At 44.0% G+C, this 64194-nt stretch overlaps 4 protein-coding genes and 1 pseudogene across 4 annotated transcripts in view; 4 read left to right on the forward strand and 1 right to left on the reverse strand.

The window, feature by feature from the left end:
• Positions 1–3071, forward strand: part of Mat1a (methionine adenosyltransferase 1A) — a 19170-nt gene extending 16099 nt beyond the window's left edge. Inside the window, exons 8-10 of the mRNA XM_052190211.1 lie at positions 14–196; positions 492–625; positions 1208–3071. Of these exons, the coding sequence (XP_052046171.1) occupies positions 14–196; positions 492–625; positions 1208–1310 (420 nt within the window). The 3' untranslated portion in view covers positions 1311–3071. The remainder of the gene's footprint in view (positions 1–13; positions 197–491; positions 626–1207) is intronic.
• Positions 3072–12732: 9661 nt separating this feature from the next.
• Positions 12733–15379, forward strand: LOC127691081 (pulmonary surfactant-associated protein A). Its single transcript, XM_052190686.1, has 4 exons — positions 12733–13017; positions 13208–13327; positions 14058–14135; positions 14495–15379. Exons 1-4 carry the CDS (start codon positions 12846–12848, stop codon positions 14869–14871), a joined length of 747 nt encoding a protein of 248 aa, XP_052046646.1. The 5' UTR covers positions 12733–12845; the 3' UTR covers positions 14872–15379.
• A 12319-nt stretch (positions 15380–27698) lies between these two features.
• LOC127691549 (pleckstrin homology domain-containing family F member 2-like) lies at positions 27699–28459 on the forward strand (annotated as a pseudogene).
• Positions 28460–32641: 4182 nt separating this feature from the next.
• On the forward strand, positions 32642–36142 carry LOC127691174 (mannose-binding protein A). Its single transcript, XM_052190725.1, has 4 exons — positions 32642–32798; positions 33184–33300; positions 34778–34852; positions 35735–36142. The coding sequence occupies exons 1-4, from the start codon at positions 32645–32647 to the stop codon at positions 36106–36108; spliced, it is 720 nt and encodes a 239-aa protein (XP_052046685.1). The 5' UTR covers positions 32642–32644; the 3' UTR covers positions 36109–36142.
• Positions 36143–49327: 13185 nt separating this feature from the next.
• On the reverse strand, positions 49328–60450 carry Sftpd (surfactant protein D). Its single transcript, XM_052190856.1, has 7 exons — positions 60255–60450; positions 53926–54042; positions 53566–53682; positions 53125–53241; positions 52588–52704; positions 51440–51523; positions 49328–49704 (listed from the first exon to the last, which is right to left on the reverse strand). The coding sequence occupies exons 1-7, from the start codon at positions 60448–60450 to the stop codon at positions 49328–49330; spliced, it is 1125 nt and encodes a 374-aa protein (XP_052046816.1).
• Positions 60451–64194: the final 3744 nt, after the last annotated feature.

Below are 64194 nucleotides of genomic sequence, written 5' to 3' on the forward strand. Positions count from 1 at the left end.
TTGCCCTCTGTAGGGGGATGCAGGTGTCACAGGCCGCAAGATTATTGTGGACACATACGGAGGCTGGGGTGCCCACGGTGGCGGTGCCTTCTCTGGAAAGGACTACACCAAGGTGGACCGCTCAGCAGCTTATGCTGCCCGCTGGGTGGCCAAGTCCCTGGTAAAGGCTGGGCTCTGCCGGAGAGTGCTTGTTCAGGTAGGTTGCCCCCACCTTCTCTGATCCTTCCTGTCCTTGCCAAAGGCCCCAGCCCAGCGGGGAGTAAGGAGATACTGGCCCAGTGGGACAGCCTTCTTTTTGTCATTGGTTGCATCTCTGCATAAATTGCACTGGCTACTGTGACTGGATCCCTGGCAAACTAGGGAAGGAGAGAGCACCCCTGAAGACAGAGGGCTGCTGGGCAGGAGAGGTAGGGGTCCTGTTGGCAGAAGAAGTGTGGTGGTCACTGCTTCTGCTCTTTAAAGTCAGTCCCTGAGCCAGATCTTTCTCAAAGGTGTCCTATGCCATTGGTGTGGCAGAACCTCTGTCCATTTCCATCTTCACCTATGGGACCTCCAAGAAGACCGAGCGGGAGCTGCTAGAGGTGGTGAACAAGAACTTTGACCTCCGGCCTGGTGTCATTGTCAGGTAAAAGTGCCATCGCGGTGCTGTTGCCTGGCCCCTTCCCACGCCTACACTCAGGTGGACACCGAAACATGAAGGGCTCTTCAGACGCTTACAACAGGAGGGTCTCAAATGCCTGACCCTCTCAGCACAGTACCTGGACTCATAGATCAGTTCATGCCCTCACCTTGGGGTGTCTGGTTTCCAGCAGAAGGAGGCCCAGCAGAGAGTAGCCATGATGAGTCCATCTTTCAGCAGCTGGAATATCTCAGGCCAGATGTCTAGGTAGCCAGTAGGCAAGTCCATTCCTACATGCTATCATGGCATCCCTATTTTCTGGCTCTTGGACATGAGAACACTGGCCTTGGCTAAACCAGTGGAGTAGAGTAGAGAAAGTGACCTCAGGTAAGAGTTCAAAGCCTAGTCCTGGTGTGTTAGTGCTCAGCTGACTCTGACCTTGGAGCTTCCACTTCTTAACCTAATCAGGATAGCACTGTGGTATAGATAGGGTGCAGGTGTGGGAGGGAAAGCCTTTCTTAGGACCACCCCTAGAGCCCATGACCATTTCCCATTTAAAAATGATCTTTGCCTCCCCTGACTGTGCAGGGACTTGGATCTGAAAAAACCCATCTACCAGAAGACTGCGTGCTACGGCCATTTCGGGAGAAGCGAGTTTCCCTGGGAGGTCCCCAAGAAGCTTGTGTTTTAGAGCTGCTGGGAAGTTTAGCTCTGTCCCATACTCACCTCTTCAGGATCTCAAGTCCCTGGTCTCCTAGCCTCTCCCAGAGTGCCCTCCCTACCTCCTACCTCCTACCTCCAGGGCGAAGCCAGCTTTTTCTAATTTTACCCTATCCAGCAATCTGCAAACATCTTGTGAAAGACATGGCAAGTGGCTTCCTGGTGCTAGGTTATCGGGTCTCCTTGCGAGGGTAGTCACTGTTCCCTGCCTGTCCCTCAGATGACAGCAATGTTAATTTTGTGTAAAAGTTACTCCTATCTGGCAGGAAGTCCCTCCCTCACCTCCTCCCATAGTCTGAATATGACCAGGCCATTTCTTCCTCCATCCTGCACATGTGCCCAGATGAATATATTGCACACACTTCTGGCTTCCCCTTTGCATTTACAGCCTGAGATCCTGAGCCAGGGCTCGCTAAGGGACCCTCTGAAATTAGGCATCTGCTACATATAATATAGTCACTACCCCGTGAGCATTTACACTGTGTGAGGAACTAAACTGTGTATTCTTCATCACGACACAAGGTTGTGTCTTTACTATCCACAGTAACAGATAGGAAACTAAGGCTCAGAGAGTTTATGAAGCTCTGACAAGTTTGCATAGCCACATGTCAGAACCAAGGAGAGGATCTAGTTCTGACTCTAAGCCTCACATCTGCATTCCAAACAAGATGCTGACCAGAGTGATGACAAGTGGATTGACTTGAGGCTATGGCGACTTATTTAAGGCTTGGGTTTCCTGAGAATTAGGAGATGAACCCAGTGGCCCTTGTTGACCCCTGGACAGTGTTCCACAAAATCAGAATGGAAACTTTACCCCTGTCTCATTTGTTCTGGAAGAGGTTTTAAGGAAAGCTGGGTATCTTGGTCTATCAAGTTGGGCTGGAGTCTCGAAGCTTCATGGTCCTAGCCCCCAACACTGAAAGACAGGTGTGTGAGTTCTCTGGGCATAGGTTCTAGTCATAGACAGCCTCATGTGCTTCCCTCTCCACAGAGGAGAGGCAGCTGGAGAGCACAGACAGACAGCCTCTGACTGGGGACCCTGTGCCCTCCAAGGCTTTCTTCCTCCCTTGACCATCCTGCTTATGCAGTCTAAATGCTGCTGGGGGCGTGAGTGTTCTAGGTGGAGTACCAGCCTCCAAGCAGTCAACAAGTTGCCAAAATCTCACGAGAACTGTTCTTTACCAGTTAGCTTTTCAAGACATGTCTGTCCAGCAGGGTCCCGGGAACCACATGTTTCTAGGCTTCCCATTATGATCCACATACCCATCCTGTCCCTAGTTGGGGCCTCTTCACAGCATACTGCCTTCATAGCTCCCAAGAACGTGGGTTCAGAAAGCCAGTGGTTCTGGCTAGGAGAAGGGCTGGGCAGCTTTGTGAAGGAGCAGACACCTTGCATCTGTGCCTTGACTGGACAGAGATCCCAGCTTTCCCCTTTCCACCAGGGTTAGGAAACAGCAGAGCCCCACTGGCCAACAGATCCTGAATTTGTGTGTGACATAGAAGCTCGAGTCTCTCTGTAGGGTTCGGGGCTGCCTGGGAGCTAAGTTCCTCACAGCAGAGGGAAGGATGGGTATGCAGAGCCTGAGTTCCTGTAACTTAAGCTTTATCAAAATAAAAATCCAGAATTGTATACTTGCACTAACCCTAAGAGTAATGAGCCTCTTTTTTCTTTCTTTCAACATTTCATATGAAACAAAGCCATTATTTGTTAATATTACCTGATGGTAGTAAGGTGAATAAAAACTCAAGGAGCAAGGACACTGTACTTGCATTTTATGGTGTGTGTGTGTGTGTGTGTGTGTCCAAGGGAGGGCACCGGGAGACTGGGTATCCTGCTCCATTACATTCTGCCTTGCTTCCTTAAGACAGTCTCTCACTGAACCTAGAGGTAGTTTCTTGCTTGTACAGCAAGTACTCTTCTTTACTAAGTCTTGTTTGCAAACCTGCTACGCTTAGTTTTGTTTGCAAAATCTGAGATGCTTCACTGTGAAACACTTCTGACTTCCTGAGCTGCAGAAAATCTGGGTGCATCTTCAGGATTACCCTCTGACCTGTATGGGACCTCCTCCAACCCCTGTGAACTGACGTTTTCTGAGACCCAATCCTGTACTGCCACTGGGTTACTATATTTGCACCATGTCCCACTAAGGTAGAGATTCTTAGTAATTCCTCTTGCAGCCATCGAGTCCTGGAGCAAGTCCTGTTGAATCTGGAACTTGCAATTTCCTAGAAGGAGGTATTGTGACAGGCATCAGTTTTGGGACATGTGCTTGAAATAGGCTGAAGGCAGATCAGTATCACTCCTTATTCCCATGACCTGGGTGTCGGGAAGGACTGGTGTCTAACTAAGACCCAGGCCTGTTGCTGAGAGGAGAGAACAGAAGCCACAGCCAAAGGCAGCTGGTCTCAGGCCTTGGGTGTGGTTGGCTCTATTGTCAGAGCAGCCTCTAGTTCCTAGAGTCAAGAGACAGCATCTTCACAGAAAACTGACCTTTTCTTCAACAACCTCTGTGAGCAACAAGACCCCCCATGAAACATCTGGGAATGCCTGTTTGCAGGATGGAGGTTCATGAATGCAAAAAAGGGAAAAACTATTACTAAAAGGAAGAAAGTGAAGGGCTCAAAATTCCAGCATGGGCAGGGGAGGGGCTCCTGAGGGTCCACCAACCGCCAAAGGGCTACTGGGGGAATGAAAGAGTCAATTTCCTTCAGGGTGTTGAGTGGATCTAGCAGATGGTCCTATATCTATGCACATACAGACATACTAAATGGACTCTGGGTTTTACTTTATTTTTGTTGTTGTTGTTGTTGTTAGTGTTTTGTTTTGTTTTCCACATGAAGTTGGATAAAACAGTGGTGGAGCAAAGGGGTGAAAATGAAAGGCAGGAAAATGGGCAGGTTTGATCAAAATGCGTTACACTGCATGTTTGACGTTCTCAATAAAAGTAGAGGGAAGAGCTAGGAAGTTGGCTTTACAGTTAACATGCTTGCTATGCTAGCAGCGATCATAAGGACTACAGTTCAGATCCCTATTACCCAGGTTAGTTTCAGGTGGGTGTGGCAGCTCACCTATAATTCCAGCACTCAGAAGATGGAGATAGAAATAACCCAAAGCCAGGTGGCTAGCTAAGCAATACCAACAAAGTCTGGTTTCAATTGAGAGACCCCACCTTAAGAAATAAGGTTGAGATTATAGAAGATTCCCAATGTCAGTTTCCATGTGTGACCATACACATAAGGACATGCATAGTCACATTTTCATATGTAGACCATATATAGACGCGTGCAGAAAGAAAGAAAGAGAATATACTTTTGAACCATAGAACACTCAAAGGTCAAGATCATAGTAAAATATGGATGGCTTTGTTTTCTGTCACTGTGATAAAACACCATGGCCAAAGGCAACATAGTGGGAAAAGGGTTTATTTCAGCTTAGAGTTTTAGTCCACCATAAAGGGAAGTCAGGGCAGAAACCTGGAGGAAGGAACTGAAGCGGTGGGACAGCACTGCTTAGTGGCTTGTCCTTACAGCTGCCTCATCCCACTGTCTTATACAATCCAGGACAGCGCAGAGTGACACCACCTCCATGGGCTGGTACTCCCCACAGCAACGATTTGTCGAGAAAATACCCAAAGGCTTACTTATAGACAATCAAGAAAATACCCATAGGCTTGTCTATAGGCAATCAGATAGAGTCATTTTCCCAAATGAGTTTCCCTCTCCCCAGGTGACCCTAGTTTGTGTCAAGTTGACAAAACAAAAACAAAAATAGACAAGCAATCAAATACAAAAAAAAAATTGACAAAAACCCAAACTAAGAAAACACCCACCCCCGCAAACAACAACAACAACAACAACAACAACAACAACAACAACAACCAAACAAGCAGCACCATAGTAGAAGCAAAGAATGTTGGGAGGGGACAACTAGCATGGGCAGAGACCTAATAGGTGATCGTCACTAAAAGTCAAGGCTATGAGAAATACTGCTAGGAGTTCAGTGACATCTAAACATGTCTTACTGGGACAAATATCTGTTCTATGTGAGGTTCCGTATAACTTCTCACTTGCCCGCAAACGTGTGTTGTGAATTATCAGTAGATGTTCTTAGTTAAAAATATTTTGAAATGAAAGATATATTTTGTAGATTGTATTTGTAAAAGGCTTAAAAATAATTTTGTATTTTTGTGCACATCAAATTATAAAGATTTGTTCTTGATGTCCTCAATTTCTACCTCTACCACATAATGGTGTTAATCCTAGAGGACTTAATTAATTATTACAGATAAATGATACTCATATTTCTAATTTAAAAGATTAAAAAATATGTGCGTGTGACTAATGATTCATTTTTAGGCTTTCTAGTTGCAACTGCTCTAACAGAAAAAGCAACTAAAATGCTACGTTTATTTTCTATAATTACATAGTTATTGCCTATGTTATGGTATATGCTTGGTGTTCCAACTTGGATTGGAGCAAACAATGGAACTGGCCATTTAATGAATAAAAGTTATTCATTTGAGATGTCTTTGACAATGTGATTGTTATCCTCAAAGATGAGGTAATATAAAAAATGTTTTTTAAAAAAACAAAAGAAAACATATCTTCTTAAAAGAGGAAAAGGGAGGAGGAAATTGTGTCCCCATGCATATCATTTAAATTATGCTTGTGTATTTTTAAGAAAATTTTAAAATTTGGATGCCAAGGAACTCCTTGCTCAGTGTATATGACATCCTGTAATAAGGCATATTGATGTCTATGTGAGATGAAGGAATTCACTTATTGACATATGCCATGATCCTGATTTAATATTGGGGAAGAAGGCATGTCCCCTGTTTTTTCCACAGAAAGTTGCAGAAGCATGCTGGCTACCAGAGTGATTGGTGCAGCATGCTGAAGATATGCTGACTGTGTGCTTGCTGAAAGCCCAGACAGTGGTAACATAAGGACTATATTGGGTATATGTTCTTGACTTACCTTAATTGTCAAATGTCCCAGATTAGCTAAATTACCTTGTTTCATGCTTTTAGACTTTGCGAGACAGAACATGGACACTGTTAAACTAGCTTAGAAAAAATTAATCTAAAGAGGAGTTAAAATATAGTCTCCACTCCCCCACCCCCCACCCCCTAACAGCTTATCTCGATACACAAGGCTACCTCTCCCACCCCAGAGGCCAAGCTTTGTGTCTTTTGAGTTGTTAATTTGCAACTGGATACTTCAGGGACATCACAGACAAGTTTCACTTTAACTCTTGACCTTGTTTGTTAAGCAGATTGGCTGTCTCCACCCAGGCTCACCTGGATGGAAGGATTGCATGTCTGTTAAAGACACTTGCAGACCCCCTGGCTTCAAAACTTACACAAGTGGATCTCCAAAGAGGGAGCCACATAGAACTCAGATCTATATGTTTGTTTATGAACAAACATGGGTACCAGTGAGAGGTGTGAGGCAAGGCACCGCATGGGGAGGTGAATTTCTGCCTCTGAGTCCCCAGGAAGTACACCTAATTACCTAATTGCATAGGGGTTAACGCCGAGAGGCTGTCCTTAAAATAATAAGGGAGCCTATTACCCCTCCTCTGAAAAAGACATTATACAATATTTAAGAGGAATTATAGTCAATGCTTCCCCTCCTGGTTAAGGCCCGCCTTCTTATGAAGGATACTTATCCACTTGTTTTCTACCTTATTTTCAAATTAATAAAAAAGGGAGGAAATGTACAGAGCCATATTGGGGCAGTCATGCACGTGGTTTGAATTTGACATTGGCCAAGGACAATTCCTGGCTTCGGGCAGGAATCTGCGTTAGGACATAATAGGGAAGTCAGTGAAGGTTAAGCTCATTGTTCCTCCAGGTCTCTGAATTCCTGAATTAAGCAGGTGACCCACCCAGCTGCCTGAGCAGTCAAGACAAGAACCTCCAGGAGAAGCTAGACAACTTCCACCCGAACTCAGCCTGGAGTCTGGGGGGAAGGGTTTGCCCAAACTGTTTAAAGGTCTGACCACCATTAAAGTTTCTGACCTTGATCAGTGAAACATTGTCCTGGCCCTTCTTTCTTTTCACCCCTTCCTCATCTATCCCTCAGCTTCTGTCCCAGCAACCCAGTTCGTAATAGCTGCAGGCAGCTATGGAATACAACAATATTTTCTCTCACATAGCATCCCAGCACTGTTATAAACTTACGCTCTTTAATAAATGGTGCCCATTTAGCGTATCCACATTATGATTTCCAGAACATACAAATCATTAGTTTTAACTACATGGTACCGCTGCTCATCTTTTCTAAATATGACGTCACTGTCTGGGAGCAGCTCAGCCAGAGACGTTTAAAATGTGAGAACATTGTAAGATCCTGCTTTTATATCCACTCAGTCACAAGAAGAAGCTCTTTGTAGCTTTCCATAATTTGATAAATCATGACTGGATTAGGTTGAGTTTGTGAAGTCTGTGCGGATGGACAGATGGCTCAGGGGAGGTCTGCTGACCTGGCTTGGGCAGGGTCACCACCCTGTGGCTACCAGGATCCTGGCTCTGGCAGGGCTGAGCTCAGCTTCTCTAGAAGGATGTAAGTAGTGCCTTGAGTTCCTCAGCCCTTCTTCACCTCTTCCGAGCATCTGGTTCACTAGCGCCTGCCTCAACACCATTACCGTCCTTACAGTTCACATGCCGAGGACTCTGGGGCAGCCTGTATGGAGTTTATGATCTGCAACCTCAGGACCAAGGCTCAGTAGCTTGGCTGAACCACAATTAAGCATTGCCAGGGCTGTGTGCACCCTGGACAAAGAATGAGTCAGGCCAGAGCTTCCGTGTGATATGGTGCACAGTCTTGGGAGATGAGGCCTCGGCCGGGTCCACCCTGTGGGTTAAAGGCCACTCTAAGCCTGGCTCACGGCTTTGGTTAATGTGAACAGAATCTGCACTGGGGTCTTCAGGAAAACCCAAACAGCTTCAGAGGCCCAGTAAGATGAGGTCTGACCCAGGCTTCACAACTTGCAGGCTGTGTCATCCCTGGAAAGTCCCTCCTCATATACAGGGAATACAGTTCCTCATATTCCCTCCATCACAGGGAATACAGTTCCTCATATTCCCTCCATCACAGGGAATAAAGACAGATCCTGTTGGGAGGCGGGTGAGAGATGGATGTAGAGGACACCAAGGGTCCGTGCAGTGCCTAATATGTCTCAGGCCCGCCAGAGTGGATGGATAGTCGTTCCCATTGGGCTTCCTTCTCCAGGTTCCCAGCACTGATCTGCCAGAAGGGCACCGGACAAAGGAACACACACAAGATCAAAGATTTGGTCTCTTAGACCAGGTCGTGAGGATAGCAGAAGCAAGAGATAAATTCATCAGACAGCAAAGTAACCCCATCTCTTGCCCTGTCAGGCCTCCCGAGTCAAAGCAGTGCTCTCTAAATGTGGAACCTGACAAGGAGGGCACAGTCTAGTTAACATTTTGCCTGGACGGCCATTCAGTTAACTGCATTTCTCCATACAAACAGCAGAGGGCAGAGCTGACTCACACAATACCCGCGGAAAAGCCCTCTTGAAAGTTCTCATTCCAAAAGAGAGGATGAGCCCCTGGAATTGATTTATTTCTTTCCCTATCCACCCGCCCAGGACTCTTGGAGGCCTTACTGTGCCCCAGAACCCTCCTGTCCAATATAATGCTTCTGTCTTCCCTCTGGCCTGCATTTTGGTACAAAAGCCCGGTGCTTATGGGGGAGAATGGCACCAGGCTCCGTTGATCTTAGTTTTTTAGATTTGGTTTTTTCTAGACAGGGTTTCTCTGTATAGCCCTGGCTGTCCTGGAACTCACTCTGTAGACCAGGCTGGCCTCGAACTCAGAAATCCGCCTGCCTCTGCCTCCCAAGTGCTGGGATTACAGGCATGTGCCACCACCACCCAGTTTTCTGTTGATCTTAGAACAGTTATTTTAGGGTCTGAAGTGGAGAGAGCCACAGGCTTAGAAAACGACCCTCTTTCGGTGACTCTAAGAGGTCATTTTGCTTAAGGACTCCAGCCCATGTCCCCATTGTGGCATCCTAGAACTTTATAAGCCCTGTACAGCACTGTCTTGTCCACCAGAAGCACAGTTGCCCTGAGCCTGACTGGGACCTCGTGAAGCACACAATGCTGCTCTGTTACTCCTGGGAAGAGTCTCTAAGGACACAGTCACTCTCTGCTGGGCTCTTGCTTTCTGTGGAGATGGTCATGTAGATGAATGCTCTACCACAGACATACCCTCAGCCCCACTTTTCATTTATTTTTATTTTTCATATAGTCTCTTACTAAGTTGTCTAGGCTGGCCTTGAACTCACTCTGTAACCCACCCAAGCCTTGAGCTTGCAATCCTCCTGCCTCAGACTTCCAGATTGCTGCTGATACAGGCTTATGCCACCAGGTTCATTCACTTCAGAAATTGACATTTAAGTAAGTTGTGCATTGACATTTAAGTTGTTCATGAGTAGACTTTTTTGTTTGTGGATTTTTCGTTTGCTTGCTTGCTTTCTATTTATTTATATGTATTTTAAAAATTTGCATTGATGTTTTGCCTGCATGTATGTCTGTGTGAAGGTAACGGATCTTCTGGAACTGGACGTTACAGATGTTGTGGGCTGCCGTGTGGGAGCTGGGAATTGAACCTGGATCCTCTGGAAAAGCAGCCGCTGTTCTTAAACTGCTGAGGCATCTCTTGAGCCCAGTGATTGCTTGCTTTTTGAGACAGGATTTTATTTTGTAGTCCAGGATTAGCCGCAACAGGTAAGATCTTGGTAAGATAAATAGCTGCCTTTTTAAATGTGTGGTCTCGGATTCAAGCATTTTGTTATAGAAAACAAAAAAAAAATGAATTAATATACGTTTTACAAGTTCCATCATTCAAAAGCATGTAAGCCAATGGCCTTACATGTTGTATCACTACCGTCTAATTCCAGAATATTTTTATCATTCCCCTAAAACCCTGTATTAAGCAGTGACTCTCAGCTTCTCTTTCCCTTGCCTGTCAGTGGGGACTATTTACTTTCCGTCTGGATGGCTTGCCTACTCTGAATATTTAATATAATTAGAATAATTCAATATACTGCTTTTTGTACCTGTTACTTAGCAAAATGCTTTCAAAGTTTACTTCCATGTTTTTTTATGGGTAAATAATGCGGTGCCACATTTTGTTTGCTTATCACTGGGTCAATAATAAACATTTGGGCTGTTCTTATCTTTCGATATGAACAGCTGTGTGCAAGCTTTGGCATGCCTATTTCCAATTATTTTAGGTATACAGCTAGGAATTGAATGGCAAAGTAAGAATAATTCTTTGTTTCATGTTTCGAGTTGTCTTCTGAAATCACCGCAGTATTTCCCACTCAGCCAGCGCGTTTAAGCTTTCGGGGTTCTCTGTGCGCTCTGCACTCAGCGCTCTATCTTTTGCTCGTTAGTTGTAGCCATCCCGGTGGCCCGAGACCGGCATCCTATTAGAGTGTCGGTTTGTAGTTCCCCGCTGACAATGGTGTTGAATCCTTTTAAGGTGTCTGTTTGTATATCTTCCTTGCATGTTTGTGTGAATGCTGGCGCGCCTGTGGCCCTGCACACTTACGGAAGCAGGAGGAAAACCGCGAGCGTAGGACCTCGCCATCCACCGCGAGCGTCGGTCCTCACCGCGTCGGTCCTCGCCGTCCACCTCGTTTCACATGGGGTCTGCATTGTGGCTGAGCACTGCAGGCTGGGTGACAGGAGATTCAGGGGCTTCTCCTGTGTCCGCTTCCTGTCTGGACAGAGGACGGCTGGGACCCAAGGTGCCCTTCTTCACGTTGTCCTGGGGATGCGCTCTCAGACCCTCATCAGTCCATGGCCAGTGAATTACTCACTGAACCAGCTCTTTAGGCCCAGTTTCATGCTTTTATTCTGAAAAAATATATTTTTTTTAATTCTTCCGTTCCTCTTTTTAACCTTTATTTGATTTCGTGTTTTTTTATTTTGTAAATAGATTTTTTGTGTGTGCTTTTGCTCTGTTTCTTCCTCTTTCTCCCCGCTTTGTTCCTGAATGCTTTATTATTATTATTATTGTTGTTGTTGTTGTTATTATTATTATTATTTTATTTTTTTACAGTCCAGTCGTTATCCTCCTCCTGGTCTACCCTCCCACAGTTCCTCATCCCATTCCTCCTCCCGCCTGTATCCAAGAGGATGTCAACCCTGTCCTCTGCGCCCGCCCCCCACCACTTCTCTCCCACCTCCACCCGGGGCCTCCTTATTTCCTGGGGCCTCAAGTCTCTCAAGGGCTAGACATGTCTTCTCTCACTGAGGCTAGACCAGGCAGTCCTCTGTTGTAGGGAGGCGCGTCCCCATGCTTTTATATTTAATCTCGCGTCTTCAGTTTTTCTTTTCCCTGATCCTCCTTTATTTAATCTTCTTGTTATTATTCCCATCATTTTTATTAACTTTCAATGTTATTATTTCCTGTCTGCTTCTATTCTATGGCCACTGGTCATAGAGTAGCTGAGTTACAGCTTCATTTGCTCTGGAGTTTTGCTTTCTTTTCTGAATAGTAGTGGATTTTCCTCAGAACCTCGGAAAGGCTTTCCTTTTGTGCCGTTGGCCACAAGTGTTAATTTAGAATAGAGGGTAACCTTGATAAGAGAAAGATTCCCTCCCCACACACCTGGGAGTTTGCCTTCTGCGGGTCTGTGCTCCCCTCAAGGGTTTTAAGTGCTCTTCTTGTCAAGTGCTCTGAGGGAAACTGAGCTGTGTACACAAGATGGCTGCTTCCTGCCCGGCCCTCCTTTGTGATAGTGGCTCTGAGGGTGGGGAAAGCGGTCAGCCTACATGCCTATAAAGGACGCTGTCCACTTGTCCACTCTGACTCAGAGGCAGATATCCACAGGCTCTGTGTGCGGGCGAGCTTAGCCACCAGTCCCTGCGTGTCCACCGGGATACGGGTTCCTGGCAGTAAGAGACACACAGTACTTGAGGGCTGACTGGGCAGAAAGGTACTGCTTACGACTCACAGCTTAGCAGGACTGTGGGCCCTTCTCATTTCTGTTTGTCTGAGAACCCAAAACAGAATAACCTAAAATATCGAGGGACAGATAGAATAACCCGGTGATTACACATCTCCTAATAGACGACCCTGCTAAGACTGTCTACAGAGCACAACAGGATTAGTTAAGGTCAGAGAGGTACAGTGAGTCCCCTGCGGAGACACAGACAAGTTATTAGAGACAAGAGTCTCCTGGGGACTCAGGCCTCTGACTCACCTTAGCTCTCTTCCTCTATTCAGGGGCCTGAAGTTGGAGGCCTGCGGTGTGATTGGCTTAGACACCAGATGGTGCTGGGGATTTCTGACTGGGGAAGCTTGGGTCTTCTTGGTATTCTTGGCTCTACCTGCCTGTCATGTTCTTCTGTGTTCCCGGGTCCTGTGAAGTACAGTAGGAATGGGGTTCAAAGGAGAGCTCTGTTAATGCTACAGATTGGTCTTTCCATCCTGCAGGAGAAGCTACTGGTCCAGTAGCCATGTCACCAAGTTCTTTGGCCATCACCCTCTTCTTGACTGTTGTTGCTGGTATCAAGTGCAATGGGACGGAAGTTTGTGCCGGAAGCCCTGGGATCCCTGGCGCTCCTGGAAACCATGGTCTGCCTGGCAGAGATGGGAGAGATGGTATCAAAGGAGACCCTGGGCCTCCAGGTACTATATGGGAGAACCTCTCCTTAGCTCAGGGACGGGGACCTGTTTTCTGGGTTACCATCTGTCCAGGGCTCTAGCTGAAGGGACTTTTCTGGAGTCCTTAGGCTGGAGCAGAGTTCCTGTAGATGGACAAGTAAGTCTCCCACATGCTAATGGAGATCCATCTGTCTGTGTTCTCTTCGCTCTGTAGGTCCTATGGGCCCTCCTGGAGGAATGCCAGGTCTTCCTGGGCGCGATGGGTTGCCTGGAGCCCCTGGCGCACCTGGAGAACATGGAGAAAAGGGAGAGCCTGGAGAAAGGGGCCTTCCAGGTGAGCAGGCCTAGAGCCAGTAGAAAGAAGTGATGTCTCATGAGAGATGGAAGGAAGGGTTCAAGACACACTGCTAAGCCTAAGTAAGGACAAATGAATTTGAAGAGAGAAACCACACGAGTTTGAATAACTTATTCCAAAGACTGACAAGCATCATGGCTACTGATTGAGAGACATATATTGTCCTGTAGGGGCAATATGTCTCTCTCAATCAGTAGCCATGATGCTACAGGAGTAGCATTGGGAAGCCTAGGGGATCCTTCTTAGGGCTGAGGCTCTGGACATCCTAAAAAGTAGACAGGACTATATGGACCTGGAATCCAGGTGGACAGTGTGATCAGGAATCCCACATGTTGACAGAAGTCCCAGGGTATGAATCAGTATAGTGGCCTGTCTGGAGAGTTCAGAGGTCATCATTGTTGGTCTTGGTGAAGTATATGGGAGGGGGGGTCCTTTTCATAAGCCAGAAAAACACAAAGGTGGACATGAAGGGCCAGTCAAGGGATATGGAAAAGTAGAACAGGAAAGCTGAGAAGGCTCAAGCTGCATTAGAGATGGGTGTGTGTGAGTACAGAGGCTCTGCCGCCGGGCCCTTGAAACTGGGTCATGGGCTCTTAGTATGGCAGTAGATGACAGAACTCCAGCCTTGCAGCTGGCAGAATACCTGTCTGGCAGCAAGTAGAGCTCTTTGCTGGATTGCCCCCATCCTGGATGTGTGTGGTCTCTACAGGGTTTCCAGCTTACCTGGATGAGGAGCTCCAGACTGAACTCTATGAGATCAAACATCAGATTCTGCAAACAGTGGGAGGTAAGGGGCCTGCTTGGGGTCTCCCCAGGCACACACTTCTCAATGCTTCCTTATAATATCCAGTACCAGGATCCAGGACATAAATGGCTAGCAAACGAGTGTGTATATGGGGCTTGGGGAAAGGAGTCATTTCTGATACTACGGGAAAGCATGAAAGTGTGGATTCTAGCAATAAGTAATTGTTAGGTGAATGAAAACAGAGAGATGGATCTTTAAAACTGAGGCTGGAAAAGGATGGGAAAAACACTGAGAAAAACAGATGGAGAGACTGTGTGGAGAAAGCTTAAGGGCAAGAGCCCAGGTGAGAGGAGCAGATGGAGAAACAGTGTCCACGGCCTAACCCAGACTCCTTTGCTTAGTCCTCAGGTTGCAAGGATCCATGCTGTCAGTGGGGGATAAAGTCTTTTCCACCAATGGGCAGTCAGTCAACTTTGATACCACTAGAGAGATATGTACCAGAGCAGGTGGCCATATTGCTGTCCCGAGGAATCCAGAGGAGAACGAGGCCATCGCAAGCATTGCAAAGAAGTACAACACCTATGTCTACTTAGGCGTGATCGAAGACCAGACTCCTGGAGACTTCCGCTATCTGGATGGGGCTTCTGTGAACTACACCAATTGGTATGCAGGAGAGCCCAGGGGTCGGGGCAAAGAGAAGTGTGTAGAAATGTATACAGATGGGAAATGGAATGACAAGGGCTGCCTGCAGTATCGGTTGGCCATTTGTGAATTTTGATCAAGCAATTAGATGAAAAGATAAAACCGCATTCTGTCTCTAAGCCTCTATCCTGATGATTCACCTGGTCTGTAAGACCCTGCAACTACCTTTCAAGCAAATTTACTTGTGTTCATCAGAATTAGAAGTATCCTTAGTCACCCCGCCTCCCCAAACTCTTCTCCATATTCATTAGTAATCCTGAGTGTTCCCCTAGAGTCCCATCTGAGCATTCAACTCAAGGCAGCCACTGTCAACCTGGGCCTTCACCATGAGATGGATGGAGACTTCCCTTTTTCTCACCTTGTCTAGTCTTTATTTATAAGTCGTGGACATGAAGACACAGCATGGTAGGACCCTCTAAATTACACAGAAAGTGTTCCCTGACCCTTCTACCCTTCTTCTGCAGCTAACTGTCCCAAGATTTAGAAGTCCAAGTTAAACATAAAAGATAGTCATAGGGGATTTCTGGGAAATTCCTAGTATGTGGAGGTAGGTCATATTCAGTGTCCTCTGTGTTCAAGGCAAACATGGTCTCTAAGATGCCAGAGAATCAGGTACTGGGGAAATATAATCTCCCTGGTTGGCATGTATGCCCCCCCTTGAGTCTGGATGTGCCAACTTGACCTTTTGACCTAATATCAACCACCCTGGGTTTGAAAGAATCGTCTTCCCAGCCCAGACCCTAACTTAAGTAATTTCCTGCTATCAGACACAACCTTAGTCCACTTCACATCACAGAGGCATTCATGATACTAACTGCACTCTATTCTCTCATCTCATGAACTCAGTCAGCTATTTCATTAAAGTCAACCGCATCCCAGGTGTTAGGCTGTCTTCTGGTTAGCTTTGGGCTGTTTTCTTTGAGCCTATTTCTTCACTATGGAATGCAAATAAAGTAATTATTACATTTTCTCTACCTACCAAAATCATTACCTATAATTACTATTACTAAAGTAAAGACTGATCACATACTGCATACCGAGTACCTTGACAAGCACAGATAACATTTCTTTACATTTCTTAATCTTTAAATGTGCCAGAGAACCAGATTAGGGGTATGGGAGCTAAAACAGTATTAGGAAGAACATGACATTCATGCTGATAGCTGGAGTCAAGGTCCAGATCTGCACCTATATGGTCCATGTTGAGAAGTGACATCTTTTTCACCCCCTACTCAGCCACTGGGATGGTATCTATTGTGCCATGAGTTGAGGTAGGATTCAAGGTGCAGGTTTCGATGAGTCATCTTACTCTCAAATGCATGGAGTGGATTATGGGATCCACCTTACTCTCAGCCATGTGGAATGTGACCATGACCCACACGCCAGGTATCCATAGGGGTGTAACTATGCCTTGAGGGGACAGCCAACTATACATCTTAGCTCTAGAAGTCTCCTGTGCTCCCCTATCTGACACTCTTCCCTCATTCCCATCTTTTCTTGGGCAAAAGGAAGCTCAGGAAGAGCCAGGTGGAGAACGGGATACTTACACTTTCATGAGTGTTAGCTGCCAAGCTGACATTCCTACCTGTGTGCTGAGGACTCAAAAGCTGTGGAGGGTTTGCTGAGACAAAAGAGCAAGAAAAAGAGACATATTCTCAGTTTTATAGATGAGCAGCCTAAAGTTTTAAAAGTTGATATTGCTCCATTTCCTCTTAAGTCTATTTTTTTATGACATTACTTGTTATTGCAGCTACATTGTTTTTGAAAATGTTTTTTAGTAAGCTAAACAATGGGAAAGAATGATTTTTAAAAATTGATCTTATACTCAACCATCTTTTTGGATTATTTTTCCCTTAGTACTTTCAATGTAGGTGATTCTTTTTGGTTTTCTACACATATCATTGCATTTATAAATGATATTTTTCCCTGTTCATATATATTCATATACATATATATATATATAAAACATTTGAGAATTTCATATGTACATATAATGAAATATAATCACACCTAACCTTATTTTTCTTTTCTAACACCTCTCAATCTCCCACTACACATCTATGCCAAATTCATGTATGTATGGATATATATATATATTCCTCCTAATGTGTCATAGGAGAATTTCTAATACTTTACCAGTGAAAATTCATTGTCACATCTTTCCTTAATAGATAAAAGAAGGGTTCTGAATTCATATAACACAGCTATAACTTTATATCACTACTTAGTGTGTCAATATTCACAAAGCTAAGTTATGAAATCAGCCTAGGTGTTCATCAACAGATAAGTAGACCAAGAAAACATAGCATATGTCCAAAATTGAGTTGCATTCTATCTTAAAGAGTAACAGATTATCTTCAGGAAAACTGCAGGACTGTAAATTAACATATTGGGTGAACTAAGCCAGACTCAGAAAACTGTCCTATTTTTTCCTTAGTGTAAAAACTATATTTAAATATCTCTGCCCATTTGTGTACATACCCTAAGAGATACACAACACACACACACACACACACACACACACACATACCTGAAACCAAATAGGGGATTTAGTGGAAGGGAGGGAGCAGTAGGTGATGGGAAGGAGACCAAGAGAGGAACACATAACAATCCATAAGTAATATATATATGAAAGTGCCATAGTAAACCACAGTTTGTGTTTGTTTAAATAGAGTGTTCTAGGTTTCTAAGAGATGCCTTGTATCAAGGTAGTGAAGCTCCCCCTATTTCTTAGTCTTCTTAGATTTATTTTCAGTTAGTTTTGCAGGACTGGGGATAAAATGTAGTCTGTGATGTACTAGGCAGCCACTAGCTCTAGCCCTAGTCCACTAAGGCACATTTGTCAAGTTTCTCTGGCATTTTCTTTGGGCTACTAGCACAGAGAAAGTGAAGAAGGGGTGGAGACGGTTCCCAGTCCTGGGTGTTGGCATCCATTGCTCAGCTGAGACTAAGTGATACTGAGTCTAAAGGACCGCCAAGATTGCCACCCCTGGGCCTGGAGAGAGGAAGCTGTTCATTAGGAGAGGTACCAACTCCCATTTCCAGTTTAAGGGAAAAGGAAGCTGACCACTCTTGGATGACCTCTGAACTTGCATAGTGAAAAGTACCCTTTCCTCTACCTTGCCCAGGAGATCATCCGTCTAATCTTTATGAGTAAGAATACTTAAATTTCCTCAGATTCCCTAATTAAGGTACCATCTAAGGAAGGAGGAAGAATCATTCCCAGTTCTAGGAGCTATCCAGTGCTGAACCAACAGAGGTTCTGTTTTTGCTGAGTCATAAGGAAAAAAGAAAGGAGAGGCCTCAACCTTACACAAAGAACTAGAGGCAGTACTATGTCCAATTTTCTGAGGAACCGCCAAACTGATTTCCAGAGTGGTTTTACCAGCTTGCAATCCCACCAGCAATGGAGGAGTGTTCCATTTTCTCCACATCCTCTGCAGCAACTGCTGTTCCCTGAGTTTTTGATCTTAGCCATTTTGACTGGTATGAGGTGAACCCAGTTATACCACTCCTGGGCATATACCCAGAAGATGCCCCAACATGTAGCAAGGACACATGCTCCACTATGTTCATAGCAGCCTTATTTATAATAGCCATAATCTGGAAAGGAACCAGGTGTCCCTCAACAGAGGGATGGATACAGAAAATGCAGTACATTTACACAATGGAGTACTACTCAACTATTAAAAACAACGAATTCATGAAATTCTTAGGCAAATGGATGGAACTAGAAAATATCAGAAAATACTGAGTGAGGTAACCCAATCACAAAAGAACACACGTGGTTTGAAGTTTCTGATAGGTGGATATTAGCCCAAAAGTTCGGAATACCCAAGATAAAATTCACAGACCACATGAAGCTTGGGAAAAAGGAAAACCAAAGTGTGGATACTTTTTTCCTTCTTAGAAGAGGGATATTAATACCCATGGCTCATAGCTAACCAAGGGACTGAGCATGAGGAGCTAGAGAAATGACCCAAGGAGCTGAAGGGGTTTGCAGCCCCATAGGAAGAACAACAATATGAACCAACCAGTACCCCCAGAACTCCCAGGGACTAAACCACCAAAGAGTACACATGGAGGGACCCATGGCTCCAGCTACATATGTAGCAGAGGATGGCCTTTGCAGACATCAATGAAAGGAGAGGCCATTGGTCCTGTGTAGACTTGATGCCCCAATGTAGTCCGGGAAAGTCAGGAAAGTGTGAAGCAGGGGGTTGGTAAGTAGGGGAGAGGGGATGGGATAGGGGTTTTTCGGAAGGGTATCAAGGAAAGGGGATAACAGTTGAAATGTAAATAAAGTAAATATCAAATAAAACAAAAACAAAAATTCAAAAACAAACAATCAAGAAACAAAAAAAGAACTATAGACAACCAAGGCAAGCTGGATGTGCGAGACACACTCTTCTTCAGAGACAGGCACATGAATTGGTTGTCCAGTGCCAAAGCTTAGTCCTGAAACATGCATGCAAGTAACATTATATAGATTGAGTAGGTTATATTTAGGAATATAATAATGATTAGTAAAAAAAGGAGGCCATGAAATTGAAGAGCAGGCAGGTGTATATGGGAATGTTTGGATAGGAAGAAAAATATATAAGAAACATTGTAATTATATATAATTACAAAAATATATTATATTTTTATATTATATATTTTTAAAAATATATAATCCCCCAAAAAGTAGATAAATAAAACCCACCTAGCAACAGACATCCAAAAATCAAAGAGAAGAATCGACGAAAGTGTGAGCTGCACAACGCTCGGACAGTGTGGTCCCACCTCACCGCTCAGAGAACCCTTCTACACTCGGACAGTGTGGTCCCACCTCACCACTCAGAGAACCCTTCTACACTGGGACAGTGTGGTCCCACCTCACCATTCAGAGAACCCTTCTACACTGGGACAGTGTGGTCCCACCTCACCACTCAGAGAACCCTTCTACACTCGGACAGTGTGGTCCCACCTCACCGCTCAGAGAACCCTTCTACACTCGGACAGTGTGGTCCCACCTCACCGCTCAGAGAACCCTTCTACATTCGGGCAGTGTGGTCCCACCTCACCGCTCAGAGAACCCTTCTAATGGGCTGTGTGAATTCCAGGTCCCAGAAGCATCATGCCACTTATTCACTACACATGAGCAGTTAGTCCCTAAAACACAAGACCTCAGTAACAAGATACTGTGGATATACACACATAGCTGATGCTATGCTTGGGTGGGAGAGTCTTTCTCCATAGGAACTAGTTCCCAAGAGGAACTGTCAGAAGCCACTGAACAATCAGACACAACCAGTCAGTGTGTTCTGGGAAGCAATAATACCCTTGCTGGCTAGTAATTCTCTGTAAGAACAGACATGTCTCACCTTTGGACCAATACTCTCTTCAACTTTCATGTAAACGAAAGTAACACGCATATCTACAACTTTAAAGCACCATCATGCAAGCCTAGAAGTAAGGAAGTCCTAGATAGACTCTTGTGTTACCCCCTTGGTTATCAGACAATGAAACAAAGTATCCCAGGGGATTAGAATTTCCTCCAGGAATTTCATGTTGGCAGAAGGAAGTGGGTGAAGACTGGTGGTGGCCAGAGGAGGGATTCACATCTCCAAGAGGAATTTCACAAAATCCTGACAAGTCTTTATATGATCTTACAGGAGAGACTAGAGCCAACATGATTTTGGATTAAAGATCAGTGGGACCATACCTTGACTAGGAATGCTTGGCTATCGTAATCCTGGCCTTCTTAAACTTTAATCTCATGGTTGGACCTGGAAAATAGTCTTAGAGATCATCACATCTCTTTGTCCCTATTCCTAGCATGACTACATTGAATACATCTCCCTTTTATGGTTTTAACTATTAATTTGGCATTTTTACTTAGCTTACTGAGTATGGTAAATGAACCGAACTTTTTAGGGCTGTCAGGGACATCGTCTCCAAACTAATATTAGTGCCAATAACAGTCATACATGCAAACAATAGGTCACAATTTACCTTTTTCTTTAAGAAGCATCAGCTTCAAACTCTGTCACCACTCTTTGGTTGCAGTGATGAATTGAATGTAAGATAAGAAATCTTCATTACAAATCTAGGGACAAACTCATCTGGGGTGTGTTTTAAATCAAACCCAGGAATCTGGCATCACATGGGGTCTTTGAGGAGAGCATGTATAGAATTTGAAACATTGTACTAATGTTAAAGACAGAATAAGCATTAAGTGTTAAGTTTGTACACATCGAAATTGAGACTTTTAGCAAAGCTTTATGTACATTAACTTAATGTATTATATTGGTTTATTTTTAGAGCATGCCCTGTGTTAGGCTGGAACCCCTGCTCATCTCCTATTCGAGTTGTGAAGCCCCATGTGCCCTCCTTTTCACAACGCTGCTCACACAAAGAAAACTCCCCTGCCCTTTTGGAGAAAACTCCAGGAAACAATGTCATCTCTCCTTGTATCCCCATTTCTGCCAACCCACCCAAGAACGCTCACACAAGGGCTCAGTTTTTGAATACTTGTGGATACAATCCCAGCTCTTAGCTGGTGTGTTTTCACTCCTCACCTATGCTGTATAAGCCCCTCATGCTTTAGCCCAGATGCGTGACTTCACTGACCTCCACCTGTGAGATTGGAGAAGCAACCTGAGAGCTGCCCCCTAATAAACCTCTGTTTACCTACTTTCAATTTGGTCTAATCTGGCCTGTGTCTGCATCACTCAGGGAGGAAAATGACTATCATTCTGGTAGTTAATATTCTCACGACCTTCACTCTGTGCTAGGGACTCTAATCTAGATGCTATTATTCTTTTCAATTATAAATTAGAATATTAACTGGGTGGTGGTCGCTCAATGCCAGCACTTGAGAAGCAGAGGTAGGAGGATATCTAAGTTCAAAGCCAACCTAGTCTACAGAGAGACTTCCGAGACAGCCAGCGCTACAGAGAAACTGTGTCTTGAAAAAAAAAAAAAAAACAAAAAAGAGAGAAGGAAAATGAAAATCATCACCACCACCACCACCACCACTAAGACACCCATAAAATGGAATTCTGAGGTATGTAAAGGTCAAAAATATTTACCAGTTCTCACATAGCTAATTTGTAGACTAGAGAAAGCAGGAAGTCAAATTCCAGAGGTCACACTATAGGTGTGCTGCAAGGCTTTAGTAGTGATTTTTCAAATTATGTCATCTTGTATTTCTATTTATACATACATACATACATACATACATACATACATACATACATACATGTATATACACATACATACATACATACATACATACATACATACATAGTTTGAATAAAAATGACCCCATAGGCCCATAGGAACTGGCTCTATTTGGAGGGGTGGCTTTTAGGAGGAAGTGTGTCACTAGGGGTGGTCTTTGAGGTTTCAGATGCTCAATTCAGGCCCAGTGAATTCACTCTCCTGCTGTTTGCTGATCCAGATGTAGCACGCTCAGCTCATTTTCCAGCACCATGTCTGCTTCTGTGCCGCCATGCTTCTCACCATGATGATAATGGACTAAACCTCTGAACTGTAAGAGAGCCTTAATAAAATGTTTCCTATAAGAGTTGCTGTGGTCATGGTGTCTCTTCACAGCAATAGTAACCCTAAGTAAGATTTGTACACATATATTCTTTAAGATTTCTCTTCCTCCCTGAATGGAGGAAGTTTCTTTGTTGGTATCAGGAGGAGAAGGTGTGAGGTGGAGAGAGAGCTAATATGAAGGATGTTTGAAAAAAATTCATATGGAACCTTACTGCTTCATAAGCTTCATGTGTGTGTGTGTGTGTGTGTGTGTGTGTATTCACCTAAGAGAGTTTAACTGAAGTTATCCTACATAGCAGGTAATGCTCATCTCAGAAAACAGAAGCCATGGATTTCCAGATAAAAGCCCAATACCAGATGTGGGATACTTCCCTCCAAGTTGTTTGTCACAGTTGTCCCAGAGTCTCCTAAATTAACACAGGCTATTGCTATTGCTCTTGCCTGCCCACCAGAACTTGATAGTAAGAGCCTGTTTGCTGACAATACCACACACAGTGACCAGAGGACATGGATAAATCAATTTGGTATTGACCAGAAAGCATTCTCAACGAAGGCTAGCTTTCAGCGTACTACAAAGTCCTAGGTAGGGAGCTGGGAATGGGAGGAAATCATTAACAATCTTTTTTTTTTTTTTTGTTTTGTTTGTTTTTTTTGGATTTGGTTTTTTTGATACAGGGTTTCTCTGTATAGTCCTGGCTGTCCTGGACTCACTCTGTAGACTGGTTGGCCTCGAACTCAGAAATCCACCTGTCTCTGCCACCCAGAGTGCTGGGATTACAGGCGTGAGCCACCACTGCCCGGCATCATTAACAGTCTTAACTAGATGTAAACTCTGTGAACAGCAATAATGACGAGTAGAAATATATGCCCACGAGTGCAATAACAGCATGAATGTTACTGGGACAACCTACCACTTTTTGATTGGCTTTAAGGCCTGCTCCATGGGAGGAAACACGTATCTGGTGCTGTACATCTAACTAAGAACCAAAGGCTGGGTGTTGTGGTACATATCTAATGGGGGTTTCTATCTCAACTTAGATCACTCAGTGCCCAAATAAATGACACAAACCTTTATATTTATAATAAGCTTTAGCAGCACTAGAGCTGGGCAGATATCAACCCTCTGTCCTATTTTGTCTGTTTCCCTGTCAATAACCCTGAGACATCCTTTGCCCTGTTATTCTTGGGCTGTTCCTACTCCAATTGGCTGGCTCACATGCCCATGTTTTCATGATTCATCTAAGTGGTGAATGTGTCTTCTTCCTTCTTCTTCTCTCCTTTCTCTGCTCATGGTCTCTGCCTCAGATCCCAAGCTCTGGAAACAAAGCCCTGCCCACCGCTCTTCTGCTTAGCTCTAGGCTGTAGGTATTTTTATTGACCAATCAAGGATAACTTGTGGGGCAAGGTTACATAGCATGACTTGGTGTACTTGAAGATCTTCCTATTCCTCAGGGCAACCAGACCTTAGGGGCCAGTACTTAGCATTACAATACGTAGTAACAGACCAAACCTCAACAGTTGGGGAGCCTCTAGGTTCCAAAGGCAAACTTGCTACTATTATTATGATAAGTGGACATACTATCAAACTTCCTTTTAGATTCATATCTTTTCACAGATAGATTAGAGCGGCTCGTGGACCTCAGAAGTGAAATTTCTTTGTTTGGTGGATGGTGATTAGCACAGAAAGTCACAACTGGTTAAGGCGCTAAGAATAAGTATCTGTGGCCACAAGCAAGGCATCTATATGTAATATTCTCTCCCCTGTGCTCAGAAGCTAGCACAGAAAAGTGGCCGTAAACATTGCAATAGCCAGAAGACCAGGAGGACTGGAGTGAAAGTGTCTTCTGGACATGATAGGACTGCTGTGCTCAACTCACAGCAGCCATAGCTGACTGCATAAGACCTGTGGAAGATCAAGCCAGTCAGCATTCTAGCATGGGCTGAGAAAAGGCATGAGACCCTATCCCTAACTGAGGAACTATTCATAATTGGTGTTTGTGGGGAAGAATAATCAGTTTTCTTTAAGAGTATGACTCTTGATAGGAGATTACACTCCAATGGATAGTCCCACACCCAGCACAAATTAGACTTGATGGGTTATTAAGGAGGAGGAGGAGGAGGAGGAGGAGGAGGAGGAGGAGGAGGAGGAGGAGGAGGTGACTAGGAAACTGAAGGGATAAGGAGCTAGGGATGGACCTGGGAAGAATTGGGAGGAGGAAAAGAAGGAGGAGGACTAGGAAGAGGAGTAAATATAATAAAAATCCATTTTTATAAAATCATAAAGAATTAGTAAAAATACAAAGATAAATAAGAGTTCTCTTCATTTGTGATGAACTTTTGAATTTTGATTAACAGCATTTTGCTGATCATTTGAGTGCAGTTTCTTTTTGATCCCAGACATTTATAGGAGGAATAAATGATCTCTAAAGATTTAACAAAGCTCATCTTAAAACTTTTCTTCTTGATAATGACTTTTTTATTTAGTCTGCATAGTGAAATAGATAGTGTCAGTCATGCCAATGTATCAGTCATTCTAACATTCCTTAGGCTAACTTAAACAATCTATTTGCTGCTTTTTGTTTTCTGAGACAGTGTTTCTCTCTGTAGCCCTGGCTTTCCTGAAACTTACTCTGTAGACTCAAAGATTCACCTACCTCTATCATCAGATTGCTAGGATTAAAGGTATGAACACAACTACCCAGCAACTTAAATAATTTAAAATTGCCTTCTAATATCAATGTCATCTAATTTTCAAATTGCTATGAGGTCTGTTGGACATAACATAGATTTATATTTTTAACAGTATCTATGTCAGAATAACATTTTGTTTCCTCCATGATTTGTCTATGCATTGTACTGTTTCTATAGTCATTGGTATTAACACCTAACACGTCAGATATTGCCAAAAGAAGTCATCATATGCTTACAACATAGCACTCATTTTTTTCCTGCCCTGTGTGTTGAGCTTTGAAAATATTGTTTGAGTTTGCCTGGACTCAAGTGCTGTGCTCAGGAAGTCTAGGTGAGTTCCTATCTATTCTGTCCATGATCCTGCTAGTAATGGCTATTAGCAGGATGCTCTTCCTAGGGCTGGGAAAGAAACACAATAGGTCACATTTAACCTGTGAGCACCCTTGAGGGTACTGCTTCCTCCCAACCTGCTTAGTCATAAAGCCAAGACAAACATCAAAAGGGCTGAGTGTTTACTCTCCAGGCTCAAGTGGACCCTTCTACAAAGTACTTCAGCAAAGAGCATGGGCATATAATTCTATAATAAGAACCACCTAGTACCCCCAGAGCTCCCAGGCATCAACCAAAGAGTACACATGGAGGGACCCATGGCTCCAGATGCAAATGCAGCAGAGGATGGCCTTGTTGGACATCAAAGGGAGAAAAGGCCAATGGTCCTGAGAAGGCTAGAAATGCCAGGATAGGGAAGTGGGAGTGGGTGGATTGGTGAGCAGTGGGAGGGAGGATGGTTTAGGGGATTTTTGGGGGAGGGGGACCAGGAAAGGGGACAACATTTGAAATGTAAATAAAGAATATATCTAATTAAAAAAATAAGAAATAAGCAAATGTATGGAAACAAGAATTCAAACGACCAGGGTCATGTTTGCCAAATATTTATTTACTTATACAAGCAATTTATATTCAATATAATTTCTGATTTTTCCCTACTTTGGCTCATTAATGTAATCATGCTTCTTTTTTAATTTCTTTTGTTTGGTTTATGGCATAGATCTTAGTATGCAGCAGAAGAAGGCCTGAAACTCACTGTACAACCCAGGAAGGTCTCCTATAATACTTCCAAGGACGATGGTGATTGGCATGTGCCACTACACTAAAGCAGATCAAAATCTTTCTACTCTTTCTTTGTTCACAGTTTAAAGCCCCACTTTAAGGAGCAGTCTACTCATTGGCTGTCTGGAATAAATGCCATTTTTCTTCTGATCTTATGGGCCCAGTGGTTTTTATCAACAGTGAAAAACATAACCCCGAAAGGCATCTTCTTACCCACAGGGGCTCTTCTGGGTACTGGCAGGCTTCCTCTAAGAGGAGTGAAGAGAGGACATGGTGTTTTAAGTAAACCTGGATTGATGGCCCTTGAGAAGCCAAAATAGCAACCACAGGGCCACAGCCTGGGCCCACCCACTCTGTTCTAAGGAAAACAAACCTCTCAAGTTCTTTGGTAAGACAGAGAGTTCCACTGAATGGATGTGAATGTGGAGGAAAGCAGTCATCAAAGGTCACATCAGGGACTTAGGCCACTTGATCAGCCTCTGTAAACACTGGACACTCAAGAAACCCAAGCTCAAGGAACCTCAGCCTGGTCTGTCAGCTGCAAAACTTCTTTCTTCCATCTCTCACTGCATCCTTTCTATGTCCCCAGGTCTGGGTTACACTCTGAGGTAAAGTGAACTGTATCTAGTTCCTGCCCAAGAAAGGTATCAGCACTGGTGAATGAGCCAGCTGTAGCTCTTACAAGGGAAGCCACAGGGCTTGTGCCAAGAACACAGTGCCGAGGGTCATTTGTTCTACAGATCTTTCTCAAGCACTGGCAGATTGGAAGCTCTGCGAGGTAGGCAGGCTACCAAATAAGTGGGCTGGGTTCTCTTATCCCACCTGGGTGGGACCCGTTAGTAGACCAAGTAAAGCTATTTCAGTGCTGACAATACTTAGTTCTAACAGCCGAGAAATAGAGTATAGAAGCAAGAGACATATGGCTCTGGGAAATTAGATTGGAGCCTTATGACTCCAGCTTTAAGCACCAGAGGCCCCAGCACTTAACAGCTATTGTTAATTCTTGGCTTCTAGCAGCATTGTGTGGCAACGGCAGGTACCAGCAAGCAGCAGCAACAGGTTGGACCTTCTTGTATTTCAGTGCTCATGCAGGTTATATAGTAGCATATAGGTCTACCGTGTCAGGACCCCCAAGCCCGTACAGCAGCTAGTGATACAGATCTCGGGTCTAGAGTTTGTGAGACCTTTGACTACGAAGGCTTAATAAGTAGTTCACTGAAACCCTCCCAATGACCAGGGCCTACAATTGCTTGTTTTCAGCTCTTCACAGAGCTAGTTATCTCCGTTGTTTCTGTGTATGCCCGATCGAGAATGTTTGGTACAACATCTATGAATGTTTGTTATGAAAAAAAGTATCTTGGAAGTCACCTGTGAGCAGCTCTGCCTACCATGTCGGGATCATTTAGGCCTCGCGGGTGGGCGAGGAGGTAGAGAAGGAGTCGGAGTCGGAGTCAGAGTCGAGTTGGAAGAGTCGGAGGAGTCGCAGGAGTCAGTCGCAGGAGTCCCATCCTTGGCACTGTCACCCACCCCTGGCCAGGTTATTAGCAAAAGATGGTGGATTGCCTGGCAAACAGTGAAGCAAATATTAGTCGCGTAAGTCTTGTGGAGAACTAGTTTTGGAGCAGCTGGTCATCTTGACCATCACTGGACGGGTGCTTGTTGGAGAAAGAGTATTGACTAATCTATGCAGAAAGAAGCCTAAAGCAGAGCAGTTGTTCTTATTTAATGGTATTCTTGTATATGGCAATATTGTTATCCAGAAGAAAAAAAAATACAGCAAACAAATTATTTCCTTGGAAAGTGTTACCATTGATTCCATCAAAGATGAAGGAGAATTACCATCAAATTATGAAGGAGAATGAAGCCAATGGTTGGCTTATTAAGACACTGACTAAGTCGTTTGCAGTTTATGCTGCCACTGACGTGGAGAAGTCAGAGTGGATGAATCACATAATTGTGTCACTGACTTACTCTCCAAAAGCGGGAAGACACCTAGCAGTGAGCATGTGGCTGTCTGGGTCCCTGACTCTGAGGCCACCATGTATAAGAGCTGTCAGAAAGCAAAGTTCACGAATCAGCAGCACCATTGCCACAAACGCGGCTTTCTTGTTTGTGGTCCCTGTTCTGAAAAGAGATTTCTTCCCAGTCAGTCTTCTAAGCCTGTGTGGATTTGTGACTTTCTGCTATGGTTGTGCGACCTGCTTTCCACTGGGGATGTGGCCATGTGTCAGCCAACTAGATCAGACTCTTACAGTCCGTCATTGAAGTCGCCTTTAAATGACGCATCTGATGATGATGATGATGATGGTGATGATGATGATGATGATGATGATGATGATGATGATGATGATGATGATAGCAGTGACTAAGGACATGCTATGAAATATTTAATTGACTGCCTGAGAATCAGCTTTGGGGAACGTGGAAAATTCCAGGCTCTCTCGGTTTTGCTCTAGCCATGACTGCCTGAGAAGGCCTTAGCCTCTGTGCCTCTCTGTATCCTACAGAAATCCTACAGAAAGCAGCCCCGTGCTGTCTGTCCCTCTCTGCACTCTCATAGGGACAAACTGTTGCAAATACATTAGATAGGGTCTTGGCTTCCTACTCTCCTTATTTGTAGATTATTTTGTTGTTAAGTTGGAAAAGATGTTTATTTAAGAGATCGTGTATCACCTTTCCCCCCTGATATGGAAAAACTAAAAGCACAGAATGATGGGATGTGACTGATACCTGACTTTTCCCCGAGCATTCTATGTAACGGTTACAACACCAGTGACAGAACACAGTTTGGAAATTCTTTATTCTCTTTTCTCAATGCCAAGTGGCAGCATGGCCACCGAAATAAATGCAAGCCCTACCTTCTTATTTCTGTGACTGATGTAAACATACTGGTGCTCTTACGGTGGAGAATGGGTGTCTGATGGATGTAGGTAAGAACATTTATTTGACAGCTACAAGGAACTAAATTTAGAGGTATCTTCACTCTTACATGAATACATATTTTTCATAAAATAGATTATAATTTTACCTCCTCTAGGCACCAAATTATAATGATCACATATGTGTTTAAAATTATCCAGTTGCCACTCTTAGGAACTTGATTTGAAATTCATCACTAGTATAGAAGTGGCACGTTCATAAGCTTCTACTTTCCTAAGATATTTTTACATCTAACTTTGTTTGCTTTCCATTATTTCTAAAAGGAAAAAATCTGAGGAAACCCTTATCTTTTTCCACACAGGGTTTCTCTGTGTAGATTCGCTTGTCTTGAAACTCAATTTCCTGACCAGGCTGGCCTTGAGTTCTCAGAAATCCACCTGCCTTTGACTTCCCAGGCACCATTACCACCTGGCAAGAATCAAAAGTTTTTTAAAAAAAATTCTCACAGTAGAACACGGAGTCTTATAGATCTGGGAAAAGATCAGAGTTTGATATGATTCCCTTTCTGTAAGTATCATCAATGTTTTTGTGAAATAACCTTGATTTACAACATGGTATTGTATTTTACAGAGTTTATGAAGCCCCAAGCAATTTCTATTTTTGGAAAACAATTGTATCTTTAACTTGTTTCGGAAATCATTTTTCAATATATGGAAATAGAGTAGCAGTTGATATTTCTAAATTGTGACCATCAATCAAGATTGCTTTGAGAACTGGTAGTTATTCTCTTTATGCTTGGAGGCAGCCATTGTGCTGTAGGCCCGCTCACTACATAGCACTGGACATGCTGTGCACGCTCTGGCCACTGGCATGCTGCGGGAACTAGGTTTTCAAATGCAGGGAAACCTGCAGGCTGAAAGTTGTGTTTTGTGTTTTGTGTGTGTGTGTGTGTTTTCAGAGTTCTTTTCAAGCCCCACCGCCCCTTTCAAATTTTAAAATTTTCATAATTCTGCAGATGTGCTGGGGTTTGATTCAGTAACTTGTGAATGAAGAGTCATGGGTATTTCACTACGTGGTTACAGAACTGATTTTACTTCTCTGTTTAGTTTTGAAAGTGTATGAACTATACGGGTCTCTCTGTAGGAAATGTGAAAAAAAAAGCACAATAGAGCATGGCTTGGGGGCTTTGTTCCTGTTTTTTATTTTGGTTGGTTGTCAGATGGATTTGTGTTTGTTTCAGAGCAGCATATGTGTGTAGTCAGTAAGCATGCTTGAAAGGACCATAAAAAACAGAGAAATGCTAATGGAAACTTGGAAGTTCAGGAACCAAGGGTAAATGTCCAGGCATAACATTTGCACGGTCGACCTCTGTTGACTGTTTTTACAATAAAAGTATTTTACAGCTATTATTTTTAAAAGGAGTATCTTGATGGAGCCATGCCAAGAGCCTGTGGCTCTAGAGGATTGGCGTGTCTAAGCCATATGGATGGACATCTGGGAGGAGAACACGGTGGTAGGAAGATTGTAGACTGCTAAAGCAGAGCTACTCAGCACTGAGCAGAGATCCCACCAGCAGCTCTGGACAACTTCCCAATTACAACAGCTCCAAGGATAGTTGCTTATTAAACTGGGGTTGAAGGCCAGTCCAGCTTGGGCTCCGGTCACTAGGCCAATGGGCCTGTCATTGAGGAGGACGCTACCAGAAGCTGGACTGGAGGAGACACAGCTTCTCTTTCACTGTTCCTTTACAATAAAGAAACCCTAGTAAGTTGTGGTATGCATTTTGGGGACCAGCTGTGGTCCTCTGCTTCCTTCCTCTGGGGTTGTTTAGATGTGGTTGTACACCAGTCTAGAAGGCCCAGGATAGGTGGAGTTCTGCAGGATTCCAGTCAGGCTGAGAGTGAATACACAGGCAAATGGGTTGGGGTGGGATGTCTTGGAGAAGACCTTTTAGGAAGATCTTAATTTACATCTCTCAGATCATCAATAAAACAGCTCTCTGAGAGGATCTTAGCTTGTGCATATTCCTTTATTTGGAGTGGGCTTGTATGCTACACTCTATTGGGGTAAACTGAAGGTTATATAGTTTTGGGGAAGAGGGTGAGAATGCCCAGGGTGGGCAAAGATCCTTGGCTGAAGGCCAAGGTACTGAGATGCCATGACAGCTGGAGAGGCATTCCAGGAATCTCAGGTGCAGGACTACTCACATTCCTCAGGTGGGGTCCAGGACAGCCCGGTAGAGAAGAGGAAGCCCTGCTGTTAGGGAATCATTTGTACTGACCTCAGGGCAGTTCAGGATTGTCAAACCTCAACCGTAGCAGCAAGGTTTTGTAACAGTGAATCCTTTCAGGACAAAAGTGGTGGGCCTTGGGTCTGGAGTCTGGCCTCTCAGCTTTAATCTTGTAAGGGCCAGACAAAGGTTTAATGGAACAGCCCATGTAGGCCTGTATCTCTCATTTGTGCCCTTCCTAGATTGACTGGACCATATGCAAACTAAAGGACAGTCATTTCCAAAGGGAAAAGTAGGAGTGGAAGGTGGGGAGATGCCACCAACAAGTAACCATTGATGGGTAACATATGGGTGGTCCTAAGCATCATCAGAGGAGTTTAAAAATAAGACAGAAAGGGGGAAAGATGGAGAAGGATGTAATTATGGGAGATGCCTCCCAACTTGTCATCTTTTGCTTCGTGCTGGAGAAAGAGAAAATTATGGGAAGTGGCAGAGCAGGTTAAACAAAGACAGATGCAACAGCTGGTCAGCCAGGACTAAGGACACTAGGTCATAGCAGAGGGACAGCCCTGGGAGGCCGGTAGCTCAGAGTAAGACCTGGATAGCCATATTGTTCTGCTTGGAGAAGCATGTTGAGACACACCCTCAAGCAGACATGGTAGGAGCCTGAGACTTTTCCTGGTAGAAATGACCTTTTGGTGAGATTTCAAGGCAAGAAAAGTCTCCTAAGGAAAGGATCAATGAAACAAGAAGTCTCCACTTTGATTGTGGTCTGTTTCCAGCAAATTCTTTTCACAAAATAGAGACTTTGAACATGACACTGACCAGATGTTGGGAAAATCATCACAACTCTGATGTAAAATAGGCATTTTTACTTGAACTATGAGCCATAGCTGGCGGAGAAGTACATTTTGTGGGTTCTTAGATTCCCTCTCTACGATCTAGGTTGAGGACCATGCGAAGGGGGAAAAGTAGGGGACTGGGATTCTTGTGAAAAAGAAAAAGAGCCAAGAAAAAAGAGATCCAGGGCCATTAGGTGCTAAGCAATCTGCATTCCTGCCAGACCACCACAAGCATGGCTGGTTTATAATTTTCAGAATTTGTAGGGTCTCAGGGTAACACAAGCTAATCCTTAAACACTGTGCTCACAAGGACTCTGGGCTCCTCCTCTTCACCTTTCTTGGCTTTAGCCCTGACCCAACTCAAAGTTTTACTTCCGTAGTCTTCGTTGTGATGTACCTTTAATAGTTCAGAGCCAGAGGCTATAAATCCCTCACGTCTGCTGTTCCCAGCCATGGGTGCAGACCGCTATAGTTAAGAACAAAAGCTATAAGTCAAGGGACATGGAATTTGTCTCATTGACTTTCCCCCCTCTCAGGTAAGGACCATGCTCCTGCTTCCGTTGCTCCCTGTCCTTCTGTGTGTGGGGAGCGTGTCCTCATCAGCGTCACAAACCTGTGAGGATACCCTGAAGACTTGCTCTGTGATAGCCTGTGGCAGAGATGGGAGAGATGGACCCAAAGGGGAGAAGGGAGAACCAGGTATGAAGCCCTGTATTGTGGTTTTCTGTACTTTTCTCTCCAGTGGGGGGCAGTTCTGCATTCAGAGATGGAGCCCAGGGACCTGGGGAGGCTTGGCTTTCATTATGCCGTGTTCTACTCACAACGAACTTTCTACGGTATCACTTCCTCCCAACCAACAGTGCTTAACAGCTCTCTTGACTCATACTTCCATACAGGGGTCCGTGAGGTGGGGTTGTCCCTCAGGACAGATATACAGACTTGGGAGGCAGAGGATCTCTCAACTCTGAGTCACCAATAACTAGCTCCCTGGCTCTCTTGGAGTCAGTGTGGCTCAAACTTTCAACTTCAAGAGAAAAAGAATGAGTAACAGTCACTGGGACATGCTTCCTTTATCTCCCAACAGGTCAAGGGCTCAGGGGCTTGCAGGGCCCTCCAGGGAAATTGGGGCCTCCAGGAAATGTGGGAATCCCTGGACTTCCCGGAATGAAAGGCCAAAAAGGGGATCATGGAGACAATAGAGGTAAGAGAATGCATTAGGTGAGTCGCTTGAGCCAGGGTGTGTGTTCTAGGAAGAGGAAGCCATGTGGGGAGGTGCCTCTGTCATTCCTCACAAGGTCATACTCAGTGCTGTTTCCTGACTCAGTGTCACTATGTCCCCAAGAAATACCCTTCAGGGTCATTCTCCCATGAGTTATTAGGACACCAGGCTAACTTTTCTTCCAGTGGAAGTCCAGTGTGTGATCCAGGCTATGAGGGAAGAACTGGGCCCCTCCCTCATGTCTATTGTAAGAAGAGTTGCATGAAAGTGGTTTGCCTCATTGAAATCTCGAGTAATGAAGAATACCATAGCAACTGCTTCAGAGTGAAAGTAAGCAAAAGAAGAGTTAAAAGTATTAAAGAGCTTGCCTGGAGGGTGGAGAGGAGTCACAGTTGGTAAAATGCTTGCTGCACAGGCATGAAGGGCTAGTTCAATCCCAAGTGCCCACATAACACACAACAAAATAAAAAAGGAAAACCCCAATATTCATGTTGGCACACATATGTAATCCCAGCACTGGAGAGGCAGAGATTGACACATACCTGGGACTTGCTAGCCAGGTAGTCTAGCACATTCTGAAAGCTCTACACCAATGAGGAATCTAGTGTCCACAAAAGATGGATCCTGAGGAATGACACCCTAGGTTGATCTCCAGCCTCTACACACACACACACACACACACACACACACACACACACATACACACACAACCATCACGCACATATGCATCTACACATGAGCACACATACACACATAAACAACACAGAGAGAATTTACCAGTAATGAAAGATGAAAAAGAATCATAAAGAAAAATCACAGACTAATAAATATTTTTTAGAAATTAATATAATATTATAATGTTTAAGCACTCCATTAAAGAAAGGAAGGAGAACTAGTGTAACAGGTCATGAGTATAACTAACTTACACCTGGGAAAGCAGCAAAATTACTTTTTCCTATTTGCTTCTTTAATTTTTCTGGAATAAGCTTACTTTTTAATGAGCTTTATTTGTGTGTCTAAGAATATTTGTGTACATAAATATTCATGTGCATGTATGTGCACTTGTGATGAGTATACATATGTGTGCATGAATGTGGAGTCTGGATGTTATACTCAGATATTGTTCTTCCTATAAAATCCATCTTTTTTTTTATGACAAGGTCTCTCACTGGTCTGGAAGCTATCAAGTAGGCTAGGCTAGGCTGGTTGGCCAGCAAGCCCCAGAGATCTACCTGTCTGCACCTCTCCGTGCCTGTCCAGCATGGGGATGGTATGCCTGGCTTTTATGTAGGTCCTAGGAATCAATCATGTTCTTGTGTTTGCATGGCAAACACTTTGCCTACTGCATTTTCTCCCCAGGCTATGAACTTTTTAATTCTCCCATCCTGCAGCCCAGTGTTTGAGACTCCAGGTTAAAGTCTTCTTTTCACTAAGTACTCTCTTCCTCATGCTCTTGCAGCCATTGAGGCGAAGCTGGCAAATATGGAAGCAGAGATAAGGATCCTGAAATCAAAACTGGAGCTAACCAACAAGTGTAAGTTTTCTCTGAGCCCCAGGGTGTTCTCACTCCAACGTCTCCCTGCAGATCTAGAGTTGGGGGAGAGTGTAAGAGGGCTAACAATTCTGAACACTAACTTTACCCCAGATCTCTACAGGCATGGCTCTTTCTTATGACATAATATCATTCAATCTTCTCACCAACTCTGGTTGAGACATTATCCGTGTCTCAGGATTGGGGAGATTGTTCAGTAGTGAGAAGCACCTGCCATACAAGGCCGATGACTTGAATTCAATGCCCAGAACCTACTGTGGGAGGAGAAAAATCAGCTCTCAAATACTGTCCACTGACCTACACCAGGCACACTGTGCCATGCATGTAGACACATACAGAAACACACACACACACACACACACACACACACACACACACACAATTTTAAAAAGATATTATACTTCTTACAAATGAGGGAAAGGAAATCAGGAAGTATAACTCAACTCTCTATCCACACAGCTTGCACACAGTAGCAAGAAAGGGCAGAGTGGAAGTCTGTTTTGCTCAACATCTTTCCTGTTTGCTCCCCACTCACTGTTCTTCGCTGAATCTTGGTACCCTTCTCTTATTCTGGTGCCCACATGGGGCAGGGAGGGCCTCAGGTACCGCCCGATGTTTACCTGTGTTTTGACTGATGTTGCTATCAACCGTGAGCTATCCCAGAAAGCTTCAGCTGATTGCATGAAGCTGTGCATTTCTTTCCCGGCTCTACTGCTGTTTTGGGTCATACCTTTTTCCTAGGTTCCGGCCTAGTGTGATTGGACCTGAGACTACTATTTAGAGTCCTGAATTCCCAGAGGACTTTTTCAGCTGAGGTCCTGCCTGGGCACCACACTGAGTGAGCCTCTTCTCCTTTGATTTCAGTGCATGCCTTCTCAATGGGCAAAAAGTCCGGGAAGAAGTTGTTTGTGACCAACCATGAAAAGATGCCCTTTTCCAAAGTGAAGGCTCTGTGCACAGAGCTCCAAGGCACTGTGGCTATCCCCAGGAATGATGAGGAGAACAAAGCCATCCAAGAAGTGGCCACAGGCGTTGCCTTCCTAGGTATCACGGACGAGGTGACTGAAGGCCAGTTCATGTATGTGACAGGGGGGAGGATCACCTACAGCAACTGGAAAAAGGACGAGCCCAATAACTATGGCTCTGGGGAAGACTGTGTCATTATATTAGATAATGGCTTGTGGAATGACATTTCCTGCCAAGCTTCCTTCCAGGCTGTCTGTGAGTTCCCAGCCTGAGGAAACCAGCGCCTCCATCTTCTCCTTGGCTCCTCTCTGCACTCTCACTTGCTTCCAAAGAAAATTCAGAACTGGTTTCTCAAGCCTAGTGTTAAGTGATTCTTTTGAGGGGAGAGGATATATTTGGTTGTGGCATGAGGCCATGAAGGGAAGCAGACCATGAGGCACCAGGGTCTGATGAGCACAAGCAAAGGTCACATCGTTTTGCTAGGAACACAGCAAGGAATCAACTATGGAAAAACTACAATAAATATCCCCCCTTTCACCAAAGGACAGAAGGTGTGCCAGACCTGTGCCAGAGTGGAAGCTTATCTCAGCCATAAAAGCATCCAATTCCTTTTCCCCATGAATTGTCACTAAGTGGTGTCAAGCTTGCCTGCTTGAAGCTGTCCTCAGTTTACAAGGTGCCTCTTGCGTGTTCCTTTACAGGGATCTATATTTGGTGGAGAAAGGAAGAGAGTTAACATTTCTGGACACTTACTATACTCCAGGCACAGGCTAGCTAGGTCCTCCCTGTGACAGAGCTGTTTTTAGGTTCCACATGCTGCCCCAGGGGCCCTCTGTCTACCTGACTGGAACGAAGGGCAGTATCCTTTGTGAGTAATCACACTCAGTCCTAAGAACCCCCTGCCAAGTAGCTGTGTCCTCCCTTTACTCGCTCTGCACCCCAAGGATGAAATGCTGCCTTTTCTTGCATTGCTACATGGGATTGATGCGCTATTGTGTTCCGGCGACGTAGAAAGAGGCAGATGCTCATTCAGAGGGTGTCCGGCTCACAATGTCAGTCCCACTATTCAACATCTCTTCCTTTCACGGAAACACAGTGGATCACTGAGCCCATCGTCAGCTCAGAGGAAAGTCCTGTAGTTAGTTTTCTCCCCTAAGGTTAAATGATGGCACCTCAACTGCCAGGACTGGACCTTCCTCCTTTGCAGTTCTGGTTCTTTCTTGGTCCAAGGTTTTGATCTATCTCTTGTGACCCTGAGAGATTTGTTTTCCACTTATCTGAGGGGATGTTGAGCTGAGATTCAATAGCACAATGAGTGGAGCTAGAAGAAGGTGAATTCTGGCCCCAGCTGCTTGCTGTTCACAAGTGAGCTTGGAAAACATTTCAGGGTGAATGAGCTAACCGTCATTCTCACTCACTGTGGAGCCTTTGTTAACTTCCATTGTACTTCATGTCTCCTGATCTGCCAGGGAAAGCACTCTGTAGTTGGGTGGTTGATGGATGTTTGTTCAATGGATACAGCAAACATTTACAAATGGTTGGATAAGTTGGCTACAGAGCAGTCAAGGTCTGGCTGTGTGCTGCATCCACAAAACTTTCCCAGCGGGTGTGAGAACTAGGCTGGGACCTTCAGAAGACACCAGGGCCAGCAGAGTGCAGGGGGCAGGACCATGTGCCTCAGTTTGTAGCACAGCTATACTGTCACATTGCTGAATTTTCTTCAGACAACATACGCTTGTGATATAGACCAGAATTATTCATTGGGTAAGCACAGGGGATGTTTTAAGATACAGAGCACCTCTACAGGATAAATTAGAATCCTAAGTATAGATGATCCAGGAAATGGGGATTTGGAGGTTAAATTGTATCTGTGAGTGAGTTTCCTTTTGTAGATATGCAGACACAGCTACTGGGGTCACAGTTTGTTTCATGTGACAAAGGGAAAAATGACATTCAAAGACTGAGAGACTCATGATCCAGGTTCCAGCCTGAATTCTGCACCCTACAACTGAAGGGCCTGCTATCAGGACAGTCTTTCTCTAGACTCAGACATCTCTGCTGTTGATATGTTCCAGCCAGAGGTCGGGTCATTGGGTTCTAACTGAAGGCCTCTCATTCACACTAGATGACATCCTTCTTGGGTCCAGGCAGGCTCCTTTCTCTGTGGCTGTTAGAGGCCGGCCAGCTCTAAGGGTGAGGCCATGGTCTTGACCCTTGGCATGATTTCTCTGTAGAGCCTCTGCCCTAAGGCTGTTTGCTCAAGGTTGTGTAACAGATCTGTACTTTGGTAATTGTCAGGAATTCGGGGGTTTTTCCACACATGAATTAGCCAGGAAAGTATCAGTTGTCATCCGAGGCTCAGGATAGAGATGCCAGGAAGTTGGTTTTAAAAAGCCATGTTACTGTGGTAACCCTGGGTTATTGGGGGAAAAAAGAGAGAAAGAGAAAGAGGTGCTCCTGACAAGAGACCAGCTGGGGAGCTGTGACCTGTTTAGATGGAAGGTCCCCAAGTATGAACCAGTCTGCTCTTGGCAGGGACAACTGCCACATTCAAAAGAGATAGAATTCTGGTAAGCATTTACAAAGTAAACACAAGCCTTAGACTAGGTCAGCCATCGGCAGCATGAAGTCTAGCCTGTCTTGTCCTGGTAGACCAGAGCTTGTGCACTCTGTGTAGCTCTTTAGAGCAGTGGCTGGCAGAATTGACTAGCATCATGACATAGTTTAAAATCTCTGGTCCTGTTAAATTTTTCTCAAAATCTCCTGTCTTTGTGAGTTTCTCAGGTGACCAAGATGTTTGGCAAGATTCTTGGAAATCACTGTCCCAAGAAATAACAGTCACCCTGGTGACTTGTGTCCATCTTGTACCCATGCCAGAAGGCAGGCTTTCTTCGTTTTGGGGGAGGCCTCTCATGATGCAAAGGGGTTCTGCTTTATGCATAGTGTCTGTCCATTAACACTCCCAACTACTCCTTACATATAACCTGCTGCCAGTCCAGAACCATGTGCACACATCCTAAGGTCTTACTACCTCCCGTGACTTTATAGATAATAGAGCTAGGACAGAAAGGCTCCAGGGAGTTGCCAGAGTATAGGAGGTGCTGGGTTCAGAAGGTCTTGTGCAGGCACTTGTATGACCTGGACTCGGGCTGGTGCACATACTTCTGTGCACATATGTATGCCAATCAACAGATCCAAAGCCTGATACTCTGTGCACCCCATTGCCAGCAACTCATCCCAACCCTCTTCCATCTGTGGTCAGGTCTCTCTCTGTCTCCTCCTTCGCTGGTGAATATTCCAGAGACTTTAGGTGAAAAGTATGCATGGTGGTCATGTACAAACTGCCCACAAATGACACTAGATGTAGCGAGAGGCTGTGGAATCAGCAATGACTATTCAGGCACTGGCATAATCTTGGGCAAACTTTAGATCTCACCAATGTTGCCTTCATGAAACTCATCTGACTAATGAATCTAAGTTGTCCCCAAATCCAGCCTTAAGTTTTTTTTAACTCTTGTTTTTATTTTCCTCTCCGCAACTGTAGATATTTGCTATCAGTTTGCATATATATATAGTGTATGTATGCATATATACATATATATGTATTTATATAGTTTATATATTTATATACTTATATCATTGTGACAATGTCATTAAAAGCAAGGGTTAATCCAAGACTGCCTGGGCTCAATTCTGACTTCACCATGATGCAGCAGTGTAACCCTTGGCAAGTCTCATACAGTCTCTGCACTCCCGTGCTCTTTTGGTAAAACAGGAATAACAATTGTGCCTATATCAGATGATCATCACCAAGGACGGATAAGCTGTTATCAGTGAAGCTATTACAACAATATTTACTTGCAAATAATGCCACACTAGCAGTAGCCATGGCTCAGTGAGTTTTCCAAAGCTTACCTCAACAGATCCAGTGTCCAGAAATGGGTGGGAGTCACTTATAAACTCAATTGATGGCTGACAAACACATCCATGGATGAGTTCACAAATGAATTGACCTGACAACACCACCAGGATATGAGATTCAACTCATACCCAGAGATTAACCTGGGGCCAGGCTGGATTCCAGAAAAGCAGTGAGTTCATTTTAGAAGATGGATATGAGCATAGTCTGCTTCTTCAGGTAACCCCTGTCAGCAGTGGCCTCGTGCTGCCCTCTGCTGGTTGTCTTGAAGGCAGGGCAGGCATGCTCAGAGAGTCTCACCAGCACAAGAGCTTTAGGCTCCCCTAAGCCCCTTGTTGCTTTGTCTCTGCTGCCCTTACTACTGCATCCACTTGGATCTTCTGTACAACTTCCAAGCCCCATGGCGATGGCTGCTCTTACTGACTATAGATCCTCTGCGTGCCAAGGCTCTGCAGCAATAAACAGCCTATTCTTACATCAGTGTCTGCTCCATCTCAAATCTAGACTGTGCGCTCTTTATAGAGGGACTTCCATTCCACCTCCAGCCTCTTCTCTGCCCACATAGTTATGTCCAGAGTCATTTCATGTCCCCTCACGACAGGATGTCATTGCTGCCGTGTAGCCTTCTGGGTCAGGTGGACTTCCATTTTCCTGCGCTCAGCATCATCAGGGGAAAATTGGGGATTTTCTCTGAAGTAGGTTCTTTCTTAAGGACACAACAAATCATTCACTTGCAATGTTTGCAGTGACCACAAATAATCTCAAAAGTGAATGGATGCTTCAATTAGAGTGTAACTAAGGACACTCCACACAGCCTGTTGGGGACCCATGAGACAGAGGGTCAGTGTACAGTGGGAGGGTGGATGCATCTTCCATACCTCAAAAGTGGAGGGCTTTGTTGTGCCACCAGCTGTAACTAAACTCTTCAGCACTGTCTTGCCTTTGCTTCTTCCAACAGGAGAAAGCACCAGGATTCTTCCCAAGGTCCTAGAAAGTAACTTTACTTGTCTCACTAATAAATTTCAAAGGGATTCCCCTTGATCAGTGTCTCCCAACCTACTGAGTGGTGTCCTTTTAAGCCAACGGTGGTAGATATTAGCACATCTATTCTATTCATTATACTTGCCAATGACAGCTATTCGAGGGAAGCCGGGCTAAACCATGATGTTCTATAGGCTAAGTGTATTAAATAAATGCATTTTCAATTTGTAATGTTTTTAATTTACAGTGCATCTAAGGGAGGGTCATAATTTCATTGCAAATCACCCACTTCCTACACTGCCTTTCTAAGACCCTGGAAGCCATTTAATATTGTAATAATTTTCTAACGTGCCCAGGTGGTAGGCAGAAAAGAACTCATTGTTCAATCCTACCAAGTGCCTCTGAAATGCCCAGCTATTCCTGTGGGAATCTATGGTTTCCACCATCATAAAAGTACTTGCAGAGCCAAGTGCCATGTATTTGGGAAGGTCCAGTAGGAACACTGTGTAGAAATCGCTGTGGCCACCCTGCTAATCCATCTCATGTATGACACTGGTGGTCAATAACTCCTAAGGCAGGAATCAGAAAAGGTGAAAGAGCCCAGTAACTCTCTGAGGTAAGGTATCTTGTGCTATGGGCTGAATATTGATTGTCCCCTAAAGGTTTATATACTGGAAAGCTGGTACCTAGTTATAGTAATGAGGAATGGTGAAAGTGTTAATAGGTAGATCCTACCAAGGGTAATAAACTGATAGCAATATGGCCTCAGACAGGATCAATTCTCATCTCATAGGAATGAGGGAAATAGCCTAGGACTGGATTAGGTAATATGAGAGTGGGTTGTCACAAATCAAGGCCACCTACATGTTTGGCCACCCTCTTTTGCATGTGTCCCTTGTCACTGGCACATGCTGCCACATGTAACTGTTCAGTATGTTACAGGGAAGCATGTGAACTATGACACTTGCCCACTCCTCATATTTAATCCCTTTCAAAACTATTTTTGTATTCTAATATTAGGTCAAATACAAGAATTGGGCCAAGAATCAACATGGGTGAATGGTTTATTTAAGTTAGAAATTAAATGCTTCATAAATTGAAGAAAGAATAAATGGCATGTATTTCAGTTTTGTTAAGAAAAAGGGGGAGTCCTGAGATGGAGTCAGACTTTGGTGGTAGTTAGTGAATTAGCTTTGTCTGTCATGGACCAGATGGAGATGGGCTATACATGTGCTCATGGCTGCCCTTCTCTCTGTGGACAGAGGGACCTAATAAAGGCACCATCTTGTGCTTCATCCCCAGTGATCCCCAGGAAGATACTTTCTGGGACCTCTTAAGGAATCATGGTCCTTCTACCAGTTGGGTTGCACAAAAATGGTTGGGGAGCTGAGCATACCTCTCATGGTTTTATGGTGGTTCCTGACCAAGGTTACAGGCTTAGTTCACACAGGGAAAACACAGCTCATATCCGGGAGCTATAAACCACCCAGAACTTCTGGGAAGAGGCGGAGAATGTGAACCCGGCCAAAGGATAAAAACAAAAAAAGGTGGGGTAGAGGCCAACCAGGATCCTTCCATCCTTGCCTCTTTCAGTTCTGGCAGTGTCTGTAAGATCTCTGTGCTTATAAGCATCTTTCTTGCTGCTGATTCAAATGATACCTGACTTTAAAGGGGTTGACTTCTAATTTTCAACTTTATGACAATGTATAAATCATATTTGAGATGTTGAATTTCCTGGGACAGAAATACTTGAGTGTATTTCTCTCTCAAGATGCTGGGAAGCAGCAGAGAGCTGTAGTTGTCAATGGACTCCTGAGACCACAAGTGGGATCAGCATACTTTGGGGTATTGTGTTCTCAGATCTCATTACAAAATACACGATTGTGTATGTGTGACAGCCACTATTTTATTAAAAACTAAGTTTTATGTTAGACAACGTTGGCCAGGTGTAGGCTTATGAAAGAGTTCTTATACTCAAGGCTAACTTGGCTTAGCCTGAATGTTTCAGAGGCTAGGTGCATTAAATGAATGCGTTTTCAATTTGTAATATTTTTAACTTAGAGTGAGTCTGTGATGACACAATTTCACTGCAAATTAACAAGGATTTTTTTTTTATTTTGGTGAATTTTTAAAACAGATTTATCAGGATGTAGTCTTTCAGACAAAAGTTTTAAAAAGTCTGACCTCAGCTAGGCATGGTGGTACAGGCCTTTAATCCCAACAACCTAGGCAGCAGAGACAGAAAGATACCTTGAGTTTCAGGCCAGCCTGGTCTACAGAGCATGTTCCAGGACATCCAGGGCTATGTAGAAAAACCCTATCTCAGAAAAAATTCTGACCTCTTAATTTATCATTTCTATTGTTTTTGTTGTTGCTGTTGGTTTTACATTTAATTAACTTTAATATTTCAGTTTGTCATTTAAAAATTTTGTTTCTGTTTATTTTTACTTTTTAGAGTTTAATCATTACTGTTTATTCAATTTCTCTTTTTGAGACAAGAAATGTCTATAGGTCTGCGCCCCCACATTCTAGGATTACAGGTATACTTTATCACGTCTCACAAGTGCTCATCTTCCTAAAACAAATTTTAAGCTCAGTGTGGTAGTCCCTATCTGACTGTAACTGCAGCACTTGGGAGGTGGAAGCAGATTAGACACTTGCCATCTTGTGCAGTAGAGAACAGAAGGTGTCAAATCCTCTGGAAATGGAGTTACAGTCAGGGCTGGGAATTGAATCTGGATCCTTTGGAAGAGCAGCCAGTGCTCTTAACACCTGAGCCAGCGCTATATCCCTAGCACTCCTCTTTTAATTGTATGTTATGTTGCATTCTTCATCAGTTTTTATATTATTATTATTATTATTATTATTATCATTATCACTTGAGTCTCCCTCTCTGGCAGTGTTTTTAGATAGCCATTTCTCTTCTAAGAATATTTGATATAATACTCATATCTTCTTCTGATTTTCTTTTAATTTTTAATTAATAAATTCTTTCTTAATTCTTCTCTCTCTCTCTCTCTCTTTCTCTCTCTCTCTCTCTCTCTCTCTCTCTCTCTCTCTCTCTCTCTCTCTCTTTCTCTCTCTCCTTTCTTTCTACACTGGAACACTGGAAGGAGAGCCTAGGAACTCACGCATGCTAGGCAATCATTCTACCACTGAGCTGCATCACCAGCCCTAGTTTTAATTTTATATGTAACAAATGCTTTAAAGTTTCCCCCTTAAGTGCTCAGTAATTTAATTGAATAGCATTAACTGACAAGCTGTTTCAGCACCCTTTGTTTTTTATCAGGTGTACATGGTATATGAACCCAGCTTCATTTTAAGAGTCTGTTCTTTTTTTTACTATTCCATCAATTTGTATATTTTTAACTTAGTGTTTAACTTACAATATTCCTGTATTGTTTACTATTCTATCTAAAATGTGCCAAGTCCTATCTAATGACACAATTTTGCTCAACCCCCCCTCCCCCACTTGACTAGCAGCTTTTCTTTCCTAAGAACCTTGGAATCATTTCAGGAGACCCTTCCACTCTTAATCACTCTTTCTGCACGGTGAAGATCGCATGGAACATGCAGTGGGTTTCTAGATCCTTCAGGGAATTCTCTTCCTCATTCTGCTCTTTTAGCTGCTTCCTCTCCAACTAGGGTGTCAGGCTTACTCAAAACCCACACCTGATTTCCTATCCTTCCTACTCTGACTCACGACCCAACCTAGTCATAGTCTAGTCATAGAAGGATCTGCTTTCCTGAAGTTGGATGCTGGCATTTCAGCCCCGACCTAATCACCAGCACTTATAGTTAAAGTGTTCAGGGAAATAAATAGGCAGAAGAATGGGCAGAGGTCACTTTGCTCTTACTTCAGATCAAAGGGACTGCCTACGTCTCAAAAAGACTCTATTCAGCCCTTACAAGCAGGAACTAAGGGTCTTGTTCTCTTGGCTCCCTTGATTATTCATTTCTTCTTCTTATTAAACAAATATGGAAGGGACCACACAAGTGTGGTTCACCAAACAGGGTGATAGGCCTACAGACTCCCAAGTAAATGCAGATTGAATATGTTAATATTGGAAAATGTCTACTTATGGACCCTGATGCCTCCTTATAGTCCCAGTGAATCCAGCTGCTCCTCAAGGTGAATATTTTCCATTCAAATATTTAAGGTTACAGGGCGTCACAATGTACAGCTTCATTTCCACCCATCTTTCCACAATTACTGTGGTCACAAAAGACAGGGCAGATAGAAGTGGGCACAGATTCCCATCTGCCCATCTGGAAGTAACATATGCCAGAGGTTCATGCCTGTATCCTTAGAGAAACCCAGATAATCTACCATGAGTGTCCATGCAGAAGCCAAGTAGTCAGAGATGAGGCCATGTGCCCGTGAAAGGTCTTGATCTCCAAGCAGCACAAGAAGACAGCTCTCTGTGTTCCTGGCTAGGAGCTCTAGATCATTGTCCATTCAACCTAAATCTACACTCAGCACTTCTACTGCCTTCTGCTGCAATTCAGTCCTAGAGATGACTTCTCTGCATCCTTAAAGATCTCAGAGCACATGACTAGCCATTTGTTTCCAGCTCTGGATAAGTATTTGGTATTTCAATGAACATATTTTCTTTAATAGGAAGGTTTGGTGGGCAGGCTTGTTCTGTTTTTCAAACACACAGTTGAGCTTGAATAAGAAGGATTTCAAGATAGTAAGAAGGGTTGAAAATTCCCCAAACAAGTAAGTCAATTCCCAGTGGGTTCACACAACTGTGTGTCAGAAGGATTCAGAACAAAATAGGCTCCTAGAAAAAGAAAACATCAGAGGGCTCCTCTCATGCTGTGCATTATGGGATGTAGGCTGATTTGGTGACATGAGGGTTGAGAATCAGGAGTCTTGAGAACATATCTGGGCATGGTGGTGTAGACCTGTGATTGCAGACTCTTCAAGTTAATGGCAGGAGAATGGAGAGTCTGAGGCCAGTCTGAGCTGCATAGAGAGACTCTCTTTCAAAAAAATGGAAAATACCAGCTTCTGAATGTTGCAATCCTCAAGAGACTTGAGGCCCCAGGGAGTGGGGAGGCCTGGCAGGGGGTGGGGACATCCTCTTGGAGATGGGGGAGGGTAGGGGGAATGTATGAGGAAGTGTGGGAGGAGGGACCAGGAGGGGAAGAATGGCTGGACTGTAAAAAAACTAAAAGTAATAAAAAAAAGGGAAAAGAAAACAAGAAATAATCATCTCAAAATAAAAGAATATTAAACCAAACAGAGTTTTGTAATGTATGTACTGTAGAAGACCCTGCTACAGACATGTATTATGATACCAAGAGCTCTTTTGACCCAAGTAGCAGTTTGTAGATTGTCATATCTCCTAAGAGTTTAAGAATATAATGTTTGGCTGTGGATGTCTGCATCTGTTTCAGTCAGCTACTGGGTAAAACCTCTCAGAGGACAATTATGCTAGGCTCCTGTCTGTGAGCATAACAGAGTATCAGTGGGAGAGGATGAACCTAACCCTGCAGAGACTTGATGATCCAGGGTTGGGGAATCCAAAAGGTGAGGCCCACCTTCTCAGAGGGGGATGGGGATGGGGAATGGGGGCTGGGAGATGGGGGAGGGACTCTGTGGGGAGAGGACAGGAGGCAGTAATTGGGATGTAAAAAATTAAATTAAAAAATAGACTCATGTAATCCCAGTTCAACTCTCACACTAGCTAAAAAGGAACCTTGGCTAATATGGCTAAGGGTAGGAGGAACAGGTTAAAACTCATGCTGGCCTTCAGACGTGTGCTGAACTGGGTATGACTAGGAATCTAAACCTTAAAGTGTGAACTTCTGAGCTATTTGCATCACTTTTTAAAATCAGGCAGTGTCTACAGAACTCAAATAATCCTCTTCATATGTTCTGTGTTCGGAGCAAACCAAGCTCTCATCACCTGTGGTTCTGGCAAATTTGAAGGTTCCTTTGAAAGGAATTGGAGTCTCAACATCCCAGACCTTCAACATGATAGGAGATTGTTCATAGAGTTCTGTTGTTCTTTCCTTCCTGTTAAGAGACAGGTCGGGGTGGCTACAGATATGGCTTAGTGGTTAAGAACTCTGGCTGCTCTTCCAGAGGACCTCAGGTTTTAATTCCCAGTATGCGCATTGCAATTACCACTCTGTAACTCTACTTCTAAGAAATTCGACACCCTCTTCTGGCTTCTGCTGGAATCAGGCATGCATGTGATGCAGAGAATTACATGCAGGAAAAACATTTAGACACATAAAAAGTAAAATCAAATTTATAAACAGAGATTTGGCATTGTTAATGGCAATGTTAATGGTTTCTTTGAAAGGATCTTCCAAGACTGTCATGACACTAAGGGAATCTCGGTGGAGATACTGTGCTGTGTGGTCCTATTCCTAAACCTTACCTACGAGAACCAGAGTGGGCATCTGACATGAACAGACTTATACCCCCCACTGGAGTTCCGGGCTGGAAGCAGGCGTGTGATTCTTACCTTTATGCTCTATGCCGGTGACGGTTTTCTGCCCTTAGATGGTCTGGAGCAGTGCTCTCAACCTTCCTAATAGTACCAGCTCCTCATATGGTAGGGACTCCTAACCATAAAATTATTTTGTTGCTACTTCATAATTGTAATTTTGTTACTGTTACAACTTGTAATGAAAATATTTGGTAGGTAACCTCCAAGGGGGCTGTGGCATACAGGTTGAGAATTCCTGCTCTTGCTGCAGGACAGAGGAGGATTTGAACAAAAGAGATTCAAGGGACACAGAACAAGGGATGCTGCCTGACCCTGCCTGTCCCCCAGTGCTTCTTATGCACACGTGGGACCATCTATTTATAGCAAAGTGCCCTCTTTAGCTTAAAAACAACCCAGTTGCTTCCTGCTCCTGACTCTAAAAGGTACCTCTCTAACCTTCCTCCGCAGGTGTGCCCCGGTGAAGCCACTGCCCCAAGAATTGTTTGTTCTTTATTGTGCAACTGACTTAATTTTTAGGAGGTGCCAAGAATTTTCTTTCCCAGTAACAAGGAAAAAAAAAATAACCCGCCTCAGTTGGACATTGGCTTCACTTTGTCTAAATGTGTGAGGCTTGACTCATAAAACATGGTGTCTTATTTGTAAGACATGCTGAGGGGCTTTGAAGAGGTATTCAGTTTGGGTGGGGGAGATTATACACAACAGGCAATTTCCTCTGGTCTCTGGGACAGAAGAGTGAAGGTTCCTGCCTAGAGAGGGGGTATTTGTGTCCCTTTTATGAACTTGCAGCCCTTGAAACTGTTCTTCCCATTTCTTGAATACAGGTATAATTAAAATAAAGTTTGGAGGAATATGTTAAAACAAAACAAAACAAAACAAAACACAGCCCAAATACACAGAATTGTTAGCTCTGAGGTCAGAACAAACATGCTTGTGACCCATTAACCCTACCATCCCAAGTCATTGTCACCTGAGTCCTCTCCCTTCTCTCAACCTCACTTTCCACATTTGAAAAATAAAGAGGATGGGACTGGAGAAAAGGCTCAGCAGTCAAGATTACATGTTGCTTTTGCAGAGGACCTGGGCTTGATTCTCAGCACCTATATGGCAGCTCACATCTATAATCCCAGTTCCAGAGAGTCAACAGGCACACATGTCGTGCACATACATGCATGCCGGCAGATACACTTATATACATAGAATAAATATAAATAAACTTTAAAAGTAGATAAGGCATAATTGCTAGGCTATCTTTGAAGCAGAAGGGGTAGAATGTCCTGGAACTGTCTGGCCACACAAGGCTTGGGTGAGTATGAGTGTGGCCAGCTCCTCTTCTACCTCCGTGACATTACAGATGAGTTTAGAATGGCACAGAGGTCCTTTTCAGCCCCACTGACAAGGCTTTGAAAGAATGTTATTCTAGGTGTTGTCATGACATCAAGTAGGGAAACAGATAGATTTCCTGACAGGTCATTCTGCTAGGCTTTCAGGCGACCAGAAGTTTCTAGGCTGCCATTGTTTAGTTTGGAGGCATCAAAGAAAATGTCATGACCAGAAATGGCCTGCAAATGGACTATTCTTCCAGGATCTGGGAAGATCTCACCTTGGAGTGAATGAGAACTGAGAGTTAGGGCCTGTGTAATCCTGGCAGATGGTGAAGGAGAACAACAGAGATGCAATAAAAAGCCACCAGGAGCAGCCAGTATGGCAGGAACCTCAGGCAAGAGTGGAGGAAAGCCCACAGGAGAATGCCTAAAACGCGTGCCACCAGCCAGGCCAAACACAGCTGAAAGTTGGAGAAGCAGGAGGGACAAGAAAAAGGCATTATGTTCTTTGACAAGTCATAGAGGTGGAGTTTTATCCCCTACAAGTGATAAAATACGGCAGCCCCTCTTTCCCCTGAGAGTTTTTCAGCATGGGAAGGCAGTTGTGCATGATACTCTGAGAAATGTAGTCTGTGATAGCCTTGCCTTTGGGCTGCTTTCTGTAGAGAACCCAAGCTATACAGAGAACCCAAGCTATACACCTTTTATTAGGATGTTGACAACATACAGGTCTGAACCATCGCACACTGACTGGCTAAGCTTCTGGCCAAGTATTGTCCTGTCTTTTACCTCTAGTGGCTCAGAACTCACAGATAACAAGGCGCTGCTCTCCACAAGCCTTGTCATTCCATTGCCCGTTGGTGAAGATCTCCACACAGTTCTCTGCCCCACCATTGTTGTTGGGCTCCCCTGGAGCCCAGTTAGAATAGACCAGGGGCTCTCCTGAGGGGTAAGTGAACTTGCCCTCCGTGCCCACATCTGTCATACTCAGGAAAGCAGCTTTGTTGTGGGCTGTGATCAGTTGCTGTATGGCAACATTCTCTGTAGCAGAACGTGGGGAGGCCAGCTGCCCTCCAGCCTGCCTGCATATCTCCTGGGCATCCTCAAAAGGCTTTTCCAAGTTTGTTGTCCTGAAGATCTTATCTCCAACGCTTCGGCCATCAGGGAAGAGTGCAGCTGGAAGAAGAAAGGAAGGTGGGCTGAAGTTGTGGCAGCCCCTAGCTAGAGCTCTGGCCTTGTGGGAAATTTGAGATGGGGCTGGAGCCTTCTCCCAACCTTCTAATGAAGGGTATTGGGGAACCAAAAATGATGAAGCAAAGACTGTGGTCCTAGCACCACAGTGAACTCTACGCGAGAGAGAGCCATCTCTCCTTATTCACAAACAAGAGCACTTAAGCTCAAAGAAGTTCAATACAAGGCCCTGAGTTGTGGGGAACCTTACTCACACTGACACCAGAGCTCAATGGATAAAGTACCAGCTGTGCAAGTCTGCGGAACTGGCACACTGCATCATGTACAAGCTGGACACGGGGACAGAGGGCTATGGAGACAGTGGACCCCAGGGTAGGGTGGAAGGCCCCACTGACCAGTCAATATCACTAAAACCGAAAGCACCAGGTTTAGTGAGAGATCCCGTCTCATAAAAGGCAAGATGAAGAGTTAGTGAGATGGCTCACAGGTAAAGGTGTAGGCCTTTTGCTACACAGCCTAGTGACCTGAGTTCAATCCTCAGAAGCCACATAAAGGTAGAAGGAGAGAAGCAAATCCATAAAGTTGTTCCCTGACTTTCACATGAGCACCATGGTATATTCAGCCACATGGCCCCCCCACACACACATACATAATTAAATTTAAAAAATAACATATACAGTGGTAAAGAAGAACATCTGATATCAACCTCTAACTTGCACACACACACACACACACACACACACACACACACACCCCTACCCCCCAAACAAAACTCTGACTTTTTATGTTCAGCCCATGGTAATATTAGTTATTGTGTAGAAATGAACAACTTTTTCTGGGAAATTGCTTTTGAGTGTACAGAAGACACAGTGCAGTGAGCCCACAGTCACCTTGGTGGTTTGTCAGCCAGGGTTTGTGCTATGTGCTAAGGAACAGTCAAGGAAATAGTGGGCATCTGAGGGCTGAGTCAAGTCCCAGGCTGTCCTTGACCTCCTAGCCCTGGAAATGCTGGTGAGGGGAGTGAAATATATTTGAGAGGTCCATGTATTCAGGGAAATTGGAGGTGGGGATTAACTATTAAAGTGAACCCCAGAAAGGAATCAACCAGTTATTAAGACTGTAGCAATGACTATGTGAGAGGGCAAGACAAAGTCACTCCCTCTCCACTTCCTTAACTCTAAAGTGACAGAGGACATCACAAAAACATCATCAGTATAGCATACCATACATCCCCCCTTCAGTGTGCACTCATCTCTGTGGCTTTGTGCCCATGCATGGAAGTCAGCAAAAGACACTAGATACTGGCAAAATCTGTGTTCCAGTCCTACACTGAAACTGGTCAGAATCCAAGCTGCACCCTGGTTCACTGTTCTTTTTCCTCTGAGTATCATTAGAAATATCTTGGGGAAGACTCTCCATGGGCTCAGTACGGTACCAAAAGCAGCCCTGGTCAGGGCCATGCAGGAGTCATGTGCTGTCACAGGGCTGATCCTGGGTGGACTTGTGTGTGCTGCGTGAATATGCCCACTCATTTATCCAAAGCACATAGAAGGACCCAATTGATGCCTATGTGTGCCTACCGCACACATGCACACATGTGTTGCCCAAGCCCCAAGTCCAGCTTTAGACTTAGTTCTTGCTCATTCTCATCCTAGACCTAGAGCGAAGCTCAGCCAAGTGAGCAACCCTAGCTCAATTTTATTTGGATCCAGAAACTCACCTTTCTGATAGTGAGAGAAGGCAGCCTCTAGATGCTGTAGTTTTTTATTTAAGGCCTCCATCTGCTGCCTCAGAGCAGCACTGTCTATTTAGGGGGCAAATAAGAGAAACAATCATGTAAAGATTATAATACAGGCCTAAGAATAAATTCACCTGGTGCTCCAGAAAAAGGGTAACGGTCAAGGTATGGAACTTGTTACTAGCTGGTCCCCGCTGTGAATGCTTTTCTTTATTTTCTCAAAATGTTTTTGTTTGTTGAGGAAGTGTGTGTGTGTGTGTGTGTGTGTGTGTGTGTGTGTTGAACTTGTTACATGTCTATGCACATGTGGCCCAACAGTTATGTTGGTCATCTTCCTCTATCACCTGTTGAGGTAGAGTCTTTCACTTGAACCTAGAGCTTGCTGATTTGACTAGTTTAGCTAGCCAGTTTGCTCAAGGGATCTCATCTCTGCCTCTATAGAACTGGGATTACTGGGGGTGGGGGAGAGGGCTGTCACGGTGCACTCATTTGGGGATTTGAACTTTAGAACTCTGAACTCTGGGTTCATGTCTGTATGGCGAGCATTTCACCCACCCTTCCATCTCCCTAGTCTGTTTGTTTGCTTGTTTTCAAGACAGGATCTAATGGCTACCAGGCTAGCATCCAACTCAGTAATCCTGGTCTAGCCTCCTTAGTACTAGGATTACAAGTATGATTCACGACATCTAGATTCTGTGTACAGATTTCTTATGGTCCCTAAATAAGCCCCTGAACCTCAACTAAGCCTGAAGCATATGGCAGATCAAACAAGAAGGCATTCTGAGTCAAGATTCAGCAAATATAATGGCATTTTGACAGTCTTGGGAAAAGAATAGAAACACATATTACTTACATAATTCTCATCCACTGGATTATTAGATGTACAATGCTAGTCTATAAACCGGGAAGTCAGCTGCTGTCACCTATTCTCCATGGTCAGACAATGAAATTATCTCAATTTGCCTTCCCATATGACTTAAGTAGACAGCTAAGCCAGATTATAATTGGCCCTTTAACTTATCAGCTGTCCCCAAGTTCTGTTCACCACCCATACCAATGAGATGCTCCTGCCTAGCCGAAGAGGGCTACATCCCAGTGTGGGTCCCAGGACCGGAAGCTTTCTGGCTTACCTGGAAGACCACTTTCACCTTTGATTCCTCTGTCTCCAGGAGCACCTCTGTCCCCCTTGAGTCCTGGAGGCCCTCTGGAACCTGGAGATCCCTGTGGACCCACAGGTCCGGCCGGTCCTGGAATCCAAGAGCATCTGGCTAGGCTGTGTGTTTATTTCCCGGGATTTTCACCTCACTGGACATAGTTTATTTTTATCCCAGCTATGTTCGTTCCTCACATACAGACTCTTCCCAGAACCCAGACACATGCCCACTATGTGCACGACTGCCCTTAGCATCTGGCAATCAACTTTGTCTGTATACAACTTCCCTAACCCTAACCCTAACCCTAACCCTAATCCTAACCCTAACCCTAACCTAAAAGTGACTCCCTCTGGCTTACAGCATCCCTCTTCCTACATGTGATTAGTCCCCGTGGCCCTACACTCACCCTCTTTGGAAGCAGATTGTCTTCACAGCCCAGTTCTTACTTAATGGGTGAGTTTAGGGAGGGGCACAGTACACCTCCACCCAGTCCTACATTTATTCATCACTCACCTGCTGCCCCAGCATTCCCAGGGGCTCCTTGCTCACCAGGGGCACCTCTTTCTCCTTTGGGACCCGGAGAGCCTTTTGTACCCGCAGATCCTTGCATGCCAGGAGCACCTACTTCTCCTGAGACAGCAACAAACAGGAAGAAATGCTGCTAAGAGTGTGTTCAGTGTGCAACATTTTCTCAGCAGTGGGCCTTTCACATAGAACTACCGGGTTAGATAGAGAGTTGGGAACATTGCTCCTTGCTGCCTAGGGTTCCTCTGTGGAGGGTGATGGAGAAATTCTGTTGATGTGGGGGGATGTGAGAGAGGCATGCATGCCGGTCTTCATGGTGTTATTACTCTGGATTCTTCGGGTCAGTCTGACCATGCCTCAGATCACATTAATGGCGTCCACCGTCATTCCTCTTTTCTCCCTCCCAGAAGAACCACAGACCTCACCTACCTTTGGGCCCAGCCTCTCCTTTAGGACCTGGTTTGCCTTGAGGTCCTATGTTCCCCTGCTTCCCGGAGGGCCCTTCCTTTCCAGCTGGACCAGGAATACCTGGGTGCCCTGGAGGCCCTGGCAGAAAAGGATCATCCCAGTCAATGACAGTAAATCCCTTTGGAAGTGGGAACCTAGGAGATGCATGTCAGAGCAGAGGCCAAAGAGACAACAGTCCATCTTGAAACAACCCAGTACCCCCTTCAGAACATCCATCTTTCCTCCTCCTCCTGGGACAGGTTCTGTGCTTGACACTTACACATCCTCATGATAGAAGCAACAGTTGGAGGCACTATCAGAATCCCAGGACCCATTGCTTACCAGCTAGTCCACGGTCTCCCTTTGGTCCAGGTTCTCCAGAAGAGCCATTCTCTCCTTTGGGCCCAACTGGACCTGTAGGTCCAGGCAACCCTGAGAGCCCCATACGTCCTGGCAAACCTATAGAAACAACAACAACAACAACAACAACAACAACAAAATGCACCCAAAGTTAATCCTATGCCCAGGAGAGACCGATGTCTACAAGATGAAGTCCTTGGCATCCCTTTAGGGTTCTGGTGATCATGGCTTGGTCCTGTGGTGGCCCACTTAATAAATATTAGTGTCTCCACCTAGACAAAATAGACATCCTTGGCTGGCTTGGAAGTGAATTCAAGTCAAGAACTTTACAACCTTTCATGCAGTGTTCTTTCCCTTGCTCTAAGGCTTCTGTGTCAGCAGAAGGCAATCCTCCAGCATTGATTGATCAGTGGCAAGAATGTAGATGTTTATGTACATGCAGGTGAGTGTGTGTGCATATGTGAGGGAGTATATGGGGAGTGTGTACCAGGAAAGCAAACTACTTCTTTTAAATCAAAAATTGCACCAGATAGATACTAGCTTGTTTATTGGTATTTATCTACTTGATCATTGTTCATTTGCAAAGATCCCCAAATGCACAAGGAATAAAAATATAAAAATAAGATTGTAGCAAACTTAAGAGCTTTTGTGCAATGAAGGAAATACCCAACAGAGTGAAGAGACTGCCTATTGAGTGGGATAAAACACTTGTCAAAGAGTAACCTGACACAGGGTTAATATCCAGAAAATGTAAGGAATTAAAAAAAAACAGCAATGAAAAGCAAATAATCTAATTTTAAAATGGATAGATTATTTGAACAGACTGATCAGGAGAAGAAATAAAAGTTGGGAAGTAAATGAAAAAAAAGTCAATTTCAGTTTCATTCAGTAGCTATCTAGGAAATATTAATCAAAACTGCAATGAAGTTCCATTTTGCAGTGGTTAGAATGGCTTTTACAAAATATAACAAAATAAGCCAAGTGTTGTTGTTGTTTGTGTGTTGTGCTGTGTGTGTGTGTAGTGTGTGTGTGTGTGTAGTGTGTGTGTGTGTGTGTGTGTGTGTGTGTGTGTGTTTGTATGTGTAAAACCCCCAGTATGTACAGAAATAACAAATAGTGGTGCGGATGTGGATAAAAGGGAAGATTTATATAGGAAATGACTTAGTATAGCTGCTGTGGAAAACAGTTGGGATTCCTAAAAAGAAAACAAAACAACCCAAAAAACTAGAACGATAATTACCATATAATTCTATTATGCCTATAATTACCATATAATTACCATATAATTCTATAGAATTGAAATGCAATCAATAAACCAAAGTGATACCTGCACACTTATGCATATTGAAGCATCATTCGCCATAGTTACAATATACCAACAGCCTACGATATGCCTATCAATGGATGAATGGGTAATGTGGTATAAATCTATAGTGGGGTATTATCTACTCATAATTAAAAAATTCCATCATTTGTAGAAACATTGGTGGATATGAACAGCATCATATTAAATGAAAGCCAGACAAAGAAAGACAAATGCCCCATGTTCTGTTTTATATGGCTACTAAAACATATGCCAACCTGAATGTAGAACAGTGACTAGTCAAAACATTTGGGAAGCGAGTGCATTGATAACAGTGGACTGGTTTGGCTAGCTTGCATTGTTGCATGTGTGATCTTAAGAGTTCAGAACGAATCATGGGGCAGGAATAACTGTTGAAGAAGAGGAAGTATAGTATGTTTTTCTCTTCGCAGAGCCCTGTCCAACATACCATATCCTCAGAGGAAGCAGGACTAGAAGGGGTTTAGAGACTAAATCCTATATAGATTATTTGAGAGAGAAGAGAAAAGAGATGAAATTCCAGGTTTGAAAACAAGAGAAACCAGGCCTTCCCAGGGCAAGAAGTGCAATTAGGATGGGCTGTATGTGAATTTCCTGGAAGATCATGGCTTCCTAGTCTTTCCCATGATGAATCATAGAGAGTTACATGGCAGGGGTACATCACATGTCTAACTATGCATCCTGCTGAGGTAGGCAGTCCTTGATTCAGTTTCAGCATCTCCCTAGCCTGAGGTCTCACTACAGTGACCCATACATCTAATCCTTGCCTCCACATCACCTGCTCAAGAGTGTCTCTTCTTAGGCTCCAACTGCCCCTATCAACAAATTCTGGGCACTGGCAGGTTTCAAAATCCTCCAAATAGACGATCAAAAGTGACTAGTGGTTTCTTTGCCCAACGCCCAACCAAATAGCAGGAAATATAAAGGGATGAGACCAATTCCAAGACCACTGTGGGGGAAAAAACCACCCAACATTCAATCCCCAGCTCCCTCTGGGATCAAGAGAGAAATGGGGATCTCAGAGAGGGAGCTGCTATATCAAGTCCCATTGCTCTTGTGGTCACTTCTGGATGGCTCTCAAGCCCCAGCCCATTTATATAGGAGGCCACTTTGTGTCTTAGACCAACCTTCTCTTACCCTTTAACCCATAGAGCCTATTTATTCTAAGTGTCATTGGCTTCCTTCCAATCAACCAACATGCAAACTGGGACAAGAAACACAGTATTTCTTTTCCATATGGAGTCTTCTTGTTTTAATTTGAAGCATCATTGAGCTAACAGACAACAGGAAAGGATGGAGACAGAGCCTTAGGGCAAAGTAGCAGGTGTTTTAAGACACAGAAATTCAAAGAGGCAAAAGGTCCTGAGCTTCATGGCTGACCTGGTGTGGAGCCATGGCTGTGACTATCAGACTATTCTTAGTCAAGCAAAGAGTATGCTACATCAACACAGACATCTGACCCACAAAGGTCAATGAATGAATATAAAGTACATAGAAGGGGATTGCTAGATATAGAGAAGTTATTTATAGCTTTTTCTTTATGATTCTATTTATTGAAATAATAATCTTTCAGTTTATTTTATAGCATTGTGATTCAATTTCCTCCTCAAGATCAAGATCTTTAAGACTAAACCTACTTATTAGCTCCTGGTCTTGTGAACAGAATTTAAGCATTTAGATACTGCCTGTACTCAATGGAACCTAAGGACTTGAAGAAGCTTACTGTTTCTCAAATGTCTTGTGAGATTTTCACGACTTATACAACTTTAATGGTAGTTGTTCTTTTCACTGAGACTTGAGTACAACAGATTACTTGTTTGACAAAGACCTCCTTTGGAGCTTTATATTGAGAACAACCGTTGCTAAATTACATTTGATAAATTATATTTGACCTGACTTTTTCATGTAAGTACAGGAGCACATTCTTGATTCCCATGCCCTCACTCTACCTTTTAAGATTTATTGTATTTTAAGTGTGTTTGGTGTGTGTGTGAGTGTGTGTGTGTGTGTGTGTGTGTGTGTGTGTGTGTGTTTGTAGGTACCTATAGAGTTCAGAGCAGGGAGGGTGTCAGTTCCCCTGGAGCTGGAGTTATAGGTAGTGATTGTAAGTCATTCAAAATGAATGGTATATAAGAAATAAACTCGGGCCAGGCTGTGGTGGTGCACACCTCTAATCCCAGCACTTGGGAGGCAGAGGTAGGTGGATTTCTGAGTTCAAGGCCAGCCTGGTCTACAGAATGAGTTCCAGGACAGCCAGGGCTACACAGAGAAACCCAGAAAACTGGGCATGTCACTTCGGGAGGACCCTGCTATACCACTCCTGGACATATACCCAGAAGATTCCCCAGCATGTAATAAGGATACATGTTCCACTATGTTCATAGCAGCCCTATTTATAATAGCCAGAAGCTGGAAAGAACCCAGGTGTCCCTCAACAGAAGAGTGGATGCAAAAAATGTGGTATATATATATATACCACATCTCATCCATCTGTAATGGGATCTGATGTCCTCTTCTGGTGTGCCTGAAGACAGCTACAGTGTATTTACATGCATTAAAAAAAAACTAAAGCAAAACAAACAAACAAACAAAAAAACCCAACCAAACAAACAAATAGACTCAGATTTTCTGTAAGAGATGTGTCCCCATATACATACAATGGAGTACTATTCAGCCATTAGAAACAATGAATTCATGAAATTCTTAGACAAATGGATGGAGCTGGAGAACATCATATTAAGTGAGGTAACCCAGTCTCAAAAGATCAATCATGGTATGTACTCACTGATAAGCAGATATTAGCCTAGAAACTTGGAATACCCAAGACTTAATCCACATGACAAATGATGTCCAAGAAGAATGGGGGAGTGGTCCCTGGTTCTGGAAAGGCTCAGTGCAGCAGTGTAGGGCAATACCAGAACAAGGAAGTGGGAAGGGATGAATGGGGGAACAGGGGGAGGGAAGAGGGCTTATGGGACTTTTGGGGAGTGGGGAGCCAGGAAAGGGGAAATCATTTGAAATGTAAATAAAAAATATATCAAATAAAAAAGAAAAAAATGAAATAAAGGATATAAAATATAGGAAAAAAGAAAAAGAAAAAGAAATAAAAGAAAAAAAAAAGAAATAAACTTGACTCTGGTGAGATGGCTCAGCAGTTAAGAGCAATGACTGCTCTTCCAGAGGTCCTGAGTTCAATTTCCAGCAACCTCATGGTGGCTCACAACCATCTGTAATGGGATCTGATGTCCTCTTCTGGTGTGCCTGAAGACAGCTACAGTGTATTTACATGCATTAAAAAAAAAAAAAACTAAAACAAAACAAACAAACAAAAAAAACCAACCAACCGAACAAATAGACTCAGATTTTCTGTAAGAGATGTGTCCCCTCTTAAAACACTAATACATCTCTCCTGCCTGAGAGCTTCAGTCTAATGAACAGTGAGGAAAGTCAGTTTGAAAAACAGGTTCATGAGCAAAGAGAAAGTCAGTATTGCAAAAGGAATGACACCAACAGACCTGTGCCCTTATTTGAAATTGAGGATGGCAACTGAGATGTTTTGTGAAACCCAGTGTAATATCTTTTAGGAAGACCAATATACTTCAGTAAGTTCTACGGTATTAATTGATTAGTGTTACATGATATACATTTGCATATCAAAGGCCCGCCACAGTTTAGCTAGCCCTCTTGTTTCACCTGTATGAATAGTCAAGCCCACTTCCTTGTCTCTGGTAATGTAAATACTTAGGTAAATAGTTAGGTGACACACTGATTACCACTTGTCCCACAGGAGGCATCAAAGGCAGTATGGTATTGCCCCTATGGTAGCATTGTAGTGATAGTATCCACAGGTGCAGGTGGCTTCCTTTGCTTTCTTGCCATATAGAGTTGGGAAGAAAGTGTATGTTGGGGTATCACACATAGGGAAGAAATTTGGTAGGGTGAACTCTCTCCAAAAGACAGAGAAGGTGACTTCCAGTTCGGGCTCTTATAGGGACCATCCAATGAAACATCATATTTCATCCCATCAAAGCTTCAGTTCAGGGTAGTGTGTCCGTCCACTGTGTTGCTTGTTTATTGAGTTCCCCACTCTTGCCCATGAGACTCCGCAGGGTCAGTATTTTTGGAGCTAAGTCCTTTGCTTATTAGTCCCACTGGTAAACTGCAGAATACACTAACTTGCTCAGCAGGAACACTGACCTTTGCCCGGAAGACTCCATACAAAATAAAGTCTTTAGCTTCATCATTTGTCAAAGATTATCTGGTAAACATTATTCTCACTTGGAGACAGGCAAACTGAGACTTTGTGATACTTAGTAGGTGTCTCGAAAGGTCACAGTCACGGAGAGGTAGCTAACAGTCAAGATCTGTTTAATGCAGAAGCCTTTGTTCTTCCAACTTTACCATCCCCCACTTTACCTGTTAAAGAAGACTGGAATGTTCTTGTTGCTTTTGAAAGGATTAAACGGACTTCCAAGTGAATACCTGAGCACAATGCTGTACAAAGAACCGCAAATTCCAATCTTCCCTTGTAATGTTTTAAGTGGGTTCTGCCAATAAAATCTGTTTATAGGTCTATGGAGTCTCATCTTTCCCACCACATAGGTAGTGCAGATAAAATATTAAAAACTAATTAACATTCCCTATAGGCTCCACTTAATCAAAAGGAACAATTGCTAACTGCTGGAACAGGATTAGATCAGTAGTTTACCCATTCTCAGAACAAGAAGAATCCAAGGATCCCAAGGAAGGAGTCAGGTCAGCTGGATTATGGGAGGAAACACATGGTGGGTCAAAAAAAAAAAACCCCAAACAACAACAACAACAGCAACAAAAACCCATGTGTTTGACAGGTAGCATGGACACCAGGGAAACTCAATCCCTAGGAGGAAGAAGCTCATATCCAAGTGGCTCACAGAGCACCTGGGGGTTTAGGTTAGTTCACATTCCAACCCCCTCGGTCCCAGCTTACCTGGATCACCCTTCTCACCCCGTGGACCTTCTCTCCCATCCCGTCCATCACGACCAGGCAGGCCATTCTCTGTCGGGCTACACATGACTAGGGTGCATGTGTTGGCTACTGATCTCTGTGAGAGGATCTTCATTTCTGCTCCCAGATTGCCCAGGGGCTGTACAAGCAAGACAAGCATGAAGAGAAAGTGCAGCATGGCCTGCAGGGATGAGAAGAGAAAAGAGGCAGGTTCTAGGTAGTGGCTGCTGAGTCCTGAGAAGAGAAACCTTCATTCCCACATCTTCTCCTCTGGTGAGCATTCAGAGCAAAAAGACAGTAAGACTCCAAAGGCAGTTTGTGAGGTGGGGGCATGGTCTGGCCTTTGAGGGAGTGAGTAGCCTGACTAGCACTCTAACAGGGTTGACTGTTGTGTTCACCTCTGGTGTCCCGTGAGAACGATGGCTGCATCTAGGGTCCATCACTGAGGACCGTCTCATCCCTGGTCCTGTCCTAGACAGCTGGCTTAACTCATCTGAGGCCAAGTATGCGTTCTCTCCCTGGCTACCTGAATTAGCACCGACATGAAACACCACTGATGCAGAGATGAACCTAGCTCTGAGTGCTTCTAGATGCTTGTACTGAACTCAGGCTGGAGTATGGCCACGTGTTTGCTAAGCTGTTTGGCATTCCTGGACCAGGCACCAAGTCCATGTGGAAAGTACTAGAGGGAACTCGGGTAAAGAGCTTGAGAGATAGCAAATTGGCAGTTGGAGAGACTCAGAGATACCCTAACCCTAACCCTAACCCTAACCCTCAGATTGTCTACTGGACAATCTGAGAGGGCTCCAGGGAAAGGTTCTGTTGGTAAGAGGGAACATTCCAGATGGGCTTATTTAGATTGGAGGCTGGTTTGAGGAGGAACCAAGAGAAAAGCATTTAGCAGAGTATCCAGTCACTGTCTGAAAAGAACATAGTCTGGTTGAGACCTGACTGCAGGATGCAAGACTTTGGTAACTCCCGACTCGGGGTATCAAGGTCTTAACTTCTCATGACCATCACTTTCCAATAGCCTCACAAGGCTGACAACAATACACGCCTGTGATATGGCATGGGGGGGGGAGGGGTGCATTCAAGACCTGAATTATTATAAAGTCTTTCCTCTCAAGGAAGGAAAAGGTCTATAGGCAGCACAGTGGCTGAGGACAATGAGGAAGCATTTCACCACAGCTGGGGGTGGATTGCAGGTTCCTCAGGGTTTCTTGACCTGCTGCTTCTCTACCTGGTGTTTCTCTGATTTTTTGTTTTTTTGTTTGTTCCCCCCCCCTCTCCCGTTTCTCTGTTAAAGCTTTGCATTCCTTATTTACAATTGCCTCAGGTCTCTTGGAACTTTCTAGAAATACCACAGATCACATCTTTACCATTATTTTAGCAGAGGTTCTGTTGTTAGTACTGAAGGGCAGGCCCAAATCAGAGCAAGGCCACAGTTCCTCTGCGAGTAGACACCTTATCTTTAGGCCCCCATGCCTCATTCTGTGGAAGAGTCAAGATGAAAGGCCTTCTGATCTACCATCTGTTCACCTTAGCATTAATGAGGCCTGCAGAGAGCAGAGCTACAGGCTTCCAGATCTGAGACTGACTAATTAATTAGCTGGGTCAGGGGATAGAGTGTGCAGAGCCACAGCCCACAGCTTGTGTGGTACTCTGTGCTTGGAGAGTAAAAGTTCATTGAGAACACAAGCTCTTCGTAATGTTGGCTGGCAAATCAGAGACCATGAGAGGTTAAGTTTATTGTTTACTAGTTTAGGCTAAGAGAGAACTGATTTTATCCTTGTGTCTATGCTTTTGGCATCAGCCTGAGCTTAAAACCCCAGCCTAGGGAAGTCTGTGCAGTTCTTCCTCTACTACTTTTCTTATGAAATTGGGATCCAAGAAAAATTCACCTGAATTCTCCATACAATCTGTGTAGGGCTGTGGCAACATCACATAACATTCATCCACACTACTCCATCTCAGAAACCAAATCTTCCTCTGAGCCAAGGAAGGTGACATAGGGACAGAGGATCCTTTTCCTTCACTGTGTTCCTCCCCTCCACCCCTCAAAATCCCTGGTCCCTGATGCAGAACCTAGAACCAGAATCCTATTCCCCTTTCTCAAAATCAGTGGACAAAGACATCTCCACAGGAGGTAGGAAAATAAAGTGAGAAGCAGAGGCACTCACAGATTGCTTCCTTGTCGGCCCAGGGAGGTCCAGGTAAATGCTCCTCTGTTTGTCAGGCACTGCTATTTATGCCTGCCCTGTAAGTGGAGCCACTCAGCATTGGTCTTCTGAGAAAAGTGACATGGATGCGTGTGCACACACACATTTTTTTCCTGTTGACTCACCCACTCTTACCCCACCTACATGCTGGAAATCTGCCTTCAATATACCTAACACTATGTTCACCTGCTACCTTACCCGTGCTCTGTCGAGCAGTGATCTCTACACCCTTTTTGCAGCTCCTGGAGTGAGGAAGCATTCCCAGTGGCCGGGTGTTTGAGAAGTCCAAGAATCTGAGGTCCAGAGCCCTTCATTTTGCATAGTAGCCTACAAGGCTTGAAGAAAAAAAAAAAGAAAGCCCTCACATTTGCATATCTCCAAAGGTAGGATCCATTCCTGTCCACTTCCTTTTTCATCTGAGAAGAATTGTGGAGACCTTGAGAAAGAGCTGGGAGCTGCTTGGCATAGCACGGAGGGGTGGGGCAGATAAGGAGGCTACAAAGACAGCAACCCATGGGGACTGTAGTACAGGCAGCTGCAGTCTGGAAGGAGACACTGCTTTGAATACTGCTCTAGAATACAAAGAGCTCATCACTTAGCATCCATGGAATGGACTTACCTTAGCACGAGGCATGTTGGCCCTTGTACTTCCCATCCTCCTAGCAATAATCTGACTTATATGTTGCCCTGGTCCTTAAAGAGAAGTCTTGAACTCTTGATGGGTCAAAACCCATTAGGCAGCTCTTAATGTCCAGGGTCTAGAGGGAAATTGTCTATCTTACCACCATGACTACAATCTTTATTTCTAGATTCCTGTGACTTGAGTTTTTTTTTTTTTAAATAGCCACCCCCACCCATGGATGTGTGTGTGTGTGTGTGTGTGTGTGTGTGTGTGTCTGCTCACCTGTTTAAGCTCCAGATATCTCAAGGGCAAGGTGACTTTGCCTCCTTTTCCTAGAATTAAGGCAATATTATTCTTTCAAAGCAAGTTTCATTTTCATGAAAGACAATTTAGATATTTATTTCTTTAAATGAAAACAAGAGATTACAACATAAATAGCTGAAGGAGACACAACACACATACTCATAGGGCTAGCAGGGACATTCAGTACCATTTATGTCTGGCTACAGCCTCTCTGGAAGGGAAGGTGAGTCAGTACAATTGACAGGGAAGACAATGAGACCTTATCCAGAGCACTAAGGCTGTCATTAGTCCCCTGAAGTGCCTGATCATAGAAATGGGTGGCCGTGTGAACCAACTAACCCAGCTCTTCCCACAGATATTCCAGACAGAGTTGATGGCCCTACCCTCCATATTGATCTGGAAGTGATGTATGCAATGTGTGCACACTGTAAAAAACCAATATGTTTTTCCTTTTAAATATAAGTGTTGAGACTCAGGCCCAGGAAGCTGTTGAACATTTTCAGACAACAGTGTTGTCATCCACTTATCAGATGGTGTCTTGGTGTCTTGGTCTGGGCTTGTATTATCTCTGAGATCCTGGTCAGAGGGTTTTTTTTTTTATACCTGTTAACTAATTTGTTCCTTCTTCCAGTTTGTTGGCATATGTATTGTATAGCACACACATTTATGTATCCCAGCAGCAGATACAATTTATGGATGCACAATGGTTCCATGTCAGAAAATTAAAATTTAAGCCAAGAAAAATAAAAATTGACATCATGGTGTTGACATAATGACA

This window comes from Apodemus sylvaticus, chromosome 8, assembly GCF_947179515.1.
Source record: "Apodemus sylvaticus chromosome 8, mApoSyl1.1, whole genome shotgun sequence".
Classification (NCBI taxonomy): domain Eukaryota; kingdom Metazoa; phylum Chordata; class Mammalia; order Rodentia; family Muridae; genus Apodemus; species Apodemus sylvaticus.

What these genes read in the sequence shown, in the direction of transcription:
- Sftpd (XM_052190856.1), bottom strand. Translation starts at nt 60,450, where the DNA reads ATGCTGCACTTTCTCTTCATGCTTGTCTTGCTTGTACAGCCCCTGGGC. An exon ending in GGGTGAGAAGGGTGATCCAG is followed by an intron (nt 54,043 to 60,254) that starts GTAAGCTGGGAC and finishes TTGTTTCTATAG; the next exon opens with GTTTGCCAGGACGTATGGGG. An exon ending in CTTCTCTCACTATCAGAAAG is followed by an intron (nt 49,705 to 51,439) that starts GTGAGTTTCTGG and finishes TTCTTCTTCCAG; the next exon opens with CTGCACTCTTCCCTGATGGC.
- LOC127691174 (XM_052190725.1), top strand. Translation starts at nt 32,645, where the DNA reads ATGCTCCTGCTTCCGTTGCTCCCTGTCCTTCTGTGTGTGGGGAGCGTG. An exon ending in GGATCATGGAGACAATAGAG is followed by an intron (nt 33,301 to 34,777) that starts GTAAGAGAATGC and finishes ATGCTCTTGCAG; the next exon opens with CCATTGAGGCGAAGCTGGCA. An exon ending in ACTGGAGCTAACCAACAAGT is followed by an intron (nt 34,853 to 35,734) that starts GTAAGTTTTCTC and finishes CTTTGATTTCAG; the next exon opens with TGCATGCCTTCTCAATGGGC.
- LOC127691081 (XM_052190686.1), top strand. Translation starts at nt 12,846, where the DNA reads ATGTCACCAAGTTCTTTGGCCATCACCCTCTTCTTGACTGTTGTTGCT. An exon ending in AGGAGACCCTGGGCCTCCAG is followed by an intron (nt 13,018 to 13,207) that starts GTACTATATGGG and finishes TTCGCTCTGTAG; the next exon opens with GTCCTATGGGCCCTCCTGGA. An exon ending in GATTCTGCAAACAGTGGGAG is followed by an intron (nt 14,136 to 14,494) that starts GTAAGGGGCCTG and finishes TCCTTTGCTTAG; the next exon opens with TCCTCAGGTTGCAAGGATCC.